Source organism: Pecten maximus, chromosome 18, assembly GCF_902652985.1.
Source record: "Pecten maximus chromosome 18, xPecMax1.1, whole genome shotgun sequence".
NCBI lineage: Eukaryota > Metazoa > Mollusca > Bivalvia > Pectinida > Pectinidae > Pecten > Pecten maximus.
The window spans coordinates 8,321,994-8,375,631 of record NC_047032.1 but is presented as its reverse complement, the minus strand read 5'-3'; the positions used below and the strand labels follow the sequence as shown (position 1 = coordinate 8,375,631).

Here is a 53,638-nt window from a genome sequence, read left to right as displayed (position 1 = left end):
ATGTATAGTTTAAACCAATTCTTGAGTTTATGCAGTAAAACTTTATTTAGTAAAACGTCTAGCAAGCTGAGGTTAGGGAACAATCTGCTTTCCTGTTTCAATATGTACTAAAAGGGCACTTGTAAGTCATTCTTAGTCATAGATATCTGACAAAGTGTGCTGGTAACTGGCCTTGTTAGCTCACCTGGTCCAAAGGACCAAGGTGAGCTTATGCCATACCGTTGCGTCCGTCGTCCGTCCGTCCGTCGTCTGTCGTCCGTCCGTCCGTCAACAATTGACTTCTTCTTCATAACCACTGATCAGAATTTGACGAAATTTTGTCAGAAGCATCCCTATGGGGTGTGGACTCAAAATTGTACAAATGGTGGGGCTGACCCCCCAGGGGTCTGAGGGGCGGGGCCAAAAGGGGTCAATTTGGCTATATTAATATAAACGACTTCTTCTCTGAAACCAAGCAAAGGATATCGCTCCTATTTGCCTGGTAGCATCACTATGGGGTGAGGATTCAAAATTGTACAAATGGTGGGGCTGACCCCCTGGGGGCCTGAGGGCGGGGCCAAAATGGGTCAATATACCTATATTTATATCAACGACTTCTCTGAAACCAAGCAATGGATATTGCTCATATTTTCCTGGTAGCATCACTATGAGATGGGGATTCAAAATTGTACAAATGGTGAGGCTGACCCCACGGGGGCCTGAGGGGCGGGGCCAAATGTGGTCAATTGGGCTATATTGATATAAACGACTTCTCCTCTGAAACCGAGCAATGGATATTGCTCATATTTGCCTGGTAGCATCAGTATGGGGTGGGGATTCAAAATTGTACAAATGGTAAGGCTGACCCCACGGGGGCCTGAGGGGCGGGGCCAAGAAGGGTCAATTTGGCTATATTGATATGAACAACTTCTCCTCTGAAATCAAGCAATAGATATTGCTCGTATTTGACTGTGAGCATCCCTTTGGGGCCAGGATTCAAAATTGTACAAATGGTGGGGCCGACCTACCTGGGGCCTGAGGGGCGGGGCCAAAAGGGGTCAATTTGGCTAAATTGATATAAACAACTTCTTCTCTGAAACTAAGCTATGGATATCGCTCATATTTGCCTGCTTCAACCCCCGGGGTAGGGATTCAAAACTGTATAAATGACAGAGCTGACCCCCGGGGAGCTAGGAGGCGGGGCCAAAAGGGGTCATTTTGGCAGAATTGATATAAACAACTTCTCCTCTGAAACTAAGCAATGGATATATCACTCACATTTGTATGGTAGCATGGTCATGGGGTGGGGATTCAAAATTGTACAAATTTTGGGGTTGACCCCCCCCCCCCCCCCCCCCCCCAGGGGACTTAGGGGTGGGCCCAAAAAGGGTCAATTTGGCTAAATTGATATGAACAACTTCTATGAAACAGCTCATATTTGACTGGTAGCATCCTTTTGGTTAGGGATTCAAAATTTTATAACGGAAGGAACTGACCCCAGGGTGCAGAGGGCGGGGTCAATTGGTTTAAACAACTTCTTTTCTGAAACTAAGCAATGGATATCGCTCACATTTGTGTTGTAGCATCAGGGGTTGCGCCAAAAGTCAATTTCATTTCATGGATTAATGCATTTTTGGCATAAAAACCTCACGTACCCATATAAAATGCCTATGATATATTGACATAGCAATACCAGTGACAATATACTTAATCATCATTCTTGTTTCATATCTCATGAAATCCAGGTGAGCGATACAGGCCCTCTGGGCCTCTTGTATTATTGACTTAGAGGTATTGCCAATAAATTTACACTGACTGGTACCTGGCAGTATGCATTGTCAGAGCTACGAACATAATGGGACATATATAGAGAATACATGGTAAGTGTCTTAAAATATAAGCTGTATTTTGGCAAGGGTAAAGAAAGACAAAAGTGGCGAGTCTTGGCGGGCCACTTTTGTCTTTCTGTCCTGATCAGCCAAAAATACAGCTTATATTTTAAAACACTGACCATGTGTTTTGTTTATCCTGCAACTGTGCAGTCATCAAAAATAATCATTTTGAAGTGAAATGGTATCAACAATAATCCAAATATGTTCGCCTTTTAAACGTTGATTTACTTGGAAGTAGGCTAATCGAATCGACGCACATGCTAAGATTCCAAAAAACAGCTGTTTTCCGTCACTGCCGTTATATACAGCCAAAATGAATATGGTGGGTGTATTCCAACAATGCAGTGGCGCAGTTGCAGGATAAATGAAATATATGCCTCTTGTGCTGGTATTCCACTCTCTGTGTGTTGGTAGCTATATGCCAGGGGAAAGCATTAATTATATATATTATTATATACATTTAGTTATTCATAATTACATACAAAATTTTGATTACTATTCATGCATTATATATTTTCTCAAACATGAGTTCTTTTTCATAGACAATGTTTTGCTGATAGACATGGTTTGGACAACCTCATAATCTTTCTTGTGATGTTACTATTAAATACTGATCATGTAACTTTGTCGAAGTATTAAATGTTTATCATAACACAACCACAACATTTTCTAAACATTTTCAATTGTCTGATTTTCCATTTAGAAATGAAAATTGACAAAGTTGTTGACAGCATTTCTAAAATAGATTTTGAATTACCTCCCTTTGCCCATGACCATTGACTATGTATTCAGGTAAATATATATTGTGTATTTTGAAAGTAAGTTAATGATTATTATTCATTATTTATATCAATTGGTAAATGGATTTTTGGATACATGTGTATTTAATTGTTTTGGTTTACACAAATGTTGCATGTTTTACCCCAATTAGTTCCATTCTTGAAAGATCGATGCATCATCTCTGACACTAAACTCCTGACATCATATGTATAATACATTGTGTCTTTCATAATGCTGAAAGAAATACAAATGTACTTTTTATTAACACAAATATAAAAAAAAAATGAAACCCTAAAATGATTTTATCGCATATAAGACTGAAAGTTTCTGACACAATTTAGCAGCAGAGCACTATATGGAATTTCTTCTGTCAGGATGCAAATGAATATTGATTAGAATCTCAAAACTTTGGAGGGTGGTAATAGTACAAATATGAAAAGTAGGTTTTTGTGTTAATGGGTCATTCCTTCGTTCAGACATCAGAAACTTGCAAAATTTCTATTGATAAAATCTATGCCTGAATGAGGATTATATGAGTTTTTGTACCTACCAGTATGAAAGTACAGAAAAATGACGTTTCGTACACAAATATAGTCTGTCCTTTGCGGTAATTAGTGATGGTTGAATTGAGAATTTTTATGATTTAATACTTGAAGCACTTTTGTTTCCCTTGAGAGTAAAACTGTCATATTAATATAAAACTTTTACTACTTGGGAAAAATAAACATTTCCCATTAAGTTTCATTTTGGCGACATACACTTTATTAAACGAAGGAATGTCCCTTTAAATAAAAATATGCCGTTGAAAATAAATAGAAATATGCAGTTGAAAATAATGACTCTTTGTTTTAGAATCTGAAATAATTTAGTAAAAAATATAATCTCCTTTTGAATTTATAAAAAGCATGGTTTTCTTCACCTGAGAAAAAAATTTTGGATCCTGTTTATCAAAATGCTATGATTTTATGATACCCATCGGACTTGGCGATCATCTTTCAGCATAAGTTCTACTAGTGGTGTACCGCATTATCAGTATACCGGTATATCAAGATTCTATTTGAAAAAGATAGGTATCACAGTACAATTTTGACAAATAGGTACTTTCTGGGTCACTCGGGAATCTTTGCCGCGGTGGCCGAGTGGTTAAGGTGTACCGACACTTTATCACTAGCCCTCCACCACTGGGTTGCGAGTTCGAAACCTACGTGGGGCTGTTGCCAGGTACTGACCGTAGGCCGGTGGTTTTTCTTAAAAAACAAACAAACAAACCAAATCGGGAATCTTTGTATGTGTCTGTTAAAACTTTGTTTTATAATGTGAATTTTGAAAATATTTTATTAACTGCTTTTGAATTTTTGTTTTCTTAGCATTATGTATTTATATCAAATAATACTACCATTCACTTCTATATTTATTGTTTTTGAGAAAATAAATATATATAAACATAATGCATTCCTGACCACAAGCATGTCAATCAAGCATCTGGTTCATGGAGACTGCTCGAGTACATACATATACCGGTAGTAGCATTTTCAAAATGGCAAGCATAATTAAATAAATCAGGTTTGTTTAGCCATGATAACATTTGTTTTCCCTCATTATTGATTTACTTGAAGAAAAAGACTTGCAATTCTTCTGACTGAAATATTGTGATACCTTTATACGTATCACAGTATATGAGGATCCAGTTGTGTATCACATTATATTGCGATGCAAGAGTTCTTGCGATATCCCACACTGTCACAAGCAGACAAATAAAAATATTGACCATGACTATAAAGGGTTGGCTGCCAAAGTAACCACATGGAAGCTTCTGATTGGTCAAAATTTAGTTATTGTTTGATTTCGATGAAACTTGGTTTATTGGGGTTTTAGGTACTGCAAATTCAATAACATGGGTTTTGTTGCCATAGAGACCACATTTGCATCTTTGGGAGTATGGGATACGTTTTGGCAACTTCTTTAATGGTTTCCCATTACAATTAGTACCTGTCATTTAAATGCAATGGGTTTTCAACTTAATTTACCATCAATAATCATTGTAGATGTGCGTAATATATAAGAGGTAGAGTTTACCTTCCCGTTTAAGACATCTAAATTGACCTAGTTAAACATACCCTGTGCAGAAACACGTATTAGGGATTGTTATACATGTTTCTGCCCTGTGTTAAGAATACAAAGTTCATTATTCTACAAATAACCTCATTAGCAGCAGATGAGGTTATAAGTTGGCCATTGTGAGATTAGTTCAGGTTTTATCATTTTATAATTCAAAATATTTGAATTTTCTTTGTTGTAGGAATATTTACACTTTTTGGTGATGGTTGGGAAGGAGCTGTCTGGTGGTGTGCTGTTTTTTGGATCAGAAATAACATGAAACATATTGGTACTGGTAATGCAGGATCTGCTGAACTTGATAGAGGGAAGATGAAAGGCCCGTATGTCTTTGCCCTTTCCCAGGTTTTACATGACCATAGCGAATTTGTCTGTGGTGGAGGAGCTGCCCTCTTCAATATAACCACAACATTTCCTATCAACAAAGTCATGTTTCGCCAGCAGCTTTATGGTGTTCGTACATTGCGGGCCCTTGGACAACTAAAGAAAGAAGGACTTCGAAACCTTTACCGAGGATTTCTGCCGCCTCTTCTTCAGAAAACTACATCTATGTCCCTCATGTTTGGCTCCTATTACAAGATACAGAGAACTTTGAAGCAGGAGTTTCCAAATCTATGGACACCTGTCAATCGCACATCTGCAGCTATCATGGCAGGTGTTTTTGAATCCGTTTTAACACCTTTTGAACGTGTTCAGGTTCTCATGCAGGACAGAAATTATTACAGTAGGTTCAATAATACAATACATGCCTTTAAGGAGGTAAGGGTTTTAGGATTAAAGGAATTTTACCGAGGCCAGTCAGCAATTCTGTACAGGAATTGCTCCAGCAATATTGCCTTTTTCCTGGTGAGAGATTACCTCATGGAGGCTCATTCACAGGCCAGCTCTGAGTACGGACAATTCGCTGTAAACTTTTTCAGTGGTGCTTTTCTTGGTGCAGCAATCAGTACTGCTTGCTATCCCATCAACGTCGTCAAGGTCCGAGTACAGTCAAATCTAGGAGGTCGGTTCTGTGGATTTTGGGAAATGTTTTTCGTTGTTCTTAAAGAGCGCGACTATAGTGTCCGTAAGCTCTTCCGTGGAGTACATGTTAATTACACCCGGTCTTTCCTCACCTGGGGGATCAACAACGCAGTGTATGAACTTTTGATGAAACACTTATTTAACAAATCTGTACATGATGAAGAATCCTAGAGTTCAGAATAGCAGACATGTTGAAGATGAAATACTCATTTATGAAAAATTAATCAAAGAAATTAATATATGATCATACAAGTAAAAATAATGAAAATATTTTCAGCGTACGTAAGAATTATGGCAGATTTATGCATATATATATATGTATACATGCACATGTGAAATTATGACTCTGCATTTAAAAAAAAAGAAATCTTTAATGAATTACAGTAATTACCTAGCTTAAGTGTCTAAGATATAAACAATGTGTGTCAGATTGATAAATGTAACTGATGTTTGATTGATACAATGTAGACAATGTGTGACAGCGAGATTGAATTGGTATAATGTAAACAATGCCTCTGATTGATAAAATGCAAACATTGTGTGATATTGGTACAATGTAAACAATGTGTTGGATTGGTATTATGGATACAATGTTTGTGATCCTTACAATGTAAACAGAGCATCTCAAATTGATGCATAGTACTGTATAAGGTTCATTTATATATATATATATATATATAGTGCTGTATTTGACCTAATTAATACTGTAAGCACACTATGCATAGAAAAACATAAAAGGAGTGTACTTTATAAAAGAATGCACAGAAAAATGCTTCAGTATGAAATCTGTGTGAGGAAAATAATACTTTTTTATCTGAATAATTATGCTAATAGATCATTGAGGTAAGGGATTTTAAATAAATGTTTCTAAAAGGACACCATTATCAGATAATATCTTTTTTCTGAAAAAGATGGGGTTGTGCTGATAGGGACTGCTGCAATCTTTAGGTCGAATACAGTACAATGTACTTGGTGCAAGCTCATACCTAAAGAGTCTTCAAATTTAGTGCTTCATCATGTAAGTCTTTGAAATAGGTTTGAATGCCTTGAAAAGACCTGAATTTATAGGTATGTCTATCCCATAGTATGATTGAAACATAGAGGATAGATATGTACATAATAATGTAGTAAGGTAAGTTATGATTTAATGTGATAAGTTATATAACCAAATAACATCTGAATGTGATTGGAAAAGCTACATAACTGTTTAAAATTCAACAATATCACTGCCCCCTGAACTATGAAAAAATCCATATTAAAAACGTAGTTAATTATTTATCGAAAGTGCTATTAATTATATATAAGTCCTCTGTGAGCTATATATTGCAGGTTTATGGCAACATGAACAGCAAGTTCGTGAAGCCATAGAAATTAATGTTAATAGGTGCAGATTTGTTGAATTGACCAAGCGGTTAGATATACAGACTGCTTAAGATTATAAGGTGATGTTTTTTATGTGATAAATCACTTAAATATATTGGCTTTTTAGGTGCAGTAGTAGGCATTCTGATAAACAAGAGTTACTTCCCCTAGTTCAATTCTATATGATGGTATCGGTAGCTATACATGTAGCTTGAGGGCCAGTGGTTGCCGTGAAATGGTACATGGCAGGATACAACATGTAGAAACAAAAAGAATGTATACTGTACATGAAGTTTTTTTTTTTTTTTTTTTTTAATTTTGTAGAAAGGTATGAGATATTTGTCATAAAATCACTATAACTACAGTACTAGTGGGTCTGTCATATGTAAGTGCCTCATCCACTGTGTACATTTGTATGTTTAAATTCTAGTATGACCTCCAAGCAAAGATTGGCATTATTTAATATATTGTAACTTGTTATGCTGATTATTGATTTTTATTGATTTGATATATATTTACATGTATAGGGAATATTTTCAGAACTTATAAATTATAGCTTAATTTTAAACGGGTAGTTCCTCCATTATATATTTCTATAGAGTTCATCACTCAAAACCCATAGTGTCAATTTTCAATGTTAAATTTGAGTGTATGGTATCGTAATATAGTAAACTGTCTTTGTTGATTCAAGTTAAAACTACTCTATGAATCTCTATGGTTTTACACGAAGTAGTTGAACATATAGAACTCTAGTTGCCCGACCTGGTCATTGATGAATCACGATGATATATATGTAACCCTGGTAAATACTAGCCGCAATATACCGCTTGGCTAGAGAGATCTTCTCTTTAGCTCGATCGGTTGAGCGTAAGACTAGTAAGCCAGGGGTCCCGGGTTCGATCCCTAGCGGAGGCAGTGATTTAAATTTAATTAATCCTGCAATCTGTTACATTGGCGCCCATGTAGGGACTCGGGAATGATACTCATCGCTGCTTGCGAAAGCATTGCTGTTACCCCTGGAAACTCGAGGATGAGTTCTTTCCTGGAGGGGGAGTATGTAACCCTGGTAAATACTAGCCGCAATATACCGCTTGGCTAGAGAGATCTTCTCTTTAGCTCGATCGGTTGAGCGTAAGACTAGTAAGCCAGTGGTCCCGGGTTCGATCCCTAGCGGAGGCAGTGATTTAAATTTAATTAATCCTGCAATCTGTTACATATATACCTTATATAAAGTCCCAATATACCTTCAGCTCAAGTCAGGAACCCAGGTACCTCTATAAAAGCTTAGTCATAGCATATCACCGGTCAGCATTTTACATAATTGACACCGCTTCTAGATCTGTAGCCATCATTAGTGAGGTTAGAGGGACACAACCTCGTTATACTGTCTTCATCCCAGAAACAATAAATATGTGTTAAAATTATTTCACTTTGTGTTGAATGTTTAAAAAGACTGAGAATATGTCTGCATGCAATATGTGAAATGAATTTTGAATTTGTTATAGTTCAATATTCAAGACCTGTTTTATAAATAGGTAATATACATGGAATATATATCAAATTAATTGTGAAGTCCTTATTGATATAATAACCTGTTTCATCTATAGATATTTTGATTTATTTACTTCAATAGTATTTGTCAAAATAGGACCACAAGGTATTTATAAAAGTAGAAGTGTCTATTTTAGTAACAGATAATACATGCCATGATATATAATGGATTAAGATGAAAATTTACACAATGTTTACACATGATAAATAGAGAATATCTAATAGTGTTTTCAGTAATACCCAAATATTTCACAAGTGGGGCTAATATTTTCATATTTTTCCTGAGTGAAAAATGTCAAAATATTAGCCGCATGAGTGAAGTATACATGTATTTGGTATTACTGAAGATTATAACTATAAGGTTTTGTTTGTTAAATTATTTAGCAAAATATACCAGGTCAGCTTTTGATTTTTCCCATTGTCGTTTGTAAGTGTTTTGATTGATCTAATCAGGAAAAATGATATTTTAAAATATCAATTCTATTGAATGAATATTTTCAGATATTTCACTGGTAAAAATGTAATAAATAACAATATACAAATTGTTTATGAATTTAAACAAGGATAGGATACAATATAGCTTACATTTTACTATTTACAATAGCTATGATTATCTGAAGAAGATATACTTATACCTAGAATGCAACACGGAGGTAACCTATATTATTATGATAAAAGTGTTGTGTCATACACATATATATAGCAATGTTTGTAAAAGCACAGGCACGGCAAGTTAATGCTTGGTGCAGTGTCTGTCGGTCATAGACTTTCTCATACAGTTACATTGTAAGCCAATATTTGTAGCCATGATAATGGTCTATTATAATCAGTGTCTTGGCCGGGGTGAAGCCATACAAATTTGAGGTCTCAGCGATACATTCTCTGAAAGCCTTCGGACAACCTCTCATTAAAGAAAGGCTTACATTTTTTGAAAGCCTTTGGACAACCTCTCATTAAAGAAAGGCTCTAAATTAATCTCCCTATGGTGAAGTTCTGTTGAACATTAGTCCATATTAGAGGGGCTTTTACATGCTAAAACAGTTCTGACAACCTCTTATTAACTGAAAGGCTTAGAACTATTATGGCTGATAGGTCCTATGATGGGTCCAACAAAGTTTCATACGAGTCTGCTTTCTTTAAACACTTACATGACTTCTCCTCATTATCAAAAGGCTACTCACATGATATTTGGCTGGCTAATAGGTTGCAAAGAGAATGGCATTGGTCAATACACCAGGATATACAATGGAAGGGTTAATTTTGTCTGGTCACTAGAAACATAAATCCCAATTGACCTATGTAATGACCAGTTGTTAGTCCTCGTGTGTCATCTATCCATAAACAATTTACAATTTTGACTTCTCAATTACCAAGTGATCCAGGGTTATGGCACTGGACCATTAGCATGCTGGGATGATGGGATTTCAAATTTGTTTAAATAAGGGACCTTGATCATCTTTCAAGGTCACAAGTGTTGTTATGTTTAGATATTTAAATGACTTAATATCTGAAAGGCGCAGGGTCATAATATTTGCTCAGTTTTCAAAAATACATGCTGAGGTCGAAGGTAAAGGTCAAGTTTTGTATGAAATAATGAAACAACTAATCAACTTAGCTAGTTCTTACATGAACATTTTGTTTTGTAATATGGCTGGAGTGTTTGCTTAATTTTACATGCTAAAAATAACTCGACTTAGAAATTCCCCGGCATTGTAGACCTGTTCGTGCTATTTTGAGCAGGTCGGCAATATTTGCCTCCAATCACGCAACGTGTTACTTTGCGGCTTCGATTAACAAACTCTTTACCAGGTCCGTATATATAGGTACACCTCAACAAAAGTCAATAATTGTATAATGACGCTATGAAGCAAAGTTGCTCAGGATTAACTAGGAGTCAACCGGTCAAAGGCCAGCGGGTCAACTGTCAAAGCCAAATGTAGTATCTTTTCACCGGTGGAGATTTTATTAGATTATCATAAAGCAAGGTCAGACTGAATTAACAAGTAACCATCTGATCAAAAGATCAAGGTCACTGGGTTAAAGGTCAGGGTCATTTGGGTCCAAAATTCAAGGACATACTTGATCTCTTACCATAACCTTGACTGTTATTGGGGCTAGGTTTTTAAGATTAAGAAAAACAAACTGAAGTTAATAAATTATATATTGGTATTTACATCCTTTTAGCCCAGGATAATTAGCGATGGAAAGAAACATGAGTCAGGTTTTAGCACGTGAATATGCGATTTGGACAGATGGCTTCTAGGTGATCATGGGATATGTATCTACAGGACGAAGCCCTTGCTGACTTGCCATTGTTGTAGGTCTAATGAATAGATTTTGAACTGAGGTTCAAGGTCAAGGGGTGAGGCATGTTAGATGTTCAGTTTTAAAGGGAAACCATCATCTATCAGTTTGCATATCGGAACTCATTGGACCGCTAAGGCCCGTGGGCCTCTTATTTAAAAGCAGGAACAACATTAATCACTACCGCCCTGGAGTGAAGCATGACAACAGAGTTGGAAATATTCAAGCGAATTTTGATATTTGGCCTTCTTACATCAGGAACAATCGCAGACAATGTTGCGAAAGAGTTTTTACCTTCAAACACATTTTGGGACCAATTTCGACATATTTTGAAATGCATATGAATTCTAAACCCAAATTAAGATGCATAGTTGTCAAATCTACGTTCATAGATATAAGAATCGGTATTAGGTATGGAACGAGTTTAGTTTGGTTTGCCAGCACAAATATGGTATACGGGATATTTTCAAGATTAGGTAATCTAAATGATGATTTACTCATTAATGAATAGCCTCTGAAACGAACCTTCGCCGTCACATTTGTGTACTTTCAAACCAAGCAATTTACATAACAAATGAACTCCATGGTATGGAAGTTTTTCATTTATTGTTCACACAGCATAGCAAACAGTAAATAAAATATTGGTGAAATTGTCTGCTTTGACTTAACTTAATTCTTGTATTGTACGAAATGCAAGTTTTCGTTTCTTATTTGAGAATTCGAGAGTGGTGTTGGTAAATAGAGCATTTAAGTTTGCATCGTCTTGTTGCTGGAAAAAAAACTATAAGACATGTTTATGTTTATCTATCAACAGTTATTTAGTTTTTAATTTACAAGAGACCCTAAACGTCGTTTTCTTCTTCATTTTCCGAATAATTTAATTTTGTATGAAACACGCATTTTCATTGGCTGAAATAATTTTGTTATACCTCCATAACAAAATTTTTGACGTTGCGAAATGTAACGTCATTTTTGATTGGCTGATGACGTTGCGTAATAATTTATCACAGAAAAGAGTTCGCCAAAGAAAGTGAAATATCTTGGTGTGTATAAGACGAAATTAAATTATAAGAATTAACATAAATTATTTTTTCTGTTATACAGTCATAACTTAAAAAAATGGAGTGTACTCTCTTCATAAACCGCTTCGCGGTTTATTTAGAGTACACTCCAGTTTTTTCTGTTATGACTGTATAACAGAAAAAAATAATTTATGTTAATCCTTAAATATTCTACTTACAAGCGTTGGCTGAGGTATAATCTTACTTGATCCGGTGTCAGTATTAGTGGCGCATAGGAACTTCCGAAGTCTTGAGAAAGTTTAGTGACCTTTTCCGATCCGTCTTCGTCCGTCGTCGTGCGTCGTCCGTCGTTAGTTAACATTTCACATTTTCGACTTCCTAATCAAAAATTCCTGAACCATTTTTGATGAAATTTTGCAGAAACCTTTCTTGGCTCTCTTGGATGCAAGGTTCTTAAGCTGCTTTATCAAAAATGTAAATTTCATGGCCCCTGGGTGTCACATTCCCCCTGGGAAGGCCCGGGGTAAATTTTACTATAGTTTATGAAGGAAACTCGCATATTTTAGAATAATTTGTTTCATTTTCACCGGAAATTGGTTAGTATTTGGTCAGGGCTTACTTTTCTCAATGACAGGTTATTAGAGAATGTCAAGATCAAGGCCATGTAAAGGGGGTCAAAAGTAGGTCAAAAATAAAAACCTCAAATCGAGTCATTTTTTCCCGCCAAAAATCATCCTAAATTGCAGATCAAACGTTTTATTTACCTTTGACCTTGACCTTCAATCACCGGAAATTGGTTAGTATTTGGTCAGGGCTTACTTTTCTCATTGACTGGTTATTAGAGAATGTCAAGATCAAGGCCATGTAAAGGGGGTCAAAAGTAGGTCAAAAATAAAAACCTCAAATCGAGTCATTTTTTCCCACCAAAAATCATCCTAAATTGCAGATAAAACGTTTCGGCTCTTTTATCTATACACACGAAGGCTTGATGTTTGGCACATCGATAGCATGTTCAGGTAGCTACAAATGTTTTATTTACCTTTGACCTTGACCTTCAATCAAGGCCACAGAGGTCAAATGATGGATAAATCGAAAAATTCAAAACTATTTATTTGGCTCACATTTTAAAGAACCTGCTCTTATGAAGGTTTGTGCAATATATTAAGGTCAAATAATGACAATGATGCAGATATGGCCCTTTGAAGAATGTTTCCCTGCCAAAATTCAAAAATATCCATAAATTGCAATTCAAAATTTTTAGCATTACTATGTAATATATACACTTGATAATTTGCAAATCTACAGCATGAAGTCTTGCTGCAAAAGTTATGCAAATAGTTGACTTTTACCAATACAGTTCAAGGTCACAGAAATCAAATGACCAGTTAAAGAACGGAAGTGAAGAGAAATCAAAGGCACAGCATATGAATGTGACCGTCAGATCGATAACGTATCGTAGATCATTTCCTTGATGTAAATCCCATGTTTTTGGTCAAAAACTCTTCATGGATGGAAAGTTCTTAAGGTGATTTATCAAAATTGTCAATTTCATGGTCCATAGAATTCATGTTTCTCCCTGAAGAGGTGCTAAAATTTTAATATAGTTTATGCAGGGAAATCACATTTTAATGGAAATGATCGCATTTTTTTTAATTATTAGGGCGAAACTATATATACTACAACATGTATTTATTGATGAACTGTTTAGAGATACATTGTAAAACATCGAAGATATTTACATTGTATATGTTAAAGTCTCAGGTAACCGTTAAGGCCCATGGGCCTCTTGGTTATTTTGATCCCCGAAATACTTGATGTGTGGTTCCCGACATTTCAGATGTGTGGTTCCCGACATACTACATGTGTGGTTCCCGACATACTACATGTGTGGTCCCGACATACTACATGTGTGGTTCCCGACATACTACATGTGTGGTCCCGACATACTACATGTGTTGTTCCCGACATACTACATGTGTGGTTCCCGACATACTCGATGTGTGGTTCCCGACATACTACATGTGTGGTTCCCGACATACTAGATGTGTGGTCCCGACATACTACATGTGTGGTTCCCGACATACTAGATGTGTGGTTTCCGACATATTACATGTGTGGTTCCCGACATACTACATGTGTGGTTCCCGACATACTAGATGTGTGGTTCCCGACATACTACATGTGTGGTTCCCGACATACTCGATGTGTGGTTCCCGACATACTACATGTGTGGTTCCCGACATACTAGATGTGTGGTTCCCGACATACTACATGTGTGACTCCCGACATACTCGATGTGTGGTTCCCAACATACTTGATGTGTGGTTCCCGACATACTACATGTGTGGTCCCGACATACTCGATGTGTGGTTCCCGACATACTCGATGTGTGGTTCCCGATATACTCGATGTGTGGTTCCCGACATACTCGATATGTGGTTCCCGACATATCAGATGTGTGGTTCCCGACATATTTCATGTGTGTTTCCCGACATACTCGATGTGTGGTTCCCGACATACTACATGTGTGACTCCCGACATACTACATGTGTGGTTCCCAACATACTTGATGTGTGGTTCCCGACATACTACATGTGTGACTCCCGACATACTCGATATGTGGTTCCCGACATTTCAGATGTGTGGTTCCGACATATCAGATGTGTGGTTCCCGACATACTACATGTGTGGTTCCCGACATACTACATGTGTGGTTCCCGACATACTACATGTGTGGTTCCCGACATACTACATGTGTGGTTCCCGACATACTACATATGTGGTTCCCGACATACTACATGTGTGGTTCCCGACATACTACATGTGTGGTTCCCGACATACTAAATGTGTGGTCCCGACATACTAGATGTGTGGTTCCCGACATACTAGATGTGTGGTTCCCGACATACTACATGTGTGGTTCCCGACATACTAGATGTGTGGTTCCCGACATACTACATGTGTGGTTCCCGACATACTACATGTGTGGTTCCCGACATACTACATGTGTTGTTCCCGACATACTACATGTGTGGTTCCCGACATATCAGATGTGTGGTCCCGACATACTACAGGTGTGGTTCCCGACATACTACATGTGTGGTTCCCGACATATCAGATGTGTGGTTCCCGATATACTCGATGTGTGGTTCCCGACATACTCGATGCGTGGATTCTGACATAAATGTACTCGATGTGTGGTTTCTGACATACTCGATGTGTGGTTCCCGACATACAACATTTGTGGTTCCCGACATACTACATGTGTTGTTCACGACATACTACATGTGTGGTTCCCGACATACTCGAATTGTGGTTCCCGACATACTAGATGTGTGGTTTCCGACATACTACATGTGTGGTTCCCGACATACTACATGTGTTGTTCCCGACATACTACATGTGTGGTTCCCGACATACTACATATGTGGTTCCCGACATACTACATGTGTTGTTCCCGACATACAACATGTGTGGTTCCCGACATACTAGATGTGTGATTCCCGATATACTCGATGTGTGGTTCCCGACATACTCGATATGTGGTTCCCAATATACTTGATGTGTGGTTCCCGACATACTAGATGTGTGGTCCCGACATACTACATGTGTGGTTCCCGACATATTACATGTGTGGTTCCCGACATACTACATGTGTGGTTCCCGACATACTACATGTGTTGTTCCCGACATATTACATGTGTGGTTCCCGACATATCAGATGTGTGGTCCCGACATACAACATGTGTGGTTCCCGACATACTAGATGTGTGGTTCCCGACATACTGCATGTGTGGTTCCCGACATACTACATGTGTTGTTCCCGACATATTACATGTGTGGTTCCCGACATACTGCATGTGTGGTTCCCGACATACTACATGTGTTGTTCCCGACATATTACATGTGTGGTTCCCGACATATCAGATGTGTGGTCCCGATATACTACATGTGTGACTCCCGACATACTCGATGCGTGGATTCTGACATAAATGTACTCGATGTGTGGTTTCTGACATACTCGATGTATGGTTCCGGACATATCAGATGTGTGGTCCGGACATACTACATGTGTTGTTCCCGACATATTACATGTGTGGTTCCCGACATACTGCATGTGTGGTTCCCGACATACTACATGTGTGGTTCCCGACATACTGCATGTGTGGTTCCCGACATACTACATGTGTGGTTCCCGACATACTGCATGTGTGGTTCCCGACATACTACATGTGTGGTTCCCGACATACTGCATGTGTGGTTCCCGACATATTACATGTGTGGTTCCCGACATACTGCATGTGTGGTTCCCGACATATTACATGTGTGGTTCCCGACATACTACATGTGTGGTTCCCGACATATTACATGTGTGGTTCCCGACATACTGCATGTGTGGTTCCCGACATACTACATGTGTGGTTCCCGACATATCAGATGTGTTGTCCCGACATACTACATGTGTGACTCCCGACATACTACATGTGTGGTTCCCAACATACTTGATGTGTGTTTCCCGACATACTACATGTGTGACTCCCGACATACTCGATATGTGGTTCCCGACATTTCAGATGTGTGGTTCCCGACATATCAGATGTGTGGTTCCCGACATATCAGATGTATGGTTCCCGACATACTACATGTGTGACTCCCGACATACTACATGTGTGGTTCCCAACATACTTGATGTATGGTTTCCGACATACTACATGTGTGGTCCCGACATACTACATGTGTGGTTCCCGACATACTCGATGTGTGGTTCCCGACATACTCGATGCGTGGATTCTGACATAAATGTACTCGATGTGTGGTTTCTGACATACTCGATGTGTGGTTCCCGACATACAACATGTGTGGTTCCCGACATACTAGATGTGTGGTTCCCGACATACTACATGTGTGGTTCCCGACATACTAGATGTTTGGTTCCCGACATACTACATGTTTGGTTCCCGACATACTGGATATCCAGTCCCCAGCAACTGGATGTTTGGTCCTCGGCATACTGAATGTGTGGTCCCCGGCATACGGGATGTGTGGTCCCCGGCATACTGACTGTGTGGTCTCCGGCATACGGGATGTGTGGTCCCATGCATACTGGATGTGTGGTCCCCGGCATACGGGATGTGTGGTCTCCGGCATACGGGATGTGTGGTCCCATGCATACTGGATGTGTGGTTCCCGGCATACGGGATGTTTGGTCCCCGGTATACTGAATGTGTGGTCCCCGGCATACGGGATGTGTGGTCCCATGCATACTGGATGTGTGGTTCCCGGCATACGGGATGTTTGGTCCCCGGTATACTGAATGTGTGGTCCCCGGCATACGGGATGTGTGGTCCCCGGCATACTGAATGTGTGGTCCTCGGCATACTGAATGGCTGGTCCTCCGCATACTGGATATGTGGTTCCCGACATACTGAATGTCTGTCCTTGTGATGCTGAATGTGTGTTTCCCCTCATACTGGGTGTTTTGTCCCCAGAATACTCGATGTGTTGTTTCCGTCATAAAGGATGTGTTGTCCCGACATACTGGATGGCTGGTCCCCGGCATGCTTAATGTGTGGTCCCCGTCATACTGTATGCTCACGCAATAGATATAGCAGTTATCTTCCTTAGTACACTATGGACCAAAGAATGCATTTCTGCCACTTCAGCAATTCACACGTACATCTCATGTTTTCTATATGGTTTACATCAGAGCACACTATACTCATTAACTAGGACCTGTTCTGATATATTTCTCGCCATACCATAGATGAATGTGTGGACCATTTAGTCATTACTTCAAAAATGTTCAAACTGATGATATGAATGCATTTGTTTTACATTTTGTATCCCTTAACATCTTCTGTATGCACTTAATTTAGTTCTGTCTCTAACACCAGCGGGACATTTACTCCAGCAGGCCCTGCATGCTTCATCATAGTTCTTTAACTTAAGGACATCCCTCAACGCAATGAAATCCCATAAACCCCTTAACGCAATGAAATCCCTTTAACGCCATGAAATCCGTTAACTTAACATAATCCCTTAACGCATGAAATCCCCTTAACGCAATGAAATCCTTTAACTTAACATAATCCCTTAACATAATGAACCGCCTATTTTAATATAATCCCTTAACGCAAAGAAATCCCTTATTAGCCCACCATCATCAGATGGTGGGCTATTCAAATCGCCCTGCGTCCGTGGTCCGTGGTCCGTCCGTCCGTCCGTAAACAATTCTTGTTATCGCTATTTCTCAGAAAGCACTAAAGGGATCTTTCTCAAATTTCATATGAAGGTTCCCCTTGGTGCCTAGTTATGCATATTGCGTTTTGAGACCAATCGGATAACAACATGGCCGACAGGCAGCCATCTTGGATTTTGACAATTGAAGTTTGTTATCGCTATTTCTGAGAAAGTACTGAAGGGATCTTTCTCAAATTTCATATGACGGTTCCCCTTGGTGCCTAGTTATGCATATTGCGTTTTGAGACCAATCAGATAACAACATGGCCGACAGGCAGCCATCTTGGATTTTGACAATTGAAGTTTGTTATCGCTATTTCTGAGAAAGTAATGAAGGGATCTTTCTCAAATTTCATATGTAGGTTCCCCTTGGTGCCTAGTTATGCATATTGCGTTTTGAGACCAATCTGAAAACAACATGGCCGACAGGCAGCCATCTTGGATTTTGACAATTGAAGTTTGTTATCGCTATTTCTGAGAAAGTACTGAATGGATCTTTCTGAAATTTCATATGTAAGTTTCCCTTGGTGCCTAGTTATGCATATTGCGTTTTGAGACCAATTCGAAAAAACATGGCCGACAGGCAGCCATCTTGGATTTTGACAATTGAAGTTTGTTATCACTATTTCTGAGAAAGTATTTAAGGGATCTTTCTCAAATTTCATATGTAAGTTTCACTTGGTGCCTAGTTATGCATATTGCGTTTTGAGACCAATCAGAAAACAACATGGCTGACAGGCAGCCATCTTGGATTTTGACAATTTAAGTTTGTTATCACTATTTCTTAGAAAGTACTGAATGGATCTTTCTGAAATTTCATATGTAAGTTTCCCTTGGTGCCTAGTTATGCATATTGCGTTTTGAGACCAATCAGAAAACAACATGGCCGACAGGCAGCCATCTTTGATTTTGACAATTGAAGTTTGTTATCGCTATTTCTGAGAAAGTTTTTAAGGGATCTTTCTCAAATTTCATATGGAGGTTCCCCTTGGTGCCTCGTTATGCTTATTGCATTTTGAGATCAATTGGAAAACAATATGGCCGACAGACCGCCATCTTGGATTTTGATAATTGAAGTTTGTTAACACTATTTCTGAGAAAGTACTGAATGGATCTTTCTGAAATTTCATATGTAAGTTTCCCTTGGTGCTTAGTTATGCATATTGCGTTTTGAGACCAATCTGAAAACAACATGGCCGACAGGCAGCCATCTTGGATTTTGACAATTGAAGTTTGTTATCACTATTTCTAAGAAAGTATTTAAGGGATCTTTCTGAAATCTCATATGTAAGTTTCCCTTGGTGCCTCGTTATGCATATTGCATTTTGAGGCCAATCTGAAAATAACATGGCCGACAGGCAGCCATCTTGGATTTTGACAATTGAAGTTTGTTATCGCTAATTCTGAGAAAGTAATGAAGGGATCTTTCTCAAATTTCATATGGAGGTTCCCCTTGGTGCCTCGTTATGCTTATTGCATTTTGAGATCAATTGGAAAACAATATGGCCAACAGACCTCCATCTTGGATTTTGACAATTGAAGTTTGTTATCTCTATTTCTCAAAGTACTGAATGGATCTTTCTCAAATTTCATAAGTAGGTTCCCCTTGGTCCCTTGTATTGCATTTTTGGACCAGTCTGTCCTGAAAACAACCTTGCAAACAAACAGCCATTATCGTTAAATCTCAAATTTCTTATATAGCTAGGATTCCCTTGTTTGAAAAGTACTGGAGGGATGTCTCAATTTGCACAGATTAGTAAAATGAAGGGAAAAGTAGAGAAAAGATCAATCTGACATGGAACCTATGAAGATCATTCAATGGTGGGCGCCAAGATCCCTCTGGGATCTCTTGTTTTAACATAATCCCTTAACGCAAAGAAATCCCTCAAAGCAATGAAATCCCTTAACGCAATGAAATCCCTTATCTTAAGGAAATCCCTCAACGCAATGAAATCACTTGAGGCAAAGTGGGCTATAATTTGGGTTTATCATTACAGCAAAAACGGTACACCTACATCACTCGCTATGCTGTGATATGTGTACGGTTGTCTGTGGTGTCAGGTGATATATAATGAAGCGTAGGAGGCGTGGCTGAATATCCCGGTGCGGATGTACATGTAGAGCGACAGAGTTTTGTGGATTTTCTTCCATCACAGTACATTATAAACATGAAAGTATTTTTCTTTTATTCATAGATCATAGACATTACTGTACAACACACATCTGGCGTTCGAACGAAGGAATGCCCCTTTCATGTCTTGGGACATCACATTGACACGGACGTTTTGCTGACCTGATATAGCAGAAACAAGGAGATAGCAATCTGGAACCGTCGGCACTTTCCATATCTCATTCACGGAAAGTACCGACGGTTCCCGATTGCGAATATGGTAGACGATGCTATCAAACAGTTATGATAAAGCTTGAGACATGGGTATATTGAAGCTGGCGAAGAGAATTTATTTTAATGTATATTATTTTACGTCCAATAGTAGCTGTCAGGTGGTTCTGTGGAGTTTCTCTCATACGTATAGCTCTCTGATTTTATCGATTTCCGACCATTACCAAACATTAGCACAACCCTGCATGTAATAGCAAAACAGTGTCAAGCACTCCTTTTAGCGTCAGGGACCTTTCAGGTCCGCTGCCGTTTTAGTCGTTAATGAGAACAGTTTTGGGGGACTGAGGCTGATCCAGCCAATCACAGCTATCCTGATTGTATACCTTCCCAGTTGCATATAGTTCCAGTTTTACCAGTGTAATGACGCTCGCTGGTCGCATTTGGTGTATCCTTAATATCTACTTCTGTTCTTCAATTTACAATTAGCATGATTATTACTGTTGAAATGTCAGGAAGTTGCGAAAAAGAACTGAAATATTACTGCCCATGGTCGCGTAGTTATACAATTCACGAGAGTGCAGGGGCGGGAATTTAATTGGTCGTCCAATCACTGCGCTTCTACATCATCAGAGGCTGAGGATGCAAATGTCGCTTGGTAACGCTTCGTCAACGCTCGCCGGATGGGGGCATAGAATCATGAAGGCCTTTATTATTATTTCATAATAAAAAAACTCCGGCGTAAGCGGTACAACCGTTTGTTCCTGATAAACGAAAACGGCCCACACTCCATCATGGGTACATGTGTGCAATCGGACAAAAATACAAAAATAACTCGAGTCAATAACCACACATGTAACAATTTTAGACTCATTGAATGTCAATTTGCCTATAGCAGACAATATTTAATATTCATCGATACTTGGCCTTCTGATCCACACACTGTTGATACGAAACTGTCAAGACAGTGTTTGTTAATTGTTAGGCACAATAAGGTTTTAATACAAAGTGCGCAAGTACAGCGATTGACTGTGTTTTTGGCTGTACAAGGTAGGAAGTATTATTATCTAGCTATAGGTTGTTAGACATCGACATGGTCGTTGATAGAATGAGACGTAGACTTGGTCATATTTTACACACGCTGTTAACATATTAGTCAAAACTAGATAGCCTTTAACAGATATATTATCATTCTATTGTCATTTTATTATCTCACTAGTTTCGGGAAACAGTGAGTTAATTGTTGTACTAGCGGCATCTGTGTCAGTGTCTGTATTTTGGGTAGCCTAGTATTTTATTTTTGAAGTTTATAAAAAGGTAGCACGTCCAACAAGTATAAGCTTACATCAGTTCCTATTTTAGTTTGCACCAATTACAGGTGGTTTCATAGCTTTAATACTGTGGTGAAAATTACCATTGTGTGAACTAGGTCATAGTATTGACCAATTCTCTAATTGGCATCAATTGAGATGCTTGGACACGTAGAAACATCTCGGACTAGTACTTGCAGCTTGTCAAATGTTGCTTATTTGTCAGAATCTATTTTCTATAGGACATGCGAACATACTTTAAAAACTTGAATACGAGCTGCATCTTTTGATAAGATCCATATAAAAACTTAGTATCAATACACACCAGCACCTGTATGATGTTCTTGACATTGAAATTTCTATATCTATGGAAACTGCTTAATTTCATTTCACAATTTCCCGACCCTGGCCTTTAGCCCATTGGTTAATCATTCGGATCTCTTTGATTTTAACAATTACATTTTGCTTGCCCCCACTGGAACCTCTAGGAATTCATGTAACCAATCACTGTACATAAATGCTAGCGAACCAATCAAAGTAGACAGACTATTTATATCCATATGCAATCCTCACAATATGGCTGGTACAACGACCAATTACATTGCCTTGGATGATAATAGATACGGACTCGCATATGGCAAAGACAAAGCGGCCGAATAGTCACTCAAACTCTTAAGACTGTGCTTGAAGTCAGAAATATACATAATGTTTTAGCTAATGTACGTGACATAAAAGGTTAGTTAATGTATTACACTATAAATTTTACACTGCCAGCATAGGGGCCGCGGTGGCCGAGTGGTGACGGTGTCCCGACACTTTATCACTAGCCGTCCACCTCTGGGTTGCGAGTTCGAAACCTACGTGGGGCAGTTATCAGATACTGGCCGTAGGCCGGTGATTTTTCTCCGGGTATTTCGGCTTTCCTCCACCTCCAAAACCTGGCACGTCTTAAATGACCATGGCTGTAAATAGGACGTTAAACAAAAAGAAACCAAACCAAACAAGCCAGTCTAGCGTACAATGTCTCTGGTCGCTTGCAACAAACGTTTCGCCGAGCTGGATATCGAAGTTTGCAGACGACGTTAAGAATGTTAAGAATGTTAACAAAACGCGTGTCTAGTACAACAGCTGCCAACCCTTGAGGTCAGAAATAAACGCTTTGGCTGATGACGCTCCTGGTATTTATCTGATGTGCCTAACAAATAAGGACAGTTATACTAAAAAAATGTAGTGTTTTCACACAGATGTGTCATAAGAGGAAATTGTAATAAATGAAATCTGGGCATTAATCTACGTAAATATATATTAAATAACATGTAATCTGAAAATTAACTCAAATCTTTATACTACAACATTATTTCTGTAGAAATTACAAGTGAATATGGACTTGGCCAATAGCTTCCGTGTACAAGTATGAACTTCATGTGTGTATTCAATACACAAGTTTGATTACCGATTCAATTATTGTCTTATATTTTATTTGAACTGTTAATTCATTAATTTGAAATTAATTTCTGAAATCAATTGTTGAGGTAATACCGATGTTAATTTTTGTTACGCCCATCTCGTCTCATTCTGGATTTTCCACAAAATCAAGGAAATGACATCTGACGTCAGTCAATATCACTTATAAGGTTGATATAACCATACATTGACCTCATCGAAATGCTAAATTTGTTATATTTAAATTCCCTCCCTTACCGTAACACGGCAATAAATGAATATGTTCAACGAGTCAAAAAGAAAAGAGAAAATATTTAAATTAAGTTTAAAATTATTTAAATTTGTTATTGTTTGCTTTTCTCTTTTCCTGCTAATTTCCTATAATAATACTTATTTTTCATTTGTTATTTTTTTTTTATTAAATTGATTTGAAAGATATTTCGATATTTCATTATACCTTGTTTTACCATCTATATTCTTAAGAAAGCGGGCAATCCCTATCACCTTTCCAACAACTGACTCCCATGGGGTTGAGGTGTATAATGATATTTACATGGCGTGTAAAAATCAATTGCTGTGCCGTATGCTCATGACTCCCAGAGTACAATTATCTTATTGCACATTTTCTGAGATAAAACCCGATCGATCACAACCATACACAATCGATACAACGAGAGAGTAATATGAAATTTTAATCTATCTCGTTCTAAAATTGGAACGACTTAAAGAATACAAAGGAGCAGACTTGTAGAATATGTTTCTATTTTGATCGCTGCCCTGGCATGTCATCAGTATGGTATGAAGCGTTTGCAGGCAAAACCAATCTACATTGTATATATAAAATGTTACAAATGATTATCACATATATTCCTTGCCTTGCACCAAGTCGCCTAGTGATGGCATCTGCTGCTTATGATGGATGTAAATCTTTAAAAGTATATCAAAATACAATTTAGAATAAATGAGGGATACACACAATAATCAACGTACAATGCAAGTCATTGTTTCTGTACTCGCTTTACATACTTGTAAGGTTAATTCAAGATTTATTCCGTAGTATAATGTGTCTCCGGAAATATGCTTCAGTGAGGTAACACTATAAAGTCAATCCCGCGCTATCAAAAGAAGACAAACCCGAACATTCTTCAGCCTCCTAAAACACGCCCATATTCACCATACGTATGCTTCTCGCAACGTAAAGGAGGCCGTCCTTAAATGTCGATAGTTGTTCAAAGGACGTTAAACAAAACATCAAATTTCCTCTAAGGAGTCGAAAGTTACCATGTTTTCCGTTACCTCACTTTATTGTTAAACGTCCCTTTACATACGCATAACATGTCCCTTTTCTGACAGGTGACCATCTCTTCGCTTCAAAGTTCCTGTCTTCAGCTATATATTTTACTACCATTATATGAGAGCCAATTGTCAAATAAACTAATTACGTAACTAAGGAACCAAACATAAACAAATCATCCATTGAGATAGTGAATTAATGAGTATAACCTTTTGTCAATAGTTTTTGAAAAAAAAGTTCATTTTTCTGTGAGAATGTGACCTATTTAATATACCTTCGTCATACCGTACATTTAAGTATACTTAGCTTGATATTGTACTTCAACACAATCGAAAAATTATAATTTTATCTGTGTAAAGTATTTGTTAAGGATTTAAAGGAACTACTCCCACTGCTTAGTTGGTTGAGAGCGGACCTAGCAGACAGCCCTGCTGTACGTAGTTTTTATGGAAAAATAGACCACGCATTTTTTTTATATTATCTGTAATATTAAAGGTAATTAATATATATCTTGTTGTCATTATCTAGCTCCCCAAATTAGTTGTTATTGATATAAATCATCCATAAACTCTATAATTCAAATTATTAGTTAATACTGAGATATTCATATTCTATATATTTAGCCTGTTTGATGAATATATCATGTTTAGAGTCATATTAACAGTTAAAGTTCCATGTTTATGTTAATAGGTGTGTATTGGGTGTTTGAGGCCCTGAGGTGCCAGAAGAGACGTGTGGCGTGTATTGGGTTGTGTAAGTAAAAAGAGCTAAAAACAACAGTTCCCTTACCTCACCAAGACCCAGATTTATTAGTGTAGGGCGTCTTTGACTTGATATTCCCATTGGAAATACATTGCATTAGGTACATAGTTCATATTCTATCCTGGGTTTGAATGAAATCAGATTATATACTGCACCGCGAAGCCCTTAAAATGTTTCGGAATCTATGGCCAGGGGTTGGGGTTTAGAGAGATATACTTTTGAAATAGCATGAGTTCAGTATACAGTATTATTTGGTTTTTGTTTAACGTCCTATGTCATTTAAGGACGTGCCAGGTTTTGGAGGTGGAGGAAAGCCTGATTACCAGGGGAGGGGGGAAGGGGGGAACACCGACCTTCGGCAAGTACGAGGCGACTACCCCACTTGGGTTTTGAACTCGCAACCTAGAGGCTAGTGATAAAGTGTCAGGACACCTTGACCACTTGGATATAAGTGTCTAGGTAGTGGTTGTGAATTTGTTTATTAGAGGAACATTGGAGTGGATAAATAAGCCAAACACATTATACTTCTTCAGAACAAATGATTGATTAAGGTTCTAAAGGCAGGTTGTATATTGTAGACTATTTTACTGGTATGCAGGAGAATGGAATGTAGACGACATGATTCAAGAGATATCTGAAACTTAAGCCGAAACATGGCAAACAAAGTAATTATGTTACACTCAGGAGTATTCCGTTGTCGGCAGAGGAGCTGTTTAATGGTCAGTCTTCACATGCATAATGCATTTTGTGTACGAGAACATTTGATCAAAACAAATGTTCCTTGCCAAAGCGGGGAAATCATCAACTCATTTATCATCACAAACTATAATATCGTCATTCCTCACCTACGGTTGTTCACATCATCTCATTGGAATTGATATTAACTTTCTGAAATTAAAACTGATTGAAGAGAAATCTTAATTTATCAAGTGCAAAACAAATAGGCGCGTCGAGTGCAAGATGAGTCAGATCTCATGGTTTTTATGTAGTGTATTGCATACTTTTCATAGATGCTTTTTGACATTTAAACAACTGCATTGTGGACATATATTTCAGAATTTGTTTTCACACAAGATGGTGGAAGCCATTTTTGACCAAAAGTTTATCAAGTGTTCGAGTCTTACTCTCAAAATACTCGAAATAAATCGTCTAGATTGGCATGTACAATTTCTAGAATGATACTAACAACATTTTTACTTCTTATTCTATTTCTTTCTTTGAAGAGTAAGATAAGGATTCTTTTCTTACCAATGTTTTGTATGTTTTTTCTCCACCAAATTTACACACACATATGGTTGAAATTTGCTTCATTTGCTACTTTGGTAACCCTTCTTTGACATGACCTGTAGGTTGCACGCCGCAATTTTAAGGAAAAAAGATCTAAACTCCGCAAGCATGATTATTTTTGTAGGATAAACACCAATGCTGTGCTGTCAAAGTTAGTTTTTGTTTAGATTATGTATCGTTTTATATTTTGGTTTGAATTCAATGCGGGTTAAGGACAGTTTCTAGCTGTGACCGCGTGGGAAAAGGAGATAAAAAGCAACGGTCACAAAGCTTGAGGCTTCTGTCAGGATGGCACCAGTTTGATGTTTCTTTGATTTATATCTTCGATGATAAACCATACAACATTATAATCCAACGTTTTTGCATGTTTTCATATCGACAAAAAAACCTTCAGGCAGTTTCACATCTGTGTAACTTAGAAAGCAAGCATTTTTTACGCGGCCCCTGGGACTTTCGTTTTCTGAAAACTCAAAGCTTACATCTATCATGTCATCATGATCGGAATGCCTTTCAAAGCATCTACGCTGAAATCAATATGACTCAGAGGTACATGAGCTTTTTCTTTTAAATAGCCAGACCTGTAATAGACATGGAAAAACCTTAAATAATACCACTACAGTCTTCCGTAGTCCCATGGCTCTCAGGTTAGTTATAGTTATTTCTAAGATCCTTATTGGGCCTGTTAATAATGGGACGTTTAAACTGACATGTACCATGGTGATACCGTAATACCTCTATTGTGATGCTGCTATTCTACACGGCCTATTGTTACTGTTAGAAATACGTCATTACTATTAACCTGGATGTTTAAGTTAAAGATACTAGATGTATCCGCAATGGCATAATGACCTTAATATTTATTGATATAACATATATACCTGAGATAATATGAAACAGGCAATGCCTGAACAGAGCGAAGCTAGATAGTATGCCAATGTACAACATAAAAATATAGTGATATACGTTTCGCTGTTTAATTAGGAGAAAGTAATAATTACCGGTAACCTATGAAGTTGAAGACGAGGCGTGAAAGCAGTATAAGCTTACGTACTAGAAATGAAGGTAATAAAGTTTTGATCCTTACCTTTAAAGTCCGTATAAAACTGTGGGTCTTTGAAAATCAACTCTTTTGGGTATCGATCCATGCATGGTCATATTATATTGGTGCTTGGTTAATTAGGTTCTCACTACATTCTACCTTAACGATTTTGTAAATACTCCATAAATACTGTTGAAATAGATATTTTGGCCATTGTACTATAACTGTCTAAAGTGTATATAACAAATGTATTTACATGAAACATAATATTAGGTTAAATATATTTTAACAATACATTATATATATATATTTATCACGTCAATTAAACACCGTTATAAAAGAGACATATATAGATATATATGTAAAAACTTTAATTTTAGAGCAAACTTCAATCAATTGCAACATCCCCACTAATTATATTTATATTTAAATTTAAATTTAAATTAAATTTATTTAAGACTATTTACATACTAGTCTACAGTGTGTAGTAGTAAAAGCATGCGAAGGTTAGCGATTGGTCACGTCACCCACCTTATGTATTTACTTAGATATGTATTATATACTGGAAGAACAAGCTACAAGTAACATTTTGTACAATTATTTTAGTGATCTAGTATTTTGTATATTGTGTACTTTTTATTTCATTGTACTAAACCACTTAAATCATTTACTAAAAATGGTGAGTAATTTAATTTGTGAAGTTCCATTTCAGCATTAAGATAAATAGATATAGGCTAGTTTCGTTTGAAATCCCAACTGGTGTCGTCTTCATTTATGTTATCTTCGTCGTCATCAACTGTTGTCATTTCTATTAAATAGTTATGAATAGATTCACAGATCACCCTAAACCATTTTTCTCTCCGAATACTAGCTGGATGAACGCCATCGTAAAGGTTGGAATAATCATATTTGGTGATTTTTTTCCCCTGTTTTGTCCATGTTTTCCTCGATGTTTAATGGATGTTCTCTGCAAGTCCTTCTCGAGTCTCACGGAGAATAACTTACAGGCTCTATTATGATCCAATATGATGTCATTAATTGTATTAATGTCTGTTTCAAGGTGGAGCTGCTGTTCTTCAGTTTCTGTTTCAGATAAAGTTGAAATTAATAATTTGAATTTTCTTTTCTGGCAGTCATTATACATATATTATTCCCTGCCTCTGGAATCAGTGGCAACCAAGATACGTGCCATTTTCCCACAATAATGAAAGAAGGAAAACATTTTGTGGATGCTCATTGGAAATTACACCAAAATAATAAATAGATCTGTCTATTTTTGTACTCTTAAAGAATATTTGTCAAAAAAAGGTTAGAATTATTTTTTTCCTTTAAAACTGTCAACCGTATGTGTAATTAGAAAGCATAGACCAGTTTAGAGTAGACCCTACATGTACAGTAGATTCTCTACAGTAGGACTAAGCTTATAAATTAATTATTTATATTACCTACTGTTGTTTTTAGTATAGTATTCTAGATTGTGTCTAACTAGAATTACCAATATTTTACAGTAAATTATTTTACTTTAGGAAAAATCATAGCATATTTTTCTCTTTATATTGTTTTTAAAATATTTAAATGAGAGAGAAAAAAATTCAGTTCCAATAATAAATAATTAATTTTTCATGGTAAATACTCAAATGTGATTGGTCGAAAAATTCTTTTCATTCTTCTATGAAAGAAATTCCGAGAATGGCGCGAAAAATGTGACGTCACAATACGACAATTGACGTTGCGTATTGATTTGAGAAAAAGAATCCCATTTAAAACCAGTAAAATTGTACATAAAACATGTTTTAAATTAGAAAATCATTTTCAAAAATTAATTATAAGCGTTCATGTCTATTTTGTTTGCAAACTTCTGTAAGAATCCGCTACGTGGATTCATACAGTTTGCAAACAAAATTTGTTTCATACCCCGATGAAACTAAAAAAAAAAAATGACATCAATGCTTAATAAATGTTGCACCGGTAGTGATGAAACAGTTTCAATAATATCTTTTTTATCTAGATTTCTACATGTCTTGAATTCAAAATTAGATTTTAATTGTGAAAATAAAAACTAATTTGTTTGGGGAGGAATAACCAGATCAACCAATTTACCAATTGTGTGTCTTGATACTGGCTGTGTTGACGTACGGCTTTGTTGATAGTTGAAGCAGACGACCCGTGAAATGTAACCTTTTATGACATGACCTTTGACAGTCGTTCACTGTCGGTAATTTTCGACATACCGATTCTGCAACCGGGAACTGTTCTTACTTTCCGTCCACAATCAAATGCAATCGCAACATCTCGGGGAAATTTCCGGCAACACTCGGAAATATGCCGAATGTTCCCAGTTCCGTCCTCGAAACCATAATTCGAGCTATATTTTATTCGCACGATTTTACAGATATTTTTTTCTAAAAATAATTAGTCAGCATTATGACCACACCAACGTACGTAACGTTATACTTTTATGAAAACAGTTTCTGCAGACATCTGCACCGGGCTTCTGACTGTTTCCGTTTCCGGCAGAAAATTTTCTGGCTGTACCATCTCGCAGGACGTTATGCGAAGATGGACTAGACTATTGTACATACGTGCACGTTAACGGTAAAGAGCTTCGCTCGGGCAGCTTTGCTGCCCGAAGAGCTTCGCTCTTATAATGTATATTATTGTGATATAATGTATATTACTGTGATATAATGTATATTACTGAGATATAATGTATATTACTGTGATATAATGTATAGTACTGTGATATAATGTATATTACTGAGATATAATGTATATTACTGTGATATAATGTATATTACTGAGATATAATGTATATTACTGAGATATAATGTAATAATGTATATTACTGTGATATAATGTATATTACTGAGATATAATGTATATTACTGAGATATAATGTTTATTACTGTGATATAATGTATATTACTGAGATATAATGTATATTACTGAGATATAATGTAATAATGTATATTACTGAGATATAATGTATATTACTGAGATATAATGTATATTACTGAGATAATAATGTATATTACTGTGATATAATGTATATTACTGTGATATAATGTATATTACTGTGATATGATGTAAATTACTGATATATAATGTATATTACTGCGATATAATGTGTATTAGTCTGATATAATGTATATTACTAAGATATAATGTCTTATTATACACTGAAAACTTCCCTTTGATATGATTGCGATTCTTAACGCTGGTTAAGGGTTTAAGGGTCGAGGCAACAGCCAGGTTCATTTGAGGACTGGTGTCAAAGAGGTTTCTATACGCTGGGCTGATATTGTACCGGGCACCACATGCACAACGCGCGTTGTGTATGTGTGTGTCTTTATGTGATTATGTGTGTTTTCGATATTTTCACTTGTGTATTGCCGAAACGACGGGGTCATTTCCTATTTTACTTCACCGTCGTTAACTTTGCAACATACAGATAATGGAATGTCACGGCTTTCCTATATATATGTGATATCGGTGTTAAACATACCTTTCCTATGTGATATCGGTGTTAAACTTGCCTTTCCTATGATCTATTGGTGTTTAGCATGCCTTTTCTACGTGATATCGGTGTTAAACACGCCTTTCCTATGATCTATTTGTGTTTAGCATGCCTTTCCTACGTGATATTGGTGTTAAACATACCTTTCCTATGATCTATTTGTGTTTAGCATGCCTTTCCTATGATCTATTGGTGTTTAGCATGCCTTTCCTACGTGATATTGTTGTTTAGCATGCCTTTCCTATGTGATATTGGTGTTAAATATGCCTTTCCTATGAGATATTGGTGTTTAGCATGCCTTTCCTATGTGATATTGGTGTTAAATATGCCTTTCCTATGAGATATTGGTGTTTAGCATGCCTTTCCTATGTGATATTGGTGTTAAATATGCCTTTCCTATGAGATATCGGTGTTTAGCATGCCTTTCCTATGTGATATTGGTGTTAAATATGCCTTTCCTATGAGATATTGGTGTTTAGCATGCCTTTCCTATGATATATTGGTGTTAAACATGCCTTTCCTATGTGATATTGGTGTTAAACATGCCTTTCCTATGATATATTGGTGTTAAACATGCCTTTCCTATGTGATATTGGTGTTAAACATACCTTTCCTATGTGATATTGGTGTTAAACATACCTTTCCTATGTGATATTGGTGTTAAACATGCCTTTCCTATGTGATATCGGTGTTTAACATACCTTTCCTATGATATATTGGTGTTAAACATGCCGTTCCTATGATATATTGGTGTTAAACATACCTTTCCTATGTGATATCGGTGTTAAACATACCTTTCCTATGTGATATTGGTGTTAAACATACCTTTCCTACGTGATTTCGGTGTTAAACACGCCTTTCCTATGTGATATCGGTGTTAAACACGCCTTTCCTATGATATATCGGTGTTAAACATGCCTTTCCTGTGTGATATTGGTGTAAAACATGCCTTTCCTGTGTGATATCGGTGTTAAACACGCCTTTCCTATGATATATCGGTGTTTAGCATGCCTTTCCTATGTGATATTGGTGTTAAATATGCCTTTCCTATGTGATATTGGTGTTAAATATGCCTTTCCTATGTGATATTGGTGTTTAGCATGCCTTTCCTATGTGATATTGGTGTTAAATATGCCTTTCCTATGTGATATTGGTGTTAAATATGCCTTTCCTATGAGATATCGGTGTTTAGCATGCCTTTCCTACGTGATATTGGTGTTAAATATGCCTTTCCTATGTGATATTGGTGTTAAATATGCCTTTCCTACGTGATATTGGTGTTAAATATGCCTTTCCTATGAGATATTGGTGTTTAGCATGCCTTTCCTATGAGATATCGGTGTTTAGCATGCCTTTCCTACGTGATATTGGTGTTAAATATGCCTTTCCTATGAGATATCGGTGTTTAGCATGCCTTTCCTATGAGATATCGGTGTTTAGCATGCCTTTCCTATTTGACATTGCCATAGCGTGAGCGTACTACTACAAAAAGGTATAGTGCTGTGAACACATCGGGATTATCACTGTCAGAGCTGATATCAACTTGCAAGCGAGATCGAATTCGTTGCTGACAACATCATTGAACATCATTAAGGAAGTAGTGTCCAGCAGAACCCTGACACACACTGTGTGTGTCACTCTACGGGATTATTTTTACATAGGAAGAAAGTATTGACCACGTTAATCGTATATACCCTCATGACACTACCAACTGTATCATCCGCCAACTTCTATCTTTAAAGGAATGAACACATTGTCCGCTGGACAATATAGCTACTTCTACTATGAATTTTTCTTTTTTGATTGTCGGTTCCCATTATCATTCTGCTATCTGTTGTAGTTATGTTAAGATCTTTTCTTGTGGTATGAATTCTCGGTAGGGAAACAACAATGTAAATAAAAAAAATAATGTGTTTATTTATTTGAGATAAATTAAATGACATTAATTCGATGTCAAGGTCTTGTTCGGTCTTAGCTCAGTCGGTTAGAACGCCGGCCACGTAATCTCGGATAAAGATCGGAGGTCCCTGGTTCGACGCTCCCTATCCGTGTCGGTTTGTGTTTCTCGTAAAGCTCAGAAACGGGCCGATCTGTGCGGTCGTGGTTGTGTCCTTGGGCAAGACACTTTACCCTAATCACTTTGAATGACATGCGACGGCTCTCCCGGATGTTGTTCAGTGGGAAAGTCACCAACTACTACAATGAACCCGTCCCAAAACTACACTTTCTCTTCACGGGGCTATAAACGTACCAAACAAACACACGATTGTCTTTGATTTTACACATCGGTTTCGTTTGACTATGCATGTGCGCATTTGCAATCATCATGTCTATATAAGTGATACTACCTTTGCAATAGAACTCACAAATATATATATAAAAGTAGGACCAGACTGTATTATCGATGACGACGAGTATAGTTTGTGTAGATTTATCATTACGTAAACATGGCGGACCTACAATGGATTAAGAAAGGCAAAACAACGAATAGTGATAATGAAAACACGGAAGACAATATTATGTTTGAAATAAATCTGACATTGCTCTACGACATGGTGTACTTGTATAGCCAGTACAGTATATATTATGTAATGAGTCATCCCTATCTTAATTCGCGGAGATTGTGCACATTCCTGTATCAGTTCGTTCAATGGAAATTTCGTTTCTGTTTGTTTGCGCTTCATCGACTAACACAAAATTATTATTTCGTCCACATCATGGCAATAATCTTGTCTATGTATATATCAATTATATTTAGGAATTATATAAAAAATATAGAAATATATGCTGGTATTTTTATAATATCCACTGAAACATTATAAATAATGCGTTTTACAGTGAATTCCTCCCTCCCTGATATCTTGCTGGCATATCGACTATAACAACATTAAAACCAATGTTCAATTCTTATAAGTTTTGAAAAAAAATGAACCAATGTCACATCACCCACTGGGTGTTATAGTCTGAGGCACTGGGTGTTGTAAGTGTATGGTGGCAAGTGCTTCTTAGCATTGTGTCAATAGGAAAATACGGAGCAAATGTAAATATTTTTATATAATCGTTTACAATGACGTAAGGTATGTTATCCAATCAATGTGTTCACTACATGATGTAAGAGATAACAACACTACCGGTATTCCACGAGATCATTTATCTATAAAACAACAACAATAACAACAACAAAACAATAGTTCCAGCGATACAATTACACATACATCCATTGTATGGCACATTGCTGTGTACATATTAATACCATACAGGTGTCCTATTTGTCTTTAATTGTTATATTTTATCATAGTGACTATCCGAATTTTTTGATTATTATATATTAATACTGTCGATTGTCACACATGAAATATGACGGTTTATTGCCAAGCATACACCAAACAATAATGATAAACATAACTTCGTATCAAAAGTTGTTCAAGATGTTGTACGAAGTTAGTATATGAGAAAATATAATCCTGGAAAATATAAAGTGAATGACATGAACCCGTTGTACATGTGTCCAACATATTTTACGTCGATCACTGGTAACCGGACTAGTCAATCCGATTATATGTGCTTCTCATATGTATAGTGTTTGGTGTTCATTATATCTGATTTACTTAATTGACTTACACAATCTCACTAACAGAAGATGTACAGAATTAGCTCTCGGCACTGCAAGCGCTTATCACAACATCAACCAGTATCCACTTATTGATACTTGTTCATGTTATTCTCCAATGCAGGCAGACAGAGTCAATTGTCTATACAGCTTATATACATATTTGTACATATGAACATGTAGATCTTATGATAAAAATAATAGATATCAGTTTACGGACGAAGTATACTGCTTCCTGTATTGCTAACACTGTTCAGCCGTACAGTCGTAATAACCTGTTATGCAATGTACAATTTGTATACCGTATTGACTGCCTGTGCTTCAGATATTTTGATGCTATCTAACACTACTGAACGGCCATGAGTAATTGACGATATTGATCCGTACATTTTATGTCCAGCACATATGTCCTTGGTATTACAACAGCTTGTCAAATCAAGTGATCAATGACGATAATTTGAACATCGTCATTTCAACGATAAGCTACTTAGTATATGTAATGGCGATGTCTCAACACTCACAACTCTCGATGCATCATGAATAAAACTTACATGAACCTTTTTGATTTCTGGTAGTCAGCTTTTGTTTGCCCGGATGAACGGCCGTAGTGAGTCTTAATGTGGCAGGAACTCAGAAAAAGTTTTGTGGCAGTGCAGGTGAAACAATTCCATTACATATCGTTTTAGGAAATGAGCTTCAGCGAGTTTGCCGATATCGATCGAATGAGATCACTCTGATAATCGTCAATATAAGTGTTTGGAAACCACGACAACAATAAAAGACTTCGTATTTACAAGGCGCAGTAAACATCTCTAATTTTTTTTTCAGATAAAGCAATGAAAGGAATTTGGTGTACCATAAATTGTGTGAGTATACCAATGTATAATGAGACAGGTTTCCCGGATCAAATTTTCTCCCGTTACCGTCTCAATTCGCATTGTATAATTATCACACAGCTGTCATTGTTATTTATAACTTACACTACTTCATAGCATTGTTTGTTTACAAATAATCTCTCAGACGTTTTCATTAATATATATCAATGTAAAAATATAATCAATTTATTTTATAGATTTAGCAGAAGGCATTTTACCGAACATTCGAGTGTATAGACAACGTCTATTTCACCCACGAAATGTGCTTGGTTAACACAGTATGCACCTCTTTACTTTCTTACTTGTATCAAATACTTCTACTTCCAAGAACTGTCTGTATATGGTATATTATTCTTTCAAAATTAACTTTTATTTGGGGAGTAATACAGCGTCTCTATTGAAAAGAATAATTATTTATTCTATTTTATCAACTTATTTATCGAGGTAAACACCGAACAGTGAACATCTCTTTTCATAACCCGACTTCATACATCGATACACCACTTACTTAACCTATAAAAGTATGCTTTAAACCAAATTCAGGTTTCTTATTAAAGCAACTTGGAGATAAAACGCAAATCACTTTTGACCTTTTACTTAAAGTTTAGGTAATAATGCTCATATTTTTCAGGTAAACCCTCTGAGAGATGTGATCTTCCCTATAACGAGGCACGTTTATTCCTCTGCCAATTAAGGAAGGACTCTGTGTCCTCAGACATGGTACTATCCATTTCTTTGGAACACTCTGTTGCGTTGGCCGCAGAAGACCTACTCTTTCTTTTCCCACTCTTGTGATTAGCCAAAGGGCTGGACGTGTAAACTTTGTCACGTGGTGATGTCCACTTGTAGCACGAGCAGGAGCAAACAGATAGTGTATCATTAAACTCTGGACGCTCTTGTGCGTTTGAAACTACACCTCCATTTCCGGTTATAACGTCACCTTCTAGTCGCACTGCATTTTGGGCGGCAACTGCAGCTTCCATTTCATCCCGGCGTTCGTCCTCGGTGTTCATTGTCACAAAACGAAGGATTAAAAGATTCATAGCGGCAGAGATAACAGTCAAACCAAACAGAATGAAGAGAATGCTAAACGCAAAATAATGAGGTTTCTCCTGGACCATGTAGTCTTTCTGCAACGCCACAAAATCACCAAAGCCTATTGTAGTAAGCGTGATGAAGCAGTAGTAGAACGCGTCAATGTAATTCCAGCCCTCTACATGAGAAAATGCTAAAGCTCCAGTAGTTATAATTATTGTTGATAAATTCATAGTCACAAAAAATAGATCTGTTTGTGAAACCTCCGAGTTTTTGAAACGAAAGCATTTTTTAATTTGTTTCAAGACAAAAGTCACGAATGTATTCAATCGCTCACCAACGCTTTGAAACATGATGATACATAATGGAATCCCTATCAGAGCATAGAACATACAGAAGGTCTTGCCCCAGAACGTCTTTGGTGTGCTATGTCCATAACCTGTTAAACAAACATAGAAAAAAGCACAGAGTTATAATGCAATAACGGACAGGGATTTACATATCTGTGTCTCTGCAGAAGAAAGATGAATCATTCCTTAAACTCATGGTTGTATTTTCTCTGTACTAATGTATGTATTTTGCTTTTATTTTGCCTATCGTCATCCCGTTTTGTCGGTTACGATTTATAACGGTTTCCTTTATAAGCCGATGTTCTCTTGGTGTGTTATAGAGAAAAATTATCGACATGTTTTTTTTTATTTTGAATGACTCATTTTGACATATTTCTATTAAGCACATAAATCGCTAAAAAAAAAACTACCGAAAATATAAAGTAAACATTTTGTATGCTGCATAGTATTATTCGTAGAGTTTGTTTTAAGTTATATATGAATTAATTTTCAAACTTGAATTACGGTAAAATACAAAATCAAGCACTTGAAATTAAAACAGCATGCAACAAATTAGAAAATGCCTCGACAATATCGATTGTTGAAAAACAAATATTACTAATAATTTGACGCGACAAATTAGTTTGTCAATTTACAGACTTTGTTGATTTGATTTGGCCGTATGTAGCTTCGGTACCCACAATACCGGTACAATGATTGATCGTGTATATAGGTATACGTTATACAAGAATCCATCTATTACGTAGGATATATATATATATATATATATATAGAACAGGAGGCAGGAAGCTGGCACAGCGTAATGGTTATATACATGAGTATTAAGTTACGTACATGCAAACTAACAGCGAATTTTCTGCGTTTGATCTTCATTGTAAACAATATAGTTGTAACTGCTTTATTTACACTTTAGCTTATTATTACATAATCCCTATGTCTACTTTTGCAAAATCGCTTTGCGCGGGCAACTTTAATATGGTTTTTAACTAATTTGTCCAGAATTATTTTTTTTATGAAATGTCGACAATAACCTTATATCTAGGAATGGTTTTAAAGCTAACTATAGCAAACTGTAAGAAAAATGTATGATGACATGAAATCCAGAGAACAGTAGTCAAACAACAGGTTGCACAATGCATGATTTATAACATGTCATGAACATTTGAAGAATATAATACAATATTAACTATACAACAATCTTCTGTTTCGGTTATTATTTGGTCTCGTTTACAACATGTGTTATCCTCGATCATACATGTCAATAAAGCATATAATGTAGTAATGGCTTACAGTCACAAGTGGCATTTATCAGACAATTAATACCATTACGCTCGTGATCAATATGACGTAATTGGAATATATATATAAGAAATAATAGTACAACCGTTAAATAAGTGAAATTCATTTCAGTTAAAATGAAATAATAATCAAGACATTATGTAGCAAAAGGTATAAAAATGTTAATATTTGCGAGGAACTATCATTGTGTTGGATTTGAAGATTATATATGACACGGCTTTGTAGTGAGTCACTGACACGAGTATGTGTATATAAATGTCATATTCAGACAGTTAACCTGCACTGTATACTATAGTAGGTAGCACATAACTATTGTTTTCACATTTACCTAACAACGATATAGGATTGTGTATGTACAACTCACCTATCACTGCCACCACTACCAAGGAAAAGTATAGAGCACCTCCGAATTTCCACTGGATGACTTCCTGGTAAGGACGGGACCAGATAACATTGTGTTGAATGTTTTTAAAGTCGACTTCTGAAATATTGTATTTTGTGAGTATTTCGTCCTCCTCAGCAAACAGACGCCTCCTGTTTTCTAATTCGTACTCAGATTCCAGGGCGTCAAACACGGCTGCCCCTATCAGGAGGTAAGTAAAAGTACATACAATCAAAGACAAGGTACGAACGTTCTGTCGCTTCATCTTCAAGGTGCGTTAAACTGTAAGGAGCTCTATCAAAGTTAGTATACAACACACCACACCTCACAATCAACAGGTTACATCCAAAGTGTTCAACGACGACATTGTTATCGATACTCTCTTTTCATTTGAAGAATATGAAAGCTGAGATTGTATCGCCAGCCTGCAGACCGGCCTAATTCCTTGTCAGAACAACACTGTTAAGTCTGTGTTATTTTGACGAGAACAGCTGCTGCTCCATGTTTAGGCCCCACGGAGCTATAAAGCTTCTGCTGATGAATACATCCTCGTGAGGTTTTGTGTTATTGGCGAACTCTATACAACGCCTCAGTGGTGAAAATGTTCCCTGTCATACCGTCGGCTGCGAAATGATTACAGTTTAACTACACACGATTTATCGTAAACGCTGTATGGACCTTTTAATATCTACGCCATTAACCTGAATACTTTCAGCAGACACAGTGACCCCCTTTCCTTCTCATGAGTGCATGTCTTTATAAAAGATGGACGAGATATACTTTCCTTCTTAATTATTGTAATAACCAAAATAATCAAATCACTGTCGGCGTATGTCAATGCAATCCATTTAGCGGTTTTTATCCATAGCTTGACGCACTGGAACCACCATATTTGATGTGTTAAAACAAATTTCCATTATAATACTGTCCAGTTAATTATTGGATGAACAATTCACAAAGTAAAAATATATATATTAGCAGATCTGTCGGGCTTGTAATCCTTCTATTCACCATTACAGGTGATGTTCATGCGTCCCTGTAGCCAATGTATACATCGCGGCAAACTACTTACCCGCCCTCTACGATCGATGTAGGAAAGACTACATCTCTCCCCGGTCCGCCTCGACCGTGGTTAGCATTCAGTAACAAGCGGTAGTAACAAGCGGCATCCGCCGTACACTCCCTCGGGATCGCCAATCATGTGTGTCTGTATTGGATTGGTGTCTCGGTCTAGTGACCTTTACAATTGTCAGTAATTCGTGTTCGGGAATCTAATTATCTCCAAAATAACCCTATTATTGAGTAATTAATAAACCACACACTGTAAAAAGAGAGATAAAATCAGCGACCTGTTTGATCTAACCACATATTTTGTTCTATTATCATAAATATTAAACCTATAGTTCCTGCCGTTAATACAATCATTCAGCCCTCGGCTGATTTTGATATTTGCTACATTTTAAAGCTGAAAGCAATATCAGTGTCTATTGATTCTATTATATCCCCGTCAACTGATATACAAAAATAAATATGCTAAAAATATATGTCACCTGTTTTGGTAAAAAATAACAAAATCGGATAGAACAAGGGAAACATAATCAAGTTAGTGAAAAACTCAACGTACAGCATTCTGAGTACTACTCAAATATTAATCAGTAATATGCGTTTGAGCGTTATTAGATTTTAATAATTTCGTTCTTTTCTATTATATATTAATCCCATGCCATCCCCTTTCTAATTAGTACCACTTTACGGAGATTAACTTCAAACAAGGTGTTCTGTATTTGTAATGACAGAAACAGAATACCGAAACATGCACACAAAACCGTTACCCTCGAACACCTCGAAAACAACACAAAACGAAAATAAAATATTAATAAATATAGATAACACAGGGTTTTCTTCAATAGATATGAAAAAGGGGTATTGTATCAATTTTATCCTTTTGGCTCTTTTCCTCTAAGATTATAGGAAAATATTAATCCTCCCCTCACATATGCAAGTTATCCCATAGTTATCATTGGGAGGGGCGATAACTCAGTTGGTTAGAGCGCCGGCCAGGTAATCTCAGGAAGGTCCGAGGTGCGTGGTTCGGCGCTCCCACACAGCCTGTGTCCGATTGTATTTCTCGGATAGCCGACAAACGGATCGGGCTGTTGTGTTGTGGTTGTGTCCATGGGCAAGACAATTTATCCTATGCACTTGATGGCATGCAAACATATTACCTGCATAATTAATTGAATATTATTACAAAACAACGGATCATAATCATTTCGGTATGACAGCACTGTACTACACGAGAAATAAATATTAAATATATATTGATATATAGATGCACTAATGTTGATTTGTGTAATAAAGTGCTGTGGTAAATACTATTGATGACAATTAGCCAGTTTCCGAAACATATCGCCAACGAAATACAGGACCCTACATTTGTATGTTGGTCATCAATAATGTAGTCTGTAGTGAAATACGCGAGTCAATATCACAGTTCTTCCATTGAGAACATGAAATTATTTGGAATAATGTCAGATTGTATATAAGGGGCTTTCTGCTCTCTGCCAATTTATTCCTTAAGGTCTGTTGCAAATTGCTTTATATTTACATATACATGTATTACATTTTCATACATCAGAGATAATAAAATATTACTTTGCTATGTATCGTGCCAAATATGGCAATATACAAGTCACAAATACATATTTTATGCATTCATCTATAGACCGATTAAAATTGGAAATGTACTATTCAAGTATTCTAATACCAAGAACTGTCATTTTTAAGATCCAACATTTATTAACTTCAGGACATCATTGACAAGTCCTGGAAGAGGGAAACAGCTGTACGATGTACCTAGCATCACCAACGTGTTCTAGAAGGATGGAACAGCTGTATATCATCACTGACGAGTCCATGAAGGACAGAACAGCTGTATATCATCAATGACGAGTCCATGAAGGACAGAACAGCTATATGATGTCCCTAACATCACTGACGAGTCCATGAAGGACAGAACATCTGTATGATGTCCCCAACATCACTGACGAGTCCATGAAGGACAGAACAGCTGTATATCATCACTGACGAGTCCATGAAGGACAGAACAGCTGTATGATGTCCCTAACATCACTGACGAGTCCATGAAGGACAGAACAGCTGTATGATGTCCCTAACATCACTGACGAGTCCATGAAGGACAGAACAGCTGTATATCATCACTGACGAGTCCATGAAGGACAGAACAGCTGTATGATGTCCCTAACATCACTGACGAGTTCTAAAAGGACGGAACAGCTGTATGATGTCCTTAACATCACTGACGAGTTCCAGAAGCACGAAACAGCTGTATGATGTCCCTAACATCACTGACGAGTCCATGAAGGACAGAACAGCTGTATGATGTCCCTAACATCACTGACGAGTCCATGAAGGACAGAACAGCTGTTGATGTAGTCTTATATTCTTGTTTCCTACAGGTATTATTACATTTATTTCATCAATTACTAAATGAATTCATAAATGTGATATTTAATTCTTTGTCTTTTGCACAAACCGTATGGATATCATAGTATCCATAAACATAATCATTACACCTAGTTCTTTATTTTCAGAGGGTCAATCAAGTTTTGTGGGTAAAATAAAATCGCAGAATCTACCTACCTTCAAAACGGTGTGGAAAGAAGAAATGATAGCCCGTACGATAATTTCTGCAACCTTCTTAACCATAGTAATTATCAAAGTCAAAATGCGACTAAGGCCAGTACGTTACCTGACTGAAACATGGTCCCTAAGGTAAACTTGCTGTTAGTTAAAGTCTGGTGGATGTAGGGCCATACCTAGTTACCCCGCCCATCAGGTGCAGATGTCTAGTGAAGAATAATTAAACGTGAATTTAGTTTAATGAGTAGCACTGTCCTAGGGTATGGAGTTTCTATTAGGCTGTTTCTATTTACATTTATTTCTACAGCTTGGCATTGTATAGACATATTGTTAACTCACCTTTGTACGTAAGGGAGACATCTATCTGTACAAGGTCATTCACGACAGAGCTTATGATGACATCCCTGGCTATTTGATTTTGTGGGGAAATTATATCCCCAAACATTTGTTAATTTTGTATTTCGTACAACTTTTGTTTGAGAGTTTCTGTGAATGTATGAATGTTTTGTATTACCACTAAAATTACAAAACTTCGTAGAAAAAATCATATTATGAGAATCTTTATATTACATTGTAATTACACGATATCGTGGCCAAAATGTCAACTTCGGTTTTCTATTTAACCACGGAACACTGGATATATGTCCATGTCGCAATCAAATCAGCCACATGAGGAGCGTTAACTATGATTAATTACTTATATAATTACTTATTATTCTATAAGTATGATATGAGTTTTCTCCAGAAACGCTCCTGATTGATTTCACACTTGTTTCAGGGCTTGTTTTTTTATTACACTACTTCCGGTGATTCTACTGCGCAGTAGTGAGACATTTTATATGACATTCCGTCTTAATTTGGATTGATCTCACAGACCAGTGCCCCTGACAAGGTTACGACTCTGGCAGCTCCTCGATGTGCGGACAAATCGAATTGACCTTCAGAATGTCCGTTTTAGTGAAGACATTCAAAGCCTACAAAGCTTTACGAGAAATTCATACAGATTTTATTTGTGTTTTCATTCAAATTGATGTATTTGATTTTGACATTTTCATTTAAATATATTTAATATATCAATAAAGGTTTGGGGTAAAATGTTACTTTAATGCCTGGTGTGTCGCTATATCTCGATGGACAGTCTGATTATGAATAATCAAACATGCAAAGCTTTCAACGACAAGGAGGCGGTTGTAAACCTATTCCTTCAGTCAATATCCTATATCACTTTCTATTGTCACATTCATTACCAAATATGGCTACAGTGGCGCATACGTGAAGAGAAATAAAATGGCGGCGGAAACTTGATTGAACATCGATGATAGTATGTTTCCCCCGACAGTAATTCTCATTTTACTAATCTGTTTCCATATAAAATGAGAACATTTGTCTTTAAGTGTCAATGTTGAGAATATTGCGTTTTATATATTGTCCGAGACTAGTGTTTTTATTTTCAGACCCAGACGATAATATTCTCAAACATGAAATACATCGAACACACAGCGACTACATGATATTTCCATTTCCAGCACTTTAAATACCAATAAATATATATACTAGATACCTGGTAATATGACGTCTTATATAAACCCGAGGATATTTGTTAGATGTTAGTTTGACAACCATTTGTATACTGTAAAATGTGCTCGATTACTGTTTTATTCATTTCATACCTAAAGCTTTTGTTCTGTCTTGATCAGCTAGCGAGGCAATTTTATTTTCTATTGTGTCTATCCTAATGATAAATATATATTGTAAGATATTATATGGCAAGCCATTGCTGGCTATAAATGGGAACGATTCGTTTGAAAGCCGACACGGGAAGCTCAAACAAAAATACATATACAAATATTATAGGTTCGTGTCCTTTTTTGTGACATTATCTACTTTATATATACGATTGACTTTGTCTCCTGTCCCTGAAGTGGTTTCCTTTATACTTGCAAGGTTATAAATAATGGATCTCCTTGGACACTTTATCCTAAATACATCGAGTAACCTGTAACGGGCCTCCTGTATGTTGCTACCAGCTACAAGCTACTACAAGAAACCTACCTGAGTTTGGTTTGGTTTGTTTTTGTTTAACGTCCTATTAACAGCCAGGGTCATTAAAGGACGTGCCAGGTTTTGGAGGTTGAGGAAAGCCGGAGTACCCGGAGAAAAACCACCGGCCTACGGTCAGTACATGGCAACTGCCCCACGTAGGTTTCGAACTCGCAACCCAGTGGTGGAGGGCTAGTGATAAAGTGTCGGTACACCTTAACCACTCGGCCACCGCGGCCCCACCTGAGAACAACCTCACACTTGATATCCTGCAATTTAAGCACGGTTCGGAATGTCTTTATTGTTGTTTTGATCATACCAACAATTTCATTTGTCGTACATTCCCATTTCCTAGATTACAGTGGCTTTAAGATATTGGGACTCCGTACATGTTAGCTGTAGTTTGGTTATATAAATTATACACAAGTCATTAGGTAGTGAAAAGAAAATTTACGTAAAACCTGTAGGAAATGTACCGACTACAAAAATGCTATTGGATTCGATCGGGTTTAGGATAAGGCAATTGCGTGGAAACAGAAATTATCGTTCTTGTGCACATGCGCATGAAAAAGGATACACCAGAGGTGATTAAATGCCGAGGGGAATCGTACAGCTCATTAGACCTTTCTTCGGTGAAACGAGAGAAATTGATATGATGGAAATAAATTCAACTGAAATGGATATCGACATATCAAAAAATAACAGAAAAGCGATCAGGAATATGAGATCGAAACAAAACTAACCACAGGTATAAAGAATAGGGTTTAGTATCATTCTTGCTATTTGCACGTTTTAATGTAATTAATTAAGACGAATTCGAACTTTGTTAAACATTAAGATGCTTATATTCCAACTAGAGTTTGTGATAGAGAAAACCTCAAGTTACCATTAGGCTAACATCCCTTTTAATTACTAACTGTATTTTTCGTTCACGTAGACAATTTGTTTTAAGGTCGCCTACGGCATAAAATGGTAGCGTTAGCAACAATCCATGTACAAATACGCAATGCAAGCAATTTCCTGCCATTTAATTTCTTTTATATCACCATTCCTGCTTCCTAAACAGATGGTCATGACCTGTACCAGTTGAGTCAAAATGCAAAATCACGATTTTCATGAAATATATCGGCTGCTGACACAGTTTGTTACAGAGAGATAGGTTGACGAACGACCTCGTGTTATGTATTGTAATGACGTCTGTTGACGTTTAAGTCATCCAGGATCAGCCGTGAACCTGGATGACTTACATGTATCTGTCCTGTCCTTTACCTGCTAAACATTTAAATGTGTGTGACAAGCGAATATGTATCGATAAAACGTGGCAGGGTTTGGCTAAAGTTTACATGTTGAATGCTGTCGATTAAACAGCGTCCGCTTACCCTTCCGGGTCCACTGGTCTGATAGCCTTTATGCATTCTCAAGAGTTCACATGAAAAAATTATATTTTTGACAATTGTTTGAAAATTGAAGGAAATATATGCATTGAACTTCCGTCCATTAGATAGCCTTAATGCATTCTCAAGAGTTCACATAAAAAATATGTTTTGGTCATATGTTGGAAAGTTTAAGGTAATAAATGCATTATACTTCCGTCAATTTGATACCTTCCTTATTACATAATCACACGCCTATATGGTATAATAGCATGCAAATGCAGAATTTACCTATGACCTGTAACAGATAGGGTGAACAGACATAGATTTTCCTCCGAATCCTTCTTAATTCTTATTAAAATGCCAAGCAGGCGGTTCTTTTAATTTTTCTTGAGGATGAGTTATTAACTCTAAAAACATTATTCGTAAATGAAATGAAATACCATAAACAGTCTAACAATAATAATACATGTATTATGTGTAGCAACTGGCTAGATCTGTGGTCATACCAAAAAAAATCCTCATCCTTGATAGAACAAACACTTCAAGTGGCCTAAAGAAAAAACGGAAAAACTGACGGCGCCTTTAATTGCCTCGATGAACCGTGCTCGTAATTTCTTCAAAGAGGAAAGAATCCAACGATGATTGTAAAAATATTGATTTCTGTTATTATATATGATAAGAATTAATATGAATTGGCGATTTAAGGTAGCTGAACAATATCTTAAAGTATATTTGAATTATGCCACTTTTATCACTTTAGTGGAGTGATCTCCGTTTTGTTTTGTTATGACAGCATACATAAAACGTCATTCAAATTTAGCCATACATGGGAAAAACCCAAAAACATGAAGTTTAAATTAAACAGACAAGATCTTATAAAACAATCATTACAACGTTAACGTTAATGTACGACGTGTACTTTCACGAAGCTTAATGTCCTGATTGTTTGATATCTCTGGAAGGTGAACCAAAGCGTAAGTTATCTACATTTATCAACTCAAAATGACAACACGCTACCATCTAACTGATACATGTTGTAATTATTTGAAGCATGAATAGATTGGTCCTTTCAAGTCCCTATAAATGGAGACATTTTTGTTTGTTATGTGACAAAACAACTCGGCTTGACGCCTATTCTTTGTTGCAGTGTTTTGATAAAAGCTAATGTAGTAATGCTTATTTTGCAACTCTAGTATCAAACAGCGTGACCGACATGTTGACAAAGTGTTATCGTCCGGATCTCTGCGAGTGTAACATGCTGTGCTCCTATTGAGACAGCTGAACAGTTTGTTGTTGGTTTAATGATTATTCAAAGTTAAACAAATGCGTTGCATTTATTTCTGACTTGTACACATTAATGTTATCTATGGCATCATAGATAGAGCGTTCGTTCGTTTCTGTAATGGAATAGCAGATATAAAGCTGAATGCAATGCTTCTCTCAGGCAACATACTTGATATTAACAGGGAAAAAATCATCGATTATGTGTTTTTATTATTTTAAACGTATCTGACAAACCAACAACGGTTTTGTAGTGCAGTCTGAAATACTGTCGAATTGGCGCGTTGGTGCTAGCAAATTAATGGAAAACTAAAGTGAATATCATTTGTTCATGTCTCAACTTGTTGCATAACCATGGTAACCATTCCTGTAACTTAAAATTAAGGTGTACAAGTAGTTTTGTATACGTTGATGGCGCAACAACATAAGTAGTGCATGATTGAATGGTGAGAGGGGTGATCTGTTGAATAAATACAGAAATGTAAACAATTCCAAATGATTGCATGAAGTCCGTTCGTGATCATACGGAATCTGTCACAAAACGTTGTGTTATGCAGAGCGATCGCATGATAATTATCTGCTTTATTGATATAGATTGATATATATATATTTAACAAAGTAACACATTTGACGAAGGATTTTATGACTCGTGCCCTGACCGGGCCTCGAACTCACGATCTACGGCACCCAATCGCCTAGCCAGAAATACCCGCAGCTTATACCGCTGCTGATTGATTGATGGGGTTCAACGTCCTTGTTCCGGTTATAACCTAGCCTAGGACACTGCAACACCTCGGCGTTCTTAAAAAGAACGTTTCAATCGGACAGTCATAGTCGGCCCGATATTCTGACAAGATCATAGCGGAAGTCGTATATTAGATGATATGAATATCTGGATCGAAATGTATTTATACATAAATGCGAATTGTTCACATATAACACATATGCATTGGGTACAACTACGACAGGAAATTCAAATCTTTTTCTGTCGTAGTTGTACCCGATGATTAAATGTGTCAGGTAAAAGTAACATACATATTATACATCATAAAGAGCAGTTTTCACAGTATATCACAGCTTCTTTAATTAAAATTATCACGAAATAATACCTTTTTAGGTATTCGTCATTAAAACGCACGTGGCGAATATTTTTAAGATAATTTTCTTCATATCATTCTGTTAAAATATTCCACATTTTAATACAATAGATTAGAATTGTTTTGAAGTAAAAACAGTTCTATGTTCTATGTTCTTTCTGCTATGACCATCTTGCACAAGAGGCACATTGTTTGATTAATATTCAGGAACATCTTGTTAATGACATTTGTGCAACATACATAGTCTTCTTGATTTAGAATATTGATCTACAGATAACCGTTTAAGATGATTAAACATTTCACAGGAACATGCATCATATGTCATGTCTAAAATAGGTCTAGCCTACTTGTTTCTGAGTCTTCAGCAGCTTGCCAATTAAGGTGTAGTAACGCCCTAGCCATACTGTACTACAAACAAAAATGTAGAAAACACATGAACCATTCTTGAACCTATCTCCCGCGAACAGATATGGATTAAAAGGTCGTAGAAAGCCTACCTTTTGCCTTATTTTAGATAAAACAACTGTAATGTGATTTGACCCTGTCAGTCATCATTGATATGTACACCAATCAGTATTTCATTGAAAACTTGTTCAAATGGTTCACCACACAAGAATAATATACATGGATACCATAATACCACGTTTTGCGATTGCTCGAAGTCAAAGCTACGATGACATCCATGTGATATGAGCTCTCATAGTGAGCGAAGCCTTTTAAATCAGAAATCTACTAATTCTATCTCTGAGGGAAACAATATAATATTGCAGTTGTAACCCATATTTGATAGTACCAAAATGCTGTTGAGAACGATTGATAGTTTGGTCTAGCAAATAGACAGGTCTGTAACATATTGTGTGGTAGTTGTAATATAATTCCATTACAAACGAAGCATGTCAGTATTCTTATCATTTATAATATCCGGAAATATTTTAAAGCAAAGTTAAGCTAGACAGTGTTTGTATAATATATACCAGTATCACAGGCGTTGCCTTTCGACCCCTCTACATACTTATTATGCAAATCGGGTGTGGTTTGGAAATCGGTTTTAATTAATTTAAATTTCAACCTGCTAAATCTACGTAGAATGCCGGATCTGATAGTTTAAACCTTTTCTGAAGTGTACTGCATTCTTAATGCCATGATCGTAATCATTGTCTGGCGTTGCATGCTACGGAATCCATTAGTATACTGAAATCTACAACCCAGTAGAAGGCAAAGCCTCCTCGTGCTTAAGTCAACTTTAATCTTATTTGATATGAATGGTATATAAAAAGGCATGCAATATATTGCTATATTTAAATACGAATTAAAAACGATATTAAAATCTATCTAACGTTGTGTCTTTTTTGTTTTAATGTTTATTATTTATAATAAAAATCAAACATACTTTTTTACTGGAGTGTTTGACGAAGTTTGCCAACAGGTGTGAAACTGGTCCAGGAATCCATGAATTATGTATGAACGAGTCCATCGCTATCGGCAGACTGTATAATTCAAATGCAAATACGTGCGATATATCACAGCTTTACTTTGCATTAAACAGTAAACGACTCGTACATTGATCCTAGGAAACAAAAGACTATTGGAAGGTCTGGAATAATCGCCCAGGCTTATTGTATAAATTATATGCAAATAGTAGTCTTCCTTTGTCAACATCTGTTACTATGGGCGTTCATGGAATACGATCAAATTCCTGGTAGATTGTATGTGATATGGGGATACTAAATGTTTCCTCTTTAGCGGTTGCCTCTTTATCTGCCGAACCCAAATCTTCATCTAGTTTAGATTCACACGAAATCACGAAGCAAACATCCATATTGAGATATTTCCTGGTGAAATACTAATGGCGACCATACCAATATGCGTAGAAAATGTTCATTGTTTTGGTTTTATATTGTTTGACGTCATACTAACAGGGTCATTTAAGGACGTACCCAGTTTTGGGGTGGAAGAAAGCCGAAGTACCCGGAGAACTGCCCAACGTGGGGTTCGAACTCGCAACCCAGAGGTGGAGGACTAGTGATTAACTGACGGTACACATTAACCACTCAGCCACCACGGCTCATACAGAAGATGTTCAGCCTTATACTTAGAGGTCCACTTGAATAAGTAACTGTTGATACGTGATATTAGTTTCAGAATACATTTTGTCCCTAAGCACCGCGACACAGATAACTTTTAAGTAAAATAACCAATTTGTCTGCATCTGATTGTATTTATCACCATGGCTGTGTTAAACGTGTCACAAGTCAACGATCAAAGTCCGCATCAACGGTTCAATCTACGACTGGTTCAGTAAATAAGAATAAACCCGTCATGAATGTTCAATTCATCACAGTACGTTCACCATTTACGATAGGTCTGGATAAACATTTTCTATTCGCTTTCACTAACATTAATAACTGAAATAACATCCTGAATACGTACACTAATTTGAGGTAAACTTACGCTTGTTTATCAACTAAATTGGTACAGTATTCATATCTTAGGAAATGCATACATCATTGTCTGCTGTTTTCTTTTCGCCTCAGTTTTGAGCTAGGACTTCGTACTGGTGTGATGTGTGGTCTGTTTCTTTCTCTTAGCGTAGTATTGCATATTTCTGTGTATTCCTCAAGGTCATCATGTATTTGGCCTTCATGGCCACAAGAAAAAACACATTGACAAAATGCAATTGTCTTCCGAGTATATACTAAATCGATGGGGTCGACCTTCATGAGATTCAGCATTGAAATGCATCTCAGACAATGACCGTAATGGTTTTGACATTTGATGCGATAGAAAGGTCGATCGTTCTGTCTGCATGTCTGCACTTACATGTATTCTAACAATTTATACTATCTTTTATAATGCCTTTCTATAGGCTAAACTGATACAAGAATGGGCTCTTTTGACAGTGAACAAGTTCGTGATTTGAACCAATCCTTGTTGATGCTAATGCAAAATTCTATATACAGTTGTATAGTTATCATACTGACCCATCCTCTTGTTTGTGTACCCAGTGCTAATTAAATTGATCGATGTATAGAACCCTGTTTAAATAGTGATAGGTTAGGGAATTAAATTGTATTTTAAATTCATGTTGCACGCATGCTTACTACACCACTTCATTCCCCTATAATACAGAAGATAGGATGATTAATCAGATGTAATATCAATGTTAATATACACGATCGATTATCGGGTGGCGCAGTGATGACGTACTAGTCTACAACTTTGGCTACGACCCGAGTTCGATTCCGCGATCGGACATAGAAAGGTATTGTGTAAACTCTCTGACCACTTAGTTTTTCTTCGGTACTCCGGTTTCCTTCGACAATACATAATAAAGCAAAAATGATACATAATAATATATAAAGATATACAAAATGTATATATACGTTATATGTATACATATGTTATATGTATCATACGTATTTAAAGGACAATGTATGCCCGATATATTTCCTAATATACAATATATCAGCATTCCTAATATTATCCAGTTTTCTTTCTATGCGTGTTTACTTATAATAACTTTCCATAGTACACATACCACTGCCTTAAAAAAATAAAATAAAATTCAATTTTCTATGCAAGGGCCTGTGAGCTATTGTACTCTGACTGAACCAAGTCCCTGAGGAAATTGTGTGTGGTTTTTTTTTTTTTTTTGGTTTGTAGCTATTTCCCGAGTAAATAACACATAAAATGGGTATTTTCTACATACGAGAATAAAGTGTAGGGTCTTGAGATTTTGAAAATAAAAAATGTGCCCTCCTGGTATTAATACAAATACGAAGGATTCCCTGAGTAAAAAGGCGGGAATTCCCTAGGTGGGGGTTCCCGTGTCCACTGTAAATATCAGGGACACTGTCTTCCAAGTACTGGTGTGCTCTTATATGCTATTAAACCTTTCTAATACCATCACTTTTCTAATAGGGAAATCATCCATACATTAATTTGATGTACATTTCACAACACTTGAACTTCAAATGAGCGATTGAGGGTTTATGGTTTATTTTGTTTAACGTCCTATTAACAGCCAGGGTCATTTAAGGACGTGCCATGATTTGGAGATGGAGGAAAGCCGGAGTACCCGGAGAAAAAACCACCGGCCTACGGTCAGTACCTTGCAACTGCCCCACGTAGGTTTTGAACTCGCAACCCAGAGGCGATTGAGGGGATGGAGCCATTTGTAATAACATAAAATGTATGTTGAAATGATTAGTTGTGCGAGACCTTTACTGTCCCGAACACTGTAAAGTTTACTAGGATCAAACACATTGAGATTAAAATTGACATTAAACGAAGGAATGTCAACCAAATTTAAATAATATAAAACATGTTAAGATATATATCGGCACACTCACGTACACAGTTTAAAATTTTAAGGAAATGAAAGCATGTGGCAACAATATGTGTGGCATTAAAACTTGTTAGAGATAAAGAGGTTACTTTATAATGTTTTACTGATATCGGGGTTTATGGAAGTTTAAACCAAATACATTAATGTATATTTACAAAGATCTTGAACGTATTTACTGTGATATTTAGGATCGTTATAAATATCGGATACAAACGTTTATGCTTGTATGAATAGAAATACCGTTCATTGCTCATGTAGTTTCAAATCTTATTTATGCTAAAACGTATCTATTATCAATAATGCTATCATCGCATGATAATGTGTATTATGTTATATATATTGTTCGCAAGATCAGAAACATTATTACATTGTTGTTGCAACAAAATCCAATGTGCATAGCAACGACTGCGAAAGCGTTGACAGTTACAGTAAACAAATGAGCTGCACTTGTTTCAGTAATGGGTTCGACTCCTGTTAGGTTTTTTTTTGTCATGGTGCATGTAGATACTGTTCACGTGCTATATATGTAGATACTGTTCACGTGCTATATATAGGTCAACACTACAGTGCTATCATCATCACAGTCAGACACAACAGACGATGTTTTCATTTCTCAAAGATTTTATTGACAAAAAATCACTGAGTATTAAGCAACAGGCTAATGACTGAATAAGCCCTCTCTCTAGGATGGAACATTGAATTAGGATATCATTAATACATTTCAACAATGCAAGTATGTAAATGGCATTGCACTACGAATTGCTTAATATGCAATTAACACCCTAGCATAAAAGATATATTATAAACAGCGTTTTTGACACATTGAGATAAATCAAGAAGCATGTTGTAAATCTGAGATGATTAGAGCGGAGTACTACCAAGAAGGATTGTATATGTGAGAGGAAATCATGGTTTATACTGTTTAGTGGTAATGTAGTGGAATTTGAAAAATTGAAGTTGTGTGCTGCTACTATGTCGAATTCCACTTGGTGTTGTAAGCTGAATTTAGTAAGTAATAGCTACT

The 53,638-nt window shown here is 36.7% G+C and overlaps 2 protein-coding genes across 2 annotated transcripts in view; one reads left to right on the top strand and one right to left on the bottom strand.

The window, feature by feature from the left end:
* Positions 1–8,035, top strand: part of LOC117316511 (solute carrier family 25 member 51-like) — a 10,725-nt gene extending 2,690 nt beyond the window's left edge. Inside the window, exon 2 of the mRNA XM_033871129.1 lies at positions 4,951–8,035. Within this exon, the coding sequence (XP_033727020.1) occupies positions 5,025–5,960 (936 nt within the window). The 5' untranslated portion in view covers positions 4,951–5,024 and the 3' untranslated portion in view covers positions 5,961–8,035. The remainder of the gene's footprint in view (positions 1–4,950) is intronic.
* A 26,359-nt stretch (positions 8,036–34,394) lies between these two features.
* On the bottom strand, positions 34,395–39,917 carry LOC117316781 (two pore potassium channel protein sup-9-like). The gene is made up of 2 exons (XM_033871548.1): positions 38,792–39,917; positions 34,395–37,217 (listed from the first exon to the last, which is right to left on the bottom strand). The coding sequence occupies exons 1-2, from the start codon at positions 39,072–39,074 to the stop codon at positions 36,403–36,405; spliced, it is 1,098 nt and encodes a 365-aa protein (XP_033727439.1). The 5' UTR covers positions 39,075–39,917; the 3' UTR covers positions 34,395–36,402.
* Positions 39,918–53,638: the final 13,721 nt, after the last annotated feature.

What these genes read in the sequence shown, in the direction of transcription:
- LOC117316781 (XM_033871548.1), bottom strand. Translation starts at nt 39,074, where the DNA reads ATGAAGCGACAGAACGTTCGTACCTTGTCTTTGATTGTATGTACTTTT. An exon ending in GGTAGTGGTGGCAGTGATAG is followed by an intron (nt 37,218 to 38,791) that starts GTGAGTTGTACA and finishes TTTGTTTAACAG; the next exon opens with GTTATGGACATAGCACACCA.